We start from the raw sequence: 72,089 nt of genomic DNA, 5'->3' as shown, positions 1-72,089 counted from the left end.
TATACTCATCTATGTGAAGTACTTAGTTTATTCATGTGGGGTGTCTGTTACTCAACTATATTCAGTAGTACCACTCTCTCACGACTGGTTTCAATTTACATTTGGTGGGTAACATTTTACATTCGCGTTTGCTTGCATTGCTCTTTTCATATAGCGGTATTGACGTTGTGGTATCCTCCTCTGACTATTTCATTTGAATCGACTTGGCACGTGCTCACGCATGCATATGAATGAACAATAGTCAATTAAGCCTTGATGATTTATTTTTCCTCGGAGTTCTTGCATTTCTTTTATGCCGTTTTTAATCGCGTTTTGTCGCAAGCATGATTATGACCGCCAATGCATTTTTGATTGTCGCTTCCCAGTCTTTTGCTAGCCTTCACCTGTACTGAGCGGAGTTACTGCTCGTGCATCCAACTACTTAACCAAAGCATGACAAATGAGTCCACCATATCTACCTACACGTGATATTTCATCGCCACTCCAAGCAAATTTCCATGTGCTACCTTTAAAACCTTCAAACAAATCCTTGTTTTGTGACACTGTTTTTAGCTCATGAAGATGTGAGAGTTATTATTGTCGTCTTCCATGCTTTACTAAGTACCGCAAGACTCGTGAGCTTCATCTCGCTTGTCAATAAAAAAGGATAGATATCAAAAGAAGAAGAGCTGGTTTGACCATAACTTCCAAAAGGGGAAGAAAATAGGAAATTATAAGAAAGTGGCACTCCTCCATGGTTTGTGATTGTTGGTCGGCACCCGAGGATTCGGCTATCCATGGTATGTGTAAGCAATGGATGGGAGGAATGTCACAGTTTTATAAATAGCATAGATGAAAAGAGGCTTCGCCCAAATATTCCGGAACCGCTCTCAAACCTGTTTATTATGGAAGATGACAATAGCTCTTTTTACTACTCGTTGACAAAAGCAACCACCACTCAAAAAGCAATTTACCTTAGTTTTATAAATGAAAAGCTCTAGCACATGTTTAATCTCCGCTTTCGTTTGCAAAGGACCATTCAACCACCGCAATGTTGAGTCACCATTCTCTCTTTTAAAGCACTTTCCTAGAAGCATTGGCAGCCATTCTTAGTGTAATGTGCTTGTCCCAAGACAAGATTATTTATTGCATATTTGTGATGTTTGCATCTTTCGATATCTTTACTTCTAGTCTTCTTTTGGACTTCAGAGGTGCCCTGTGCATTTATGTTTTGCTTCTAAATAGGGGCAAGCGAGATACCACTTTGTCTTACTTCATTATGACTATTGCAATATTGGAAGTGATTATGTTTCATGTTGCTTATCATTGCTATTGGTATCCATTCATGGTTTGCATTACTGCTGATTATGTTGTTTCACATGCTCCTTATTTATGAATTAGCTGAGTATTTGATCATCCGTGAGAATATATACATCTTATGGAACAAATAGGTTCATGAAAGTCTTTTATCGCACTTAGTTGTCACTGAATTGCTTGAGGACATGCAATAAGCTAAGCTTGGGGGAGTTGATACGTCCAAAACGTATCTACTTTCCCGAACCTTTTTGTTATTATTTGCCCTCAAACTTGTGTGTTTTGAATGCAACTAACGCGGACTAACGCTGTTTTCAGCAGAATTGCCCTGGTGTCTTGTAGGCTCGCGAAACCCTATTTCGGAGGCAGGAACTCCGTTCTGGCACCCTTCCGGGACGGGGAATTGGAGGAGATCATCTCCATCACCATCACCGACGCCTCTCCATCAACCATCCATGACCCCCCATCCATGTGTGAGTAGTTCCCTCACTGTAGGCTAAAGGGGATGGTCGGGATTGGATGAGTTCGTCCATGTAATAGGATTAGAATTGTTCGGGGCATAGTGCCTAGTATCCGTTGTGAGTATTTTATGCATAGTTGCAACTTGTTATATTTAATGCTTGTCACTTTGGGACCGAGTGCCATGATCTCAGATCTGAACATATTGAGTTTTCATGATGATGCTTTATATATTGTTCTTGATCATATATGCAAGTTGTATACACATGTCATTGTCCGAAACCCGAGGCCCCGAAGTGACAATAATCGGGACAACCGGAGGGGATGGCTTTGATGTGAGAATCACGTGTGTTCACGGAGTGTTAATGCTTTGCTCTGGTACTCTATTAAAAGGAGTACCTTAATTACCAGTTGTTTCCCTCGAGGCCCCGTTGCAACGGGCTGGTTGGACAAAAGATGTCGCACAAGTTTCTCATTGCGAGCACGCGCGATTAAATAGGAACACACGCCTATAGTTATTTTATTCTTGGATACTTGTATCACTTTATCTGCAAATGCCCATGTTAGCTATTATATGAGTCGTCTCATTCATGCTCTTAGAAGTATTTTTGATGCATGCTTAGCCTTCCTACTTGTTGTTTTAGTGTTCTACCTTATTTGTTTGTCTCGAAATTAATTTTTCTATTGTGAGCTTCAAATTTCAGAAAAGAGCATGAACCAACACAACTTTGGTGAGTTCTTTGAGGGGGAACCAAGGAGGTCCTCGAGACCTTCGAGGTCTTCCACTCGAATTAGGAGATCCTACAATGAAGATGACATCGCGCCAGACATCAGTGACATGGATTTTGGTGATGCAAATGCATGCACATATCCTTGCCATGATTTCTTGAACGATGCAGGGATTCGTGGAGATTTCCTACATCTTGTTGAGAAAGCTGGACTAACCTCTTATATGAGGGATGAAGTCCCTCAATATGCATTGCTCACCAAGATTTTCAGTAAGAGCTTCAAGCTGAAATCTAGAGAATATGGTTCTACTGTGTCCTTCAAAATATATGATAGACCTATTGTCATGCTCTTGATAGAATTTTGCAGCATTTTAGGTCTTGGTGTGTTTGGTGCAGACAAGAAGATTTCAAACAGTCCAGCTGAACTTGCAGAAGTCTACAGGGAAGTGCCGGTGATGACACTGGCAGCTCCCAGCGAGAGAAGATAAGAAACATTCAATTCCATGTTGTTCGTTATTTTACCTATTTTCTTGTTACTATTGTTTTGGGAAGAGAGAATACTACTAATATCTCTAACCATCACTTGGCTTTTCTCGATGTGGCCATCAATGAAAGCACCAAGTATAATATTGGTGCTTTGATTGCTCGATGGTTGTCAGCAAAAGGTCCCGGTTATGGTGGGATTATTGCTACACATGCTCTTCTCCACTATGATCTCCATGTTGATCCTGCTGATACTTTGATGAAGTCGCCAAGGATTGACCTTGCGGCAATGAAAATGCATCATTTTGTTACCAATGATTCGACTTTCGGAAATTTGATATATAGATTGTTCTTCGCTGACCGTGAGGAAAGGCACTTGCCTTTGCCTCGACAAAGTTTGTTCAGTGTTGTCAATAGGCCTCTCTTTGTTACATTGGAGAGAGTGGAGGAGGAGCTCAGAGTACTTGGTTTCCATGAGCAGCACGACCCAGAACCCCAGGAGTATCAGGAGGCACCCCCTGTCGACTACACGGTGTATTATCCTGGTGCATCCTCAAGCTCTCATCCGGAAGATGATGCAACCTCGGAGTATATCCTAACACCTACTACATCATGGGACCCTTGGTACTGAGCCTCATTTAGGCCAAAAGCCTAAGCTTGGGGGAGGTACGCCGGCATCACTCATTCATTGCATATTACAATTGCTGATCATTTGTATATACTTGTTTCGCTTCTTTTGGTTGTTTCTCTTTCGGTTATTTTTATTTCAGTAGGTTCTTATTTTAGTTTTTTAAGGTTTTTACTACTGTAGTAACCTCTACTTTCACCTCTTTACTTTATTTGTGCACCGATGGTATTTGGGGAAGTGCTGTCTAAAAAACAGATTCTGGACTGATACTGGAAAAATTCCTAAAAATATCCAGACGTTATTTTGAGCTGACAATTTTTGTGCATGCTCCCCAGGTTATTATCTAACTTTCATTAGTTGAGCACTTTTCGAGTTGAGCAGCAGAAGATTTTTTCGATTTTTTTTATTACTGTACTATTGTCAAGTTTTGGCAGATTTCTGCTACTTTGCTTTTGTGTGACTCTTTTAGTTTTCTTTCTCTTGTTTTTTACTTTGTTTCTTTTCTAAAACACAAAAAGATCAAACATATTTCTGCTGTTTTTCTTTATCAATTGTTTATTTGGTTTCTTGTTCCTATTTTTCTCTATTTACTATCGTTGGTTTGCTATGAGAAAATCCAAAAAGATTTTACTTTCGTTCGGTGACTCTAATATCGAAAATCCAAAAATATTTGTTGTTCTTCTTTGGTTTTGTATAGTTTGATGCAGGGTTTAGTGGTATCTCAAGGCTATATTGGAGCATGGTTTTCATTTTATATCATTCGAGCCACACAAGTATAGCAATAATGACGATCTACGACAATCTGCTTGTGGTGAGAGGCTGGTATGAACTCTATTTGTTTTCATTTTTGTACATATACTCATCTATGTGAAGTACTTAGTTTATTCATGTGGGGTGTCTGTTACTCAACTATATTCAGTAGTACCGCTCTCTCACGACTGGTTTCAATTTACATTTGGTGGGTAACATTTTACATTCGCGTTTGCTTGCATTGCTCTTTTCATATAGCGGTATTGACGTTGTGGTATCCTCCTCTGACTATTTCATTTGAATCGACTTGGCACGTGCTCACGCATGCATATGAATGAACAATAGTCAATTAAGCCTTGATGATTTATTTTTCCTTGGAGTTCTTGCATTTCTTTTATGCCGTTTTTAATCGCGTTTTGTCGCAAGCATGATTATGACCGCCAATGCATTTTTGATTGTCGCTTCCCAGTCTTTTGCTAGCCTTCACCTGCATCGAGCGGAGTTACTGCTCGTGCATCCAACTACTTAACCAAAGCATGACAAATGAGTCCACCATATCTACCTACACGTGATATTTCATCGCCACTCCAAGCAAATTTCCATGTGCTACCTTTAAAACCTTCAAACAAATCCTTGTTTTGTGACACTGTTTTAGCTCATGAAGATGTGAGAGTTATTATTGTCGTCTTCCATGCTTTACTAAGTACCGCAAGACTCGTGAGCTTCATCTCGCTTGTCAATAAAAAAGGATAGATATCAAAAGAAGAAGAGCTGGTTTGACCATAACTTCCAAAAGGGGAAGAAAATAGGAAATTATAAGAAAGTGGCACTCCTCCATGGTTTGTGATTGTTGGTCGGCACCCGAGGATTCGGCTATCCATGGTATGTGTAAGCAATGGATGGGAGGAATGTCACAGTTTTATAAATAGCATAGATGAAAAGAGGCTTCGCCCAAATATTCCGGAACCGCTCTCAAACCTGTTTATTATGGAAGATGACAATAGCTCTTTTTACTACTCGTTGACAAAAGCAACCACCACTCAAAAAGCAATTTACCTTAGTTTTATAAATGAAAAGCTCTAGCACATGTTTAATCTCCGCTTTCGTTTGCAAAGGACCATTCAACCACCGCAATGTTGAGTCACCATTCTCTCTTTTAAAGCACTTTCCTAGAAGCATTGGCATCCATTCTTAGTGTAATGTGCTTGTCCCAAGACAAGATTATTTATTGCATATTTGTGATGTTTGCATCTTTCGATATCTTTACTTCTAGTCTTCTTTTGGACTTCAGAGGTGCCCTGTGCATTTATGTTTTGCTTCTAAATAGGGGCAAGCGAGATACCACTTTGTCTTACTTCATTATGACTATTGCAATATTGCAAGTGATTATGTTTCATGTTGCTTATCATTGCTATTGGTATCCATTCATGGTTTGCATTACTGCTGATTATGTTGTTTCACATGCTCCTTATTTATGAATTAGCTGAGTATTTGATCATCCGTGAGAATATATACATCTTATGGAACAAATAGGTTCATGAAAGTCTTTTATCGCACTTAGTTGTCACTGAATTGCTTGAGGACATGCAATAAGCTAAGCTTGGGGGAGTTGATACGTCCAAAACGTATCTACTTTCCCGAACCTTTTTGTTATTATTTGCCCTCAAACTTGTGTGTTTTGAATGCAACTAACGCGGACTAACGCTGTTTTCAGCAGAATTGCCCTGGTGTCTTGTAGGCTCGCGAAACCCTATTTCGGAGGCAGGAACTCCGTTCTGGCACCCTTCCGGGACGGGGAATTGGAGGAGATCATCTCCATCACCATCACCGATGCCTCTCCATCAACCATCCATGACCCCCCCATCCATGTGTGAGTAGTTCCCTCACTGTAGGCTAAAGGGGATGGTCGGGATTGGATGAGTTCGTCCATGTAATAGGATTAGAATTGTTCGGGGCATAGTGCCTAGTATCCGTTGTGAGTATTTTATGCATAGTTGCAACTTGTTATATTTAATGCTTGTCACTTTGGGACCGAGTGCCATGATCTCAGATCTGAACATATTGAGTTTTCATGATGATGCTTTATATATTGTTCTTGATCATATATGCAAGTTGTATACACATGTCATTGTCCGAAACCCGAGGCCCCGAAGTGACAATAATCGGGACAACCGGAGGGGATGGCTTTGATGTGAGAATCACGTGTGTTCACGGAGTGTTAATTCTTTGCTCTGGTACTCTATTAAAAGGAGTACCTTAATTACCAGTTGTTTCCCTCGAGGCCCCGCTGCAACGGGCTGGTTGGACAAAAGATGTCGCACAAGTTTCTCATTGCGAGCACGCGCGATTAAATAGGAACACACGCCTATAGTTATTTTATTCTTGGATACTTGTATCACTTTATCTGCAAATGCCCATGTTAGCTATTATATGAGTCGTCTCATTCATGCAACGCCCGGTTATCCATCCCTGTGCCTACAGTATTTTAATCCTGCTGTTTACCGCATCCACCACTGATGTTGTTTTTACTTTATTTCCATTGTTACTTTATTACTGCCACTGCTATAAAACTGTTGCTGCTAATAAATCTCTGCGAGCTAGTCTATTTCCAGGTGCAGCTGAATTGACAACTCAACTGTCAAGGCTTATATTTATTCTGTAGCTCCCCTTGTGTCGAATCAATAAATTGGGTAATACTTACCTCGAAGACTGTTGCGATCCCCTATACTTGTGGGTCATCACACGGCGTCTGGAGCTGATAAATTCTTGTTTGTCGAGCCTTCCTTTGTTCGCCATGAGCTTGTTTATGCCTTTCGACTCGACGCATGCGGTGTTTGATAAGGTCCGCTCACGCTTCTTTTGGGAGGGGGTGGGCGACAAACACAGGTACCACATGGTTGATTGGGCTACTTTGTGTCGTCCTAAGGCGTTTGGGGGTTTGGGAATCCTCAACACTAGACACATGAACATTGCCTTGATGCTCAAGTGGATTTGGAAATTGTACCAGAACACTGTAGGGTTATGGGCTGACCCGATTAGGGCAAAGTATATGGGGGATAATGATTTGTTTTCGCCTCTGCTTCCTACCAAGGGATCACAATTCTGGAACTCCATTCAGAAGATCAAGTGGTACATCAAACTAGGGGTGAAACACTCTATCTGTAAAGGGAAACAACTTTCTTCTAGCACGACTGGTGGTTGGGTGCCTCTCCTCTCCGGGAGCGGTATCCTCTCCTCTTTAGTTGTCGTGAGTCTCCGTTCATTACGGTGTTGGGGGCCAGGGACGGCCTGGGCTGGCAACTTCGGTTTAGTCGGCCCTTTACCCTAGCTGAGATGGTGGAATGGTATAATCTCACAAGGGAGCTGAGCTTTTCTCAAGTAAGTACCAATGAAGATGTGGTTTCTTGGCATTTAGAGGCCTCGGGTGACTTCACCGCTAAGTCGCTTTACCTCCAGCTGTCGCAGGGAGCGGCGGTGACACATTTTAGAGAGGTCTAGCGCATGTGGGTGCCACAGAGGATAAAGCCGTCCGACGGTCTTTGTTCACTTTGCGGCGAGCCCGAAGATTGTGATCATATCTTCTTTAAGTGCTCGTTGGCGCGCTTTATTTGGGCGGGAGTTAGGGAACTCCTTCACTATGTGTGGAACCAGGCTGGGGCGGGAGATTTTCTTGCCATTTCACACGGCTTGACAGGGCGTGTACCATAGAGTAGTTTGGTTCACTTTTGCTGCGTTTACTTGGGCGTTGTGGAATATTAGGAATAATATAACTATGGAAGATGCTCTTATTGGTAAACCGAATGACGCTTTGTTTAAAATGCTCATCTACATGCACCGATAGAGTATGTTGGTGAAGTTGAAGGATAGATGACTCGTGGATGCAGCGATGGGGGCCATCCGACGTCTTCATGATGAGCTCTCATTGTATGTGTCCTGATTTATATTTGATGTATCCTCGCACTTCTATGTCTTGTCTTAGCGTGAACTGATGTGAGTCCTGGCCGAGGTTTAGTGTTGCTTTGGATTTGGGGACCTAAATTTCGAATGTAAGCAGTGTCGTGTTGATGTACCAGACTCTGTGGAATGTTGTTTGCGATGCTTTGTTAATTTAAAGCTGGGCTCGAGAAGTGCCAAGAAGTGCCTTTTCAATTTGAAAGCTTAGCATAGTTAGAGAAGTGCCAAGAATATGATACAAGCATTGGCAACTCGAGACAATCACAATAAAGATTAATGAGCATGAGTAACTAGTTATATAAACAATCACTCTAGCTTAAGTAGTTAACTCTCAGTTTGCTAAGGAACACTAGGAAGTTTATTATCATCAAAATGAAGTATGAACATTCATATGTCAAAAGAGGTATAAGCATTGAAGTATATTAATTACGCCCAAATTAATAGATCAAGACTATCAAAACACTTACTATCTATTCATTGCTTTTCAAGAAGAATCATCTAGTAGTAGCGAGTTCATGCCAAGACTTGAGAAGTGATACTTTTGGATTCCAATGATAGTTTCCAAACAAGAGTCATGGATGACCATTTTAGTAAAATTTTGCAACACTCAAGGGGCTAATAGTACACACGAGTAGTTGGCTACCCGTGCCTTCAACTCATAGCAGAAATTGGGATTTATAGCTCGAATCATTTATAAGCCAGCGGATTTGCTAGCATCCCAAGAGTGTGTACCACAATTTGTAGACAAGCTTTAAGAATTATCATACTTGATTCACAACATTTCTAGAATTTTAGTTCATAGCTTGGCATGCCTCTCAACTACCACTAGATTTCAGTTCAATCAAACAACTCCTATTAAGAGTGTTATCAAGTCTATCACCATATCTATGGAGTTAAGTATCTTCATAGCTAAGCCCTTAAGACAATCGGTCATCATACAAGTCATATTTCTATAATTTTTCTTGTTGTACTTGTTTGGCAATATTATTTCCAAGGCAAAACTTAGTTAACTAAATGAACTAGCATAAGAGATTTCACAATTAATAAAACACACAGATAAAAACTCTACTCCAATTTTTTCAAATCAGTCCCACAAATACCATATCTTAACAAATCTACTGACTAGCATAAACAATTTCAAACTTCTAAAATGGGAGATGTAGGACATACCTCTTGTAGGTGACTCCGTATTTCTCTTCCTTATGACGTGTTCCTTCAAAACTCTTAGTAAATCTCTCTCATTAATAACATCAAAGCAAAGAGACCAATGTAGATCAGCTTTTTCAAGAACAAGGATAAAAGGAAAAATCTTTTTGTAATTTTGTGAATTGGGATTGAGAGGGAAAAAGAAAGATATTGGCAACAAAGTAAGGAACTAAAAACAAATAAAATGAAAACAAACGAAAAATAGAAAGTAAATAAAAATAAAAGCGTCGGAACAAACAAACATGAGTGTTTCAAAGATCTTTCAAAGATCTGGAGTACAAAATTATTAAACAAAAATAAAATGCTTCAGGAGCACACCCCCAAGTTTAGGCTTTTGCAAGCCCTCTTGTTGAGCTCATTGTGGTGGTGGAGGATAGTTCCCAAAGTTCCATTGGCTGCTCCAATGAGTGAACTAGGATGTGAGATCGTTGGTGGAATCTTGAAGGTTGATGACGAGGGTGCTCAGGTTCTCAATGCTTCCTTCGAGCGCGTACATGTCCTGATAGGTGGTGAAGTCATGGAGTGGTTGCTGCTCATGTTCTGGTCCTGCATGTTCTTGTTCAACTTCCTCTTCTCCTTCGGGTTCATTTTATTGTTGTGATAGACTTGCCTCAACCCGCGCATCATAATGTAAACACCCATCCTAGATAGAAAATAGACCATAAGGCAAGGGGGTAGCGATCAAGTGATCAGCTCCCGGTATGTTGAAGTAAAATCAACCATTTATTTTTCTAAACATACCACATGCATTTAGAGTAGTAAAAACAAGGCGGCGAGGGCCTTCCAATGCTCGTAAACTACTTACATTGATGTTAAGTGCACTTGCCAGAATGGTGATGGCTCCCCCTCCACATATGGGGTCGTGAGCTTCAAGTAATTGGTGGTTCAGATAGATGATGGGAAGGGTGCCCAAATTTGGACGGATATTGATGTTTGGGAACACAACCTTTGTGAGGATCATCATGTCCTCTTCATTGGGTCTTGTGAAATCACCATGTGCCTGCAAGGTGTTACCAATAACATAGTTCAAACATCGAATAGCAGGGCACTCAATAGTATTCCCCTTAGAAAGTGTGCTAGATACTCTCATCATATTAAAATAAGTAAGAGGAGATGGATTCAAAGTAAAGCATGCATAGCTGTTGATTCTCAAAGCTAAAGTAGTTGCACCACTCATCTAGAGTCAGCTCATACTCACACTTTTTTAAACGGAATGATATATGGTCGACTCCGGGTTGATTCTCCTCCGAGTTGTGGTACTTACCCACAATATGCTTCAAGGTGATAAGGAAGTGTCAAGCGACGATAGGTGGCAGCCATATGAAAAACAAAGTGAAGCAAACCAACATTGTTGCAAAGAGTATTGAAATCATGGTGTAAGCCTAGTTGGTTCAGAATACGGGGGCATGCCCATTTTGTCGACTTGATCTCGCCATCCTTGAGACGGTTGAAACGGTTGAGTTGGCGTCAGGCATCGAACTCGATACCAAGCGCAACAGGGGTATTCTCAACCGGTGGTGCAGGTTGTGCAGCCACGACACATGTGCGGCTCCTCGTGTTCATATAAAAAGTAATTAGCAGTTAAGTATCTTTAACACAAATTAAAACTTTAACAAAATAAAAATCTGATCGGTAGAAATAGACATATGATCATCCTCTACACATCTTATAAAAGAATCTCCTCTAATTTCCAAATCTAACATGCTCGTTAAGGTGATGAAGTTCATAATAAGACCTAAGTCTAGATTGATAATGGTAAAAGCTAGAGCATGGATTCACGAAAAATAAGTTGGGGATCGGAGGAGAAATGTACCATGGTTCGATGGAGTGCGAGGAATCAAAAAAAACGAACAAATTTGGAGATCCAATGGAGTAGGTTTGTAGTTTGGAGGAGAAAGAAAGAGAGAGAGAGAGAGAGAGAGAGAGAGAGAGAGAGAGAGAGAGAGAGTGAGGGAGAGAGACGATAAGAAAATCTGATTTAGGTTTACCTCTTCCCAGCCTTTTAGTCGCATCCGATATGTGGTACGGGCGGACGGTACGGGCACAACCCGCCCGTACTGGGTGTCGCCGCCTTGGGTTAAGGAGGTACACTCGGTACGGTCGCACCCTCCCGTACGGGTGGTCGCTAAACTTACTGGTTCCTCGACGAAATTTGGAGTTTTCTCGTTATGATGGTACGGCCAGCTGGTACGAGCGGATTTACATGTAGTGATGGTCGCTAACCTTTCATATGGTTTCGAGAAAACTTCCAACTTCATCTTCGTCGGGATGAAGATGTGTTACAGGCGCGCGGTACAGTCATACGCCACCGTACCAATGGTCATTAAACTTACTAGAACCCACGAAACTTATAATTTTTGTGCATTCCTGTAACATCCCAAAAACTCAATAAAGAGATAAAGAGAGAGATTCCAAAACCCAAAATTTAGAGCTAACAAAAACTTTTTCACAACACAAGTGCTATGCATATAGATCATCTTGTTAATTCTTTGAGTGTGCATTTTGGCATGATGCTTGCTTGTGTGATTACATTTACATTCAAACCCTAACCATGACCTATTGATCATCCAATTACAAGGAAAAAGAAAGAAGAAAAGAAAATATTAATTTCACCTCAACACTCACATAGGGCTTATGCCATTTTTGCAAATTATTAACCAAGACCACTTTGGCTTGTACCATTGATTGGGTATGGGTAATAAACACTTTTTAACACCATTGAACTCAAAGAAACTCAAATCAAATGAAAATCAAATGCAAATTCCGAGTTACATGCAATATGGTCACATGTGACAATTATAACCTGACGCCTACTTTGAGCCCTGTTATTTCGAGATTTCTCAACTAAACTTTACCCAACCTTTGCACCTCATCCAAGACAACATAAAAGTGAACAACTTTGCTCAAGCAACCCTATACAAACTCCTTCTGGATTCAAAGATAGCATCAAGCAAAGTTGGGACCAGAGATCAAAGTGAAGATCATGTGCAATTTGAGTTTTTGCATTTCACCACCATTTTGATCACCACCACCACCAATCTACTGCAAATATTATTCAATTCAAACCCTCCAAATTTTATTCAAAAATTCCAAAGTTTTGTTCTTGCGGCCATTTATACAAACACCTGGTGTGCACCATAGGGCAAACTCAACACATTGCAATATCCAGCAGGTCTTAGCCTAAACCATCCACATTAGGTCAGCATTTGTACTCCATTGACCTTCCTCTACCCTGCCAAGCACACCAGACAAGCCTTGGTACACTCTTGCATCATCAATAGATGCAAACCATGCCATGCCGTGGCATGGCATGAGCTCATCATGCCATCTCTACCCCTGCCCCTCTCCAACGTGCCAAACCATGTCTAGCATGTGCTCCACACTCCCCTGCGTCGACTGGACACCAGCCCCGATCGAATCGTGCACCGTAGCGGCCAGGAACGTGACGCCCAGACGCGCCCAGGACGTGCGCATGCGCGCCAGAACGCGCATGGCGAGCGCCGCAGACATGCCTGGCCACATCGTCGTGCCACCAGCTCGCGCCACCTCCGCCCTTGCTCGCTGCACCAAACGCGTCACCTCGTCACCCGCAGTCGCCCAGACACGGCCATTGGCCTGCGGGAACGCCGTGCACCTCGCCCACGCCGACGACGTCCGCCACGGACACCCAGCTCGCGAGGACGATGACGAGCTCGCATGTGCCTCGTTTTCAACGCAATCACGCTTCACGTCATCGCCAGGATGTCGCCTGCCCGCGTGCATCATCGCCAGTGCCTCTGCGCCGCTGTAGCCGCGTCGTCGACGATGAGATCATCACCCGAGCCGCAGCACTCCTCGATGCTATAAAAGGGGACCTCCCCTCTTCGAATTCGCCACACCAGCACTCCTCCCTCTCACCACCGATCAGTTCTAGCCACTTCCCCCTCCACATTGGCCACGCTCTCGCCGGAATTTGAAGCTCGCCGCCAGTAGCCTCGCCTCTCGTCGCCGACGACGACGCTCCTCGCCCGTTAGATCACATTCTAATCCTACGGCCCTGAAAGAAACTTACCGATTCGATCGGTATGACCCGCTGACGCGTGGGACCCGCCGTCAGACGGGCTGCTCGTGCTGGATGCGAAGTGGGCCGGCCCATTTCTTTTTAACCCCGCAGCCCAACTAGTTTCCCGCGCGAAGCCCACAGTTCAAATTCAAACAAATCAAATCTTTTCAGTTTTACTCACAGATGCTATTTTCAAAATTGAATAGTTCCCAAACCACTGGGCCAAAATTTATGAAATGGATATGGTTGGAAACTTAGAGTTTTATCTTTGCAATGCCACTGGTTTGAACCCTAGATGTGTTGTAGAATTAAAGTAGCAAAATAAACAAGGCAGAGACTTTTCTGACTTCAAACAATTGTTAAAATTCAACCAAAAATGCTTTTGAGTTGATTCCAACTCCTATAATCCACATTTCACTTGCACTAATTGTTTCTGCAAAAATATGCCATGCCTACTTTGGATGATCATGGCCTAGATGAATTAGAGGACTATTTGGCTATGTCAAGTCAAAGATATTGTCCAAACCTATTTAGAAATTTTATGAGAGTGTTTATCTCATTTAAAGCTTGTCACAAACATTCCATTATGAGATAGAGACTTTGGTCATTTAGTTCTCATATGATTTGTTTGATGATATTAAATCATCACCATGTTAGGATTAAAAGGTATGAGGTGCCCCACCTCATTTAAATCATTTTTTTAAATGATAAGTATGAAGAGGTTGACTTTGGTCAACCTAGGTCATATATTACTCATGAAAGAATTTAAATCTTAATAATATAATTAGAGGAATTTATTTCTCTAAAGAAGGCAAAGAAGCACCTTATTTAATATGAGAGGAAATTACTTTTCTTAAATAAGAAAACCACCTCACCAACTTAGTAGTGTGTAATGATAGTTTAGCTTGAGTGACTTATGTGTGCTTAGTTTAGTATATAAGATTGGTGTGGTGATTGTACTTAGTATTCGTATTTTAGACGCTAGTACGGAAGAGTATCAAGAGGAGGAGGAGGCCTACTTCCAAGGAGAAGAAGACCAATTTGATCAGTACCACCACCAAGGCAAGCTAATACACTTGCAAAGTGCAAAGCTCTCAAAAGCAATGCATCACCCTCTTTTACCTTATGCTAGTGGTCCTATCCCAAGTTTTACTATACAAGTTTTACTACTTTTATTTTCAAAGTACTTTTTGATTCATGATTCACTTGGTTTAGAGTAGCATATGAGCACCAAGCTTAAATCTAGAACAAGCAATGCTAAGTTAGCACCCCTCATGATTAGTGCTATTGCTAACAAATAAAACTTGACTACTCTAGATGGGAACTTGGTGAAGTTAAGTTGTTTTTGAATGATTTTGAAAGGTGATATGACTAAGAGAAGATGGTGATTTTTGATTTAAAACTGATATTGGTTGGGATGCGATACCTTTCCAATTTACAAGTACCCCCACAATACCTGATTATGGGTAGGGCTTAGCTGGAAGTTTGTGTGTCTTAGTATGGGTTCCCTCTGAACAAGCATCATAGGGGTTATGCCGAGGCTGCCTCTGTTGTTGAGAAATGATGTGAATTGAGGTGAATTGTACGGCCAAGCCCTGTGCAGTTCCCAGGCTGACGGTTTGTCTTCACTGGGAGGCCAAGCTCATGGGGAGAGGTGCCTATACTAGGATATATAAGTGAATGGTTAAGGTTGATGATCCGCGTACTGAGTTACGAAGATTCGGGGTTATCCCCGACGGATGTAATCAAATGTTGTGGCACAAGTGTGCAACCTCTGCAGAGTGTAAACCTATTCGAATAGCCGTGTCCACGGTTACGGACGGTTGGAAAGGCCATACAGTTTCCGGTATCAAAATTTCTTGAAAAGGTTGAATGGTGAATGGTGACTTGACTTGAATCACAACAGAGTTGTGGGAATGACACTAATGTTCCCACTTGAGTTAGTTAGCAAAGGTTGAGTCTTTTACTAAACTTCTTATGAACTTAAATTGGCTTTATGCAAATCAAACTAGAGCTTAGCACCCTTACTAGAACTGAATAGCACTTACAATAGTATTAGTTTGCGAGTACTCAACGTACTCACGGCTTTGTCCCTGGCTATTCAAATGGCCAGAGTATGAAGACGAGCAGAACTATCAAGGTGAAGACCAGCAGGACGCCTACGACAACTAGGAGTCTTCCAACGTCAAGCGTTGGCCTGTGGACTAGAGAGTCCTTGTATCTTACGCTTCCGCTATGAACTTGTGTTTGTTCGTTGATCAAAAGATCAACTATTCGTGTAATATGGATGATGTGATTCCAATTGTAAGACTTTATGGTTTGTAATGAATGATGACTATGATACTTAACTATTATGCCTCGCAACAACAATATTCCTGGGATTGCGATGTATGACATAATAGGCATCCGGACTTAAAAATCCGGGTGTTGACAAGTTGGTATCAGAGCCATTGTTTGACCTTAGAAGACCCTAGTTAGAATGGACGTTCGAAAGAAAACCTAACTTTGAAATCAACATGAAGAGAATATTTGTGAAAATTTACTTACCCTCTTGTCTTTGAGACATTTTCAAACTTGGTGACTCATGTCCCTCCTTATTAGAATCTACTTAAAAGTTTGCCACACTTGTTCACTCTCTAACTTACTCATCTTTTTCGCTTTCAGATGGAGCCGAATGAACCCATCAACACCAAGTTCTACCAGCTTGGAAATGGTGGAAGCTTGATCTTCGAGCATGACCTCAACTCTCTATCGGATCACCTTGGCCGCCCACACCCCGAGTTTCACAGGATTCAGGTGGACGACCAGCCGGGAGGGGAACTGCAGTGGATTATCACCACTGACTTGAGGGGCAAGATGGAGCCTCCCACCACTGAGAGGATCCTCTTCTCCTTCAGGGAAAGCAACTGGCTCGACGGGCTTGCACGTGCTCTTCAGGAAGCACTTGCTCGCTTGTGCGGACAGAATGTGGAAGCACTTCAGGAGGAACGCTTTGCGCATCTCGCAAGGCGTAACACTGCCGGGGAACCCATGGATCTGCCACTGCACCCCCAGTTGAGGCACCACGTGGATCACTTGGACTACATGCTGTACCACACCCAGCAGGAGCTGGACAACGCACGCGCCTACGCCAACCAGACTCACCTTGCATTGGCAAATCATGCCGATGCAATCAAGAGGCTGGCCAAGGATCGCAAGAACCTCCATCTACAGCGTGCCAAGAAGGACGCTACCATTGCGCACCTTCACGCCAGGATAGCATCCTTGGAGGCCACTGTCCAGGCCCAGGAAGACCAGCTGAATGAGATGGAGGAAGAAGGTGAAGACCTTCAGGAAGGAGAAGCCTTCCTGAGTGACGACAACGACTTTGAGGAGGACGAGAACACCGAGGAGGAGGACTACGTGTTCCTGGAGGCAGGACCCGACGACTACGTCCCGATTGATGTCGATGATGAGGAGTAGTTGCACTAGTTCCACTTATAGTAGGTGTGAGTTGTATCCCGTCCTTTGTATCGTAGCATGAGAATGGTTCTTAAAACCATTGGAGTATGTGTGTAGTTTGTACTATGTGTGGCATGAATGAATGAATGTTATGTTTGTCATGAAAATATTACAAGTTTTCAAATTGTTTTCAAGCTTAACCAAAATAAACCATAGATTGTTCCCTCTTATCTCATAATCCTCTACATCTTCAGATGGCCCCTCCAAATCGCACCAACGACGCGATGCTGCAACTGCTGCAAACCATGCTTGCTGACCGGGAAACCGAAAGAGCCGAATGCCAAGCCAACCTCATCGCCTTGCAGAACATCGCCAACCAAGGCCATGGGAATCATGACCACCCCGGATCCAAGCTCAAGAACTTCCAAAACACCAACCCTCCGGTGTTTAGCAAGACCGAGGAGCCCCTCGACGCCGACGATTGGCTCCAGACTATGGAGAACAATCTGGAGGTAGCCGGAGTGGAAGCCAACGAGAAAGTCTTGTTCGCCACTCACTATCTCGCTAGACCAGCCCGCGCTTGGTGGACAAGCACCCGTGCCATGAACGGAGGTCAATTCATGACTTGGGAGGATTTCAAACTCAAGTTCAGCAAGTACCATGTACCCCCGGGTCTTATCAAGAAGATGAGGGATGAATTCCGTGAACTGAAACAAGGTCGCATGACGGTGGTTGAATACCGCGACAAGTTTCTCACTTTGTCAAGGTATGCCCCTGATGAAACCGACACCATTGAGAAGAGGAAGGAGAGATTCCTGAACGGACTGCATGATGAGATGCAGACTGTCCTCGTCAACATCCCCTTCGCCGACCTCGAAGCCCTTGTTGACTCCGCCATCCAGATGGAGGGCAAGTTAAACCATGCCAATGAGAACCGCAAGCGCCGCATGGCGAATCAGAGTGGATCAAGCCACCCCCAAAAGTTTCGCCCTAGCTCAAGTGGAGGTTTCACCCCGAGAAACAACAAGCCACAGATGCAGAACTCTCGCCCCGGTTATCAGAACCGGAGTGGAGGAAACTCCAAGCCAGGAGGCTACAACAACAACTACAACAACAACAACAACTACAACCGTGCTCCACCCCGAGCCCCTAACAACAACAACACCAACACCGCCCCCAGAACCGGAAGCAATGCCGTTCCCGTTGCGAACAAGCAGGACAAGACCACTATCACTTGTTATGAGTGTGGTGTAGTGGGGCACTACTCCAACGAGTGTCCCAAGCGTCTTGCCAAGCTCGCCGGCAACACCGCTGCACCTGCTCAGCAGCAACGCCGTGTCTCCACCGGCAAGAAGTTCGCCCCCAACAACCCCAACAACCGCAACGGCCGCCTCTACCACATGAGCGCTGAAGAAGCCCAGGAAGGACCAGATGTTGTACTGGGTATGTTTTCTGTCAACCACATCCCTGTCAGAGTGTTGTTTGATTCCGGAGCATCTCATTCCTTTGTCACCGAAGACTTTGCATCAACAAGTAAATTTCAACCTCTCAGTTTGAAGCATGTTATGATAGTTCAAATCCCCGGATCAACCACCAAAGCTAGAAAATTTTGCAAAAATGTGCCAATCAAAATCCATGATGTAGATTTCTTTGCAAATCTAATCATACTTGGAACCAAAGGTTTGGAAGTTGTCCTAGGAATGGACTGGATGTCCAAGCACAACGGATTGATAGACTGTGCCAAGAAAGCCATAACCATGACTAGCAGCATCGGTATCGTAGTTGAGCACGTCTATGAAAAACTACCCAGAAAATTTACCTGCAACCAAAGTGTATCCAAGCCAACTCTGGATCAAATCAGGGTCGTTTGTCGCTACCCTGATGTGTTTCCGGATGATCTACCCGGTATGCCCCCGGATAGGGATATCGAGTTCATCATCGAGTTAATCCCGGGAACTGGACCTATCGCCCAAAGAGCCTATAGCATGAACCCAGCAGAGCTAGTGGAGTTGAAGAAGCAGATTGATGATATGCTAGCCAAAGGTTTGATTAGCCCGAGTGCATCCCCCTGGAGATCACCAGTTTTATTTGTGGACAAGAAGGATGGTGCCAATCATTTATGTACGGACTACCGTAAGCTTAACGACATCACCATCAAAAACAAATACCCCCTACCAAAGATAGAAGACCTGTTTGACCAGTTGACCGGAGCCAAAGTTTTCTCCAAGATAGATCTTAGAACTGGTTATCATCAGCTGAAGATTCGAGCCACAGATATTCCAAAGACTGCCTTTACCACTAGATATGGGTTGTACGAGTACAACGTCATGTCGTTTGGATTAACCAATGCCCCCGCCTACTTCATGAACCTTATGAATAAGATCTTCATGGAATTTTTGGACAAATTTGTCGTTGTGTTCATCGACGACATTCTTGTCTACTCCAAGTCCGAAGAGGAACATGAACAGCACTTGGAGATGGTCCTAGAAACCCTGAGACACCACCAACTGTATGCCAAGTTCAGCAAATGTGAGTTTTGGCTGAAGGAAGTCGGATTCCTGGGACACATCTTGTCTGCAGGAGGAATTGCCGTAGATCCCGCCAAGATTAAAACCGTTATGGAATGGCAAGCCCCAACCACTCAAACCGAGGTCCGCGTTTTTCTTGGATTAGCCGGATACTACCGCAGATTTGTAGAAGGTTTTTCGAGCATCGCTCGACCAATGACCCAACTGCTGAAAAAGGACAGAAAGTTTGAGTGGACCGACAAATGCGAAGAGAGCTTTCAACAGCTCAAGAGTAGACTGACAACAGCCCCAATCCTGATCATGCCAGATATCGCAAAACCCTTTGACGTATATTGCGATGCCTCCAAGACTGGGCTTGGATGCGTGCTTATGCAAGAAGGCAAGGTTGTATCCTACCTTTCAAGACAACTCAAGCAACATGAACAGAACTACCCAACCCATGACCTCGAGCTTGCAGCCGTGGTCTTAGCCTTGAAAGTTTGGCGTCATTACCTCATGGGTAATCGATGCGAGATCTACTCCGACCACAAAAGCCTCAAATATATATTCACTCAGAAGGAGCTAAACATGAGGCAACGCCGATGGATCGAATTGATCAAAGATTACGACATGGAGATTCACTACCACCCCGGCAAGGCCAATGTGGTAGCGGATGCTTTGAGTCGACTGCCGTGCCAGTTGAACTCCATGCTCGCAACCGAACAACCCAGCTTGCATCAAGAGTTTGAACAGTTCAGACTTGAACTTGTTAGTGAGGGATTCCTAGCCAGCATAGAACTGCAACCCACCTTGGTTGGTCAGATCAAGGAAGCCCAGAAGGACAGCGCTAGCATTGACGGAATCAAGAAATAGATAGCCGCAGGAAAAGCCCCCGGATTCACCGTAGATGAAGCCGGAGTGCTTTGGTACAAAGAGCGTCTCTGCGTACCATCGGACTCTGACTTGAAACAAGTCATCCTGCAAGAAGCCCATGACACCCTTTATTCAATCCACCCCGGAGGTACCAAGATGTACCAAGATGTACCAAGACCTAAAAGAACAATTTTGGTGGCACGGAATGAAGAGAGAGATCGGTAGCTATATCGCTAAGTGTGACATCTGTCAGAGAGTCAAGGCAGAACATCAACGACCCGCCGGACTGTTACAACCCCTCCAGATTCCGGAATGGAAATGGGAGTCCGTAGGAATGGACTTTATCACCGGACTGCCCAAATCCAGCAAAGGCAATGATTCAATATGGGTCGTTGTCGATAGATTGACCAAAGTCGCCCATTTCATCGCCGTCAAAACCACCTATCAAGGCCCAAAGCTAGCTGAACTTTACATCTCCAGAATAGTCGCTCTGCACGGAACCCCCAAATCGATAGTGTCAGATAGAGGATCACAGTTCACCTCAAGGTTCTGGCAGAAAGTGCATGAAGGACTAGGCACTCGCCTAAATTTCAGCACGGCCTATCACCCTCAGACTGACGGACAGACCGAGAGAGTCAACCAGATACTGGAAGACATGTTGAGAGCTTGCGTCCTAGAATATGGATCCAAGTGGGAAGACTGCCTGCCTTATGCAGAATTCTCGTACAATAACAGTTATCAAGCCAGTTTGCAAATGGCCCCCTTTGAAGCCCTGTACGGAAGGAAGTGCCGTACCCCCCTGAACTGGTCAGAAGTCGGAGAGAGCCAAGTCTTTGGACCAGATGTTCTCCGAGAAGCCGAAGAGAAGGTGCACAAGATCCGCGAGTACCTCAAGACCGCTCAGTCAAGACAGAAGAGCTACGCCGACAACAGACGTCGAGAGATGACCTTCGAGATTGGAGACTTTGTCTATCTTAAAGTGTCGCCCCTTAAAGGAATGCAGAGGTTCCAGCTGAAAGGAAAGCTCGCCCCCAGATATGTCGGACCATTCAAAGTTCTGAGCCGCCGAGGAGAAGTTTCATATCAACTTGAACTACCGGAAGAAATGTCTGCTGTGCACAATGTGTTTCACATCTCGCTCCTCCGGAAGTGCCTTGATGTCCCCGAGAAGACCGAAGTGTTCAAGAATATCGATCACCGCTCGGTGGATATTGATGACGCGTAAATCACACGCTCGTTGGGAACCCCAAGTGGAAGGTGTGATGCGTACAGCAGCAAGTTTCCCTCAGTAAGAAACCAAGGTTTATCGAACCAGTAGGAGTCAAGAAGCACGTTGAAGGTTGATGGCGGCGGGATGTAGTGCGGCGCAACACCAGGGATTCCGGCGCCAACGTGGAACCTGCACAACACAACCAAAGTACTTTGCCCCAACGAAACAGTGAGGTTGTCAATCTCACCGGCTTGCTGTAACAAAGGATTAACCGTATTGTGTGGAAGATGATTGTTTGCAGAAAACAGTAGAACAAGTATTGCAGTAGATTGTATTTCAGTAAAGAGAATTGGACCGGGGTCCACAGTTCACTAGAGGTGTCTCTCCCATAAGATAAACAGCATGTTGGGTGAACAAATTACAGTTGGGCAATTGACAAATAAAGAGAGCATGACCATGCACATACATATCATGATGAGTATAGTGAGATTTAATTGGGCATTACGACAAAGTACATAGACCGCCATCCAACTGCATCTATGCCTAAAAAGTCCACCTTCAGGTTATCATCCGAACCCCCTCCAGTATTAAGTTGCTAACAACAGACAATTGCATTAAGTATTGCGCATAATGTAACTAGTGACTACATCCTTGAACATAGCACTAATGTTTTATCCCTAGTGGCAACAGCACATCCATAACCTTAGAGGTTCTTGTCACCCCTCCAGATTCACGGAGACATGAACCCACTATCGAGCATAAATACTCCCTTTTGGAGTTACTAGCATCAACTTGGCCAGAGCATCTACTAATAACGGAGAGCATGCAAGATCATAAACAACACATAGACATAGCTTTGATAATCAACATAACAAGTATTCTCTATTCATCGGATCCCAACAAACGCAACATATAGAATTACAGATAGATGATCTTGATCATGTTAGGCAGCTCACAAGATCCGACAATGATAGCACAATGGGGAGAAGACAACCATCTAGCTACTGCTATGGACCCATAATCCAGGGGTAAACTACTCACACATCACTCCGGAGGCGACCATGGCGGCGTAGAGTCCTCCGGGAGATGATTCCCCTCTCCGGCAGGGTGCCGGAGGCGATCTCCTGGATCCCCCGAGATGGGATCGGCGTTGGCGGCGTCTCTGGAAGGTTTTCCGTATCGTGGCTCTCCGTACTGGGGGTTTCGTCACGGAGGCTTTAAGTAGGCGGAAGGGCAAGTCGGAGGGGGCACAGGGGCCCCACACCACAGGCCGGCGCGGCCAAGGGGGCCGCGCCGCCCTAGGGTTTGGGCACCCTGTGGCCCCACTTCGTTTCATCTTCGGACTTCTGGAAGCTTCGTGGAAAATAGGCCCCTGGGCTTTGATTTCGTCCAATTCCGAGAATATTTCCTTACTAGGATTTCTGAAACCAAAAACAGCAGAAAACAAGAATCGGCACTTCGGCATCTTGTTAATAGGTTAGTTCCAGAAAATGCACGAATATGACATAAAGTGTGCATAAAACATGTAGATAACATCAATAATGTGGCATGGAACATAAGAAACTATCGATACGTCGGAGACGTATCAGCATCCCCAAGCTTAGTTCTGCTCGTCCCGAGCAGGTAAAACGATAACACAGATAATTTCTGGAGTGACATGCCATCATAATCTTGATCATACTATTTGTAAAGCATATGTAGTGAATGCAGCGATCAAAACAATGTATATGACATGAGTAAACAAGTGAATCATAAAGCAAAGACTTTTCATGAATAGCACTTCAAGACAAGCATCAATAAGTCTTGCATAAGAGTTAACTCATAAAGCAATAATTCAAAGTAAAGGCATTGAAGCAACACAAAAGAAGATTAAGTTTCAGCGGTTGCTTTCAACTTGTAACATGTATATCTCATGGATATTGTCAACATAGAGTAATATAATAATTGCAATAAGCAAGTATGTAGGAATCAATGCACAGTTCACACAAGTGTTTGCTTCTTGAGGTGGAGAGAAATAGGTGAACTGACTCAACATTGAAAGTAAAAGAATGGTCCTCCATAGAGGAAAAGCATCGATTGCTATATTTGTGCTAGAGCTTTGATTTTGAAAACATGAAACAATTTTGTCAACGGTAGTAATAAAGCATATGCATCATGTAAATTATATCTTATAAGTTGCAAGCCTCATGCATAGTGTACTAATAGTGCCCGCACCTTGTCCTAATTAGCTTGGACTACCGGATCATCACAATGCACATGTTTTTACCAAGTGTCACAAAGGGGTACCTCTATGCCGCATGTACAAAGGTCTAAGGAGAAAGCTCGCATTGGATTTCTCGCTATTGATTATTCTTCAACTTAGACATCCATACCGGGACAACATAGACAACAGATAATGGACTCCTCTTTTATGCATAAGCATGTAACAACAATTAATAATTTTCTCATTTGAGATTTGAGGATATATGTCCAAAACTGAAACTTCCACCATGGATCATGGCTTTAGTTAGCGGCCCAATGTTCTTCTCTAACATTATGCATGCTTAACCATAAGGTGGTAGATCTCTCTTACTTCAGACAAGACGGACATGCATAGCAACTCACATGAAATTCAACAATGAATAGTTGATGGCGTCCCCAGTGAACATGGTTATCGCACAACAAGCAACTTAATAAGAGATAAAGTGCATAATTACATATTCAATACCACAATAGTTTTTAAGCTATTTGTCCCATGAGCTATATATTGCAAAGGTGAATGATGGAATTTTAAAGGTAGCACTCAAGCAATTTACTTTGGAATGGCGGAAAATACCATGTAGTAGGTAGGTATGGTGGACACAAATGGCATAGTGGTTGGCTCAAGTATTTTGGATGCATGAGAAGTATTCCCTCTCGATACAAGGTTTAGGCTAGCAAGGTTATTTGAAACAAAAACAAGGATGAACCGGTGCAGCAAAACTCACATAAAAGACATATTGAAAACATTATAAGACTCTACACCGTCTTCCTTGTTGTTCAAACTCAATACTAGAAATTATCTAGACCTTAGAGAAACCAAATATGCAAACCAAATTTTAGCATGCTCTATGTATTTCTTCATTAATGGGTGCAAAGTATATGATGCAAGAGCTTAATCATGAGCACAACAATTGCCAAGTATCACATTACCCAAGACATTAATAGCAATTACTACATGTATCATTTTCCAATTCCAACCATATAACAATTTAACGACGGAGAAACTTCGCCATGAATACTATGAGTAGAAACCAAGGACATACTTGTCCATATGCTACAGCGGAGCGTGTCTCTCTCCCATAAAGTGAATGCTAGGATCCATTTTATTCAAACAAAACAAAAAACAAAAACAAACCGACGCTCCAAGAAAAAGCACATAAGATGTGATGGAATAAAAATATAGTTTCAGGGGAGGAACCTGATAATGTTGTCGATGAAGAAGGGGATGCCTTGGGCATCCCCAAGCTTAGACGCTTGAGTCTTCTTGATATATGCAGGGGTGAACCACCGGGGCATCCCCAAGCTTAGAGCTTTCACTCTCCTTGATCATGTTGCATCATACTCCTCTCTTGATCCTTGAAAACTTCCTCCACACCAAACTCGAAACAACTCATTAGAGGGTTAGTGCACAATAAAAATTAACATATTCAGAGGTGACACAATCATTCTTAACACTTCTGGACATTGCATAATGCTACTGGACATTAGTGGATCAAAGAAATTCGTCCAACATAGCAAAAGAGGCAATGCGAAATAAAAGGCAGAATCTGTCAAAACAGAACAGTTCGTATTGACGAATTTTAAAATGGCACCACACTTGCTCAAATGAAAATGCTCAAATTGAATGAAAGTTGCGTACATATCTGAGGATCATGCACGTAAATTGGCTTAATTTTCTGAGCTACCTACAGGGAGGTGGACCCAGATTCGTGACAGCAAAGAAATCTGGAACTGCGCAGTAATCCAAATCTAGTACTTACTTTTCTATCAACGGCTTAACTTGGCACAACAAAACACAAAACTAAGATAAGGAGAGGTTGCTACAGTAGTAAACAACTTCCAAGACACAAAATAAAAACAAAGTACTGTAGGTAAAAACATGGGTTGTCTCCCATAAGCGCTTTTCTTTAACGCCTTTCAGCTAGGCGCAGAAAGTGTGCATCAAGTATTATCAAAGAGTGGTACATTCTTAGTGGGGTGTGGAGTTTTCTCAACCAGGCATAGTATATTAGATACATAAGTTTTAGCATCTCCCTTTTCATTAGTCTTAGGCGTGCTACTCTCATCAAACAAATTTTCAGGAACAAGCCAAGCATAGTTATTTTCTAGTGCATCATTCATAGCTAAGAGTTTACATGGTATTGGTGCTTCGATCTCCCCACCATCATCAATATTATTAGTGTATCTTATTCTATCCATGTCCATCTTTTCAAGGAGGCTAACAAAATTAGTATGAGAACCAAGCATATTAAATTTAGCAAAGACCTTTCTAGCTTCTCTTGCTAAACCACCAAATTCTCTAAGAAGGGTTTCTAAAACAAAATCTTTCTTTTCCCCTTCTTCCATATCACCAAGTGTGAGAAACATGTGTTGGATTATAGGATTAAGATTAACAAATTTAGTTTCCAACAGGCGAACTAAATGCGCAGCAGCAATTTCATAAGTAGGCGCAAGGTCTACCAAGTGTCTATCTTCAAAATTTTCAATGGTACTAACATGATTGAAAAATTCTTCTATATTATTTCTCCCAACTATAGACCCATGTCCTACCGGTATGTCTTTCGTGGTAAAATTAAAAGGAAACATGATGAAATAAGTAAAGTAAATGCAAGTAACTAATTTTTTTGTGTTTTTGATATAGCAAACAAGATAGCAAATAAAGTAAAACTAGCAACTAATTTTTTTGTATTTTGATTTAGTGCAGCAAACAAAGTAGTAAATAAAACTAAGCAAGACAAAAACAAAGTAAAGAGATTGAGAAGTGGAGACTCCCCTTGCAGCGTGTCTTGATCTCCCCGGCAACGGCGCCAGAAATTTAGCTTGATGACGCGTAAAGCACACGCTCGTTGGGAACCCCAAGTGGAAGGTGTGATGCGTACAGCAGCAAGTTTCCCTCAGTAAGAAACCAAGGTTTATCGAACCAGTAGGAGTCAAGAAGCACGTTGAAGGTTGATGGCGGCGGGATGTAGTGCGGCGCAACACCAGGGATTCCGGCGCCAACGTGGAACCTGCACAACACAACCAAAGTACTTTGCCCCAACGAAACAGTGAGGTTGTCAATCTCACCGGCTTGCTGTAACAAAGGATTAACCGTATTGTGTGGAAGATGATTGTTTGCAGAAAACAGTAGAACAAGTATTGCAGGAGATTGAAGTTCAGGAAAGAGAATTGGACCGGGTCCACAGTTCACTAGAGGTGTCTCTCCCATAAGATAAACAGCATGTTGGGTGAACAAATTACAGTTGGGCAATTGACAAATAAAGAGAGCATGACCATGCACATACATATCATGATGAGTATAGTGAGATTTAATTGGGCATTACGACAAAGTACATAGACCGCCATCCAATCGCATCTATGCCTAAAAAGTCCACCTTCAGGTTATCATCCGAACCCCCTCCAGTATTAAGTTGCTAACAACAGACAATTGCATTAAGTATTGCGCGTAATGTAACTAGTGACTACATCCTTGAACATAGCACTAATTTTTTATCCCTAGTGGCAACAGCACATCCATAACCTTAGAGGTTCTTGTCACCCCTCCAGATTCACGGAGACATGAACCCACTATCGAGCATAAATACTCCCTCTTGGAGTTACTAGCATCAACTTGGCCAGAGCATCTACTAATAACGGAGAGCATGCAAGATCATAAACAACACATAGACATAGCTTTGATAATCAACATAACAAGTATTCTCTATTCATCGGATCCCAACAAACGCAACATATAGAATTACAGATAGATGATCTTGATCATGTTAGGCAGCTCACAAGATCCGACAATGATAGCACAATGGGGAGAAGACAACCATCTAGCTACTGCTATGGACCCATAGTCCAGGGGTAGACTACTCACACATCACTCCGGAGGCGACCATGGCGGCGTAGAGTCCTCCGGGAGATGATTCCCCTCTCCGGCAGGGTGCCGGAGGCGATCTCCTGGATCCCCCGAGATGGGATCGGCGTTGGCGGCGTCTCTGGAAGGTTTTCCGTATCGTGGCTCTTGGTACTGGGGGTTTCGTCACGGAGGCTTTAAGTAGGCGGAAGGGCAAGTCAGGAGGGGGCACAGGGGCCCCACACCACAGGCCGGCGCGGCCAAGGGGGGGGCCGCGCCGCCCTAGGGTTTGGGCACCCTATGGCCCCACTTCGTTTCGTCTTCGGACTTCTGGAAGCTTCGTGGAAAAATAGGCCCCTGGGCTTTGATTTCGTCCAATTCCGAGAATATTTCCTTACTAGGATTTCTGAAACCAAAAACAGCAGAAAACAACAACTGGCACTTCGGCATCTTGTTAATAGGTTAGTTCCAGAAAATGCACGAATATGACATAAAGTGTGCATAAAACATGTAGATAACATCAATAATGTGGCATGGAACATAAGAAATTATCGATACGTCGGAGACGTATCAGATATCAACACAGACTTGACATACTGTGAAGTGCCTATCCGCATCCTGGAAGAAGCCTATAGAACCACCCGCACCAGGAGTATCAAGTTCCTGAAGATTCAGTGGAGCAATCACACTGAAGATGAAGCCACTTGGGAGCGCGAAGAGGACATGAAGAAGGAATACCCAGATCTCTTTAGTACCTAGTTTTCTTTAAGATCTCGGGACGAGATCTTTTGTAAGGGGGAAGGGTTTGTAACATCCCAAAAATTCAATAAAGAGATAAAGAGAGAGATTCCAAAACCCAAAATTTAGAGCTAACAAAAACTTTTTCACAACACAAGTGCTATGCATATAGATCATCTTGTTAATTCTTTGAGTGTGCATTTTGCCATGATGCTTGCTTGTGTGATTACATTTACATTCAAACCCTAACCATGACCTATTGATCATCCAATTACAAGGAAAAAGAAAGAAGAAAAGAAAATATTAATTTCACCTCAACACTCACATAGGGCTTATGCCATTTTTGCAAATTATTAACCAAGACCACTTTGGCTTGTACCATTGATTGGGTATGGGTAATAAACACTTTTTAACACCATTGAACTCAAAGAAACTCAAATCAAATGAAAATCAAATGCAAATTCCGAGTTACATGCAATATGGTCACATGTGACAATTATAACCCGACGCCTACTTTGAGCCCTGTTATTTCAAGATTTCTCAACTAAACTTTGCCCAACCTTTGCACCTCATCCAAGACAACATAAAAGTGAACAACTTTGCTCAAGCAACCCTATACAAACTCCTTCTGGATTCAAAGATAGCATCAAGCAAAGTTGGGACCAGAGATCAAAGTGAAGATCATGTGCAATTTGAGTTTTTGCATTTCACCACCATTTTGATCACCACCACCACCAATCTACTGCAAATATTATTCAATTCAAACCCTCCAAATTTTATTCAAAAATTCCAAAGTTTTGTTCTTGCGGCCATTTATACAAACACCTGGTGTGCACCATAGGGCAAACTCAACACATTGCAATATCCAGCAGGTCTTAGCCTAAACCATCCACATTAGGTCAGCATTTGTACTCCATTGACCTTCCTCTACCCTGCCAAGCACACCAGACAAGCCTTGGTACACTCTTGCATCATCAACAGATGCAAACCATGCCATGCCGTGGCATGGCATGAGCTCATCATGCCATCTCTACCCCTGGCCCTCTCCAACGTGCCAAACCATGTCTAGCATGTGCTCCACACTCCCCTGCGTCGACTGGACACCAGCCCCGATCGAATCGTGCACCGTAGCGGCCAGGAATGTGACGCCCAGACGCGCCCAGGACGTGCGCATGCGCGCCAGAACGCGCATGGCGAGCGCTGCAGACACGCCTGGCCACGTCGTCGTGCCACCAGCTCGCGCCACCTCCGCCCTTGCTCGCTGCACCAAACGCGTCACCACATCACCCGCAGTCGCCCAGACACGGCCATTGGCCCGCGGGAATGCCGTGCACCTCGCCCATGCCGACGACGTCCGCCACGGACACCCAGCTCGCGAGGACGATGACGAGCTCGCCTGTGCCTCGTTTTCAACGCAATCACGCTTCACGTCATCGCCAGGACGTCGCCTGCCCGCGTGCATCATCGCCAGTGCCTCTGCGCCGCTGTAGCCGCGTCGTCGACGATGAGATCATCACCCGAGCCGCAGCACTCCTCGATGCTATAAAAGGGGACCTCCCCTCTTCGAATTCGCCACACCAGCACTCCCCCCTCTCACCACCGATCAGTTCTAGCCACTTCCCCCTCCACATTGGCCACGCTCTCGCCGGAATTTGAAGCTCGGAGCCGGCGGAGATGCTGAGAAGGGAGCCGCCGTTGCAGCGCACCCCCGGCGACGCCACTGCTACCATCGGCTTTCCCTTCCTCGACAACGTCTTCTCCGCGCCTCGCCGACCCTCGTCGCACCGCCGGTGAGCCTCCCACCCCCTACCGTCGCCGCCAGTAGCCTCGCCTCTCGTCGCCGACGATGACGCTCCTCGCCCGTTAGATCACATTCTAATCCTACGGCCCTGAAAGAAACTTACCGATTCGATCGGTATGACCCGCTGACACGTGGGACCCGCCGTCAGACGGCCTGCTCGCGCTGGATGCGAAGTGGGCCGGCCCATTTCTTTTTAACCCCGCAGCCCAACTAGTTTCCCGCGCGAAGCCCACAGTTCAAATTCAAAGAAATCAAATCTTTTCAGTTTTACTCAGAGATGCTGTTTTCAAAATTGAATAGTTCCCAAACCACTGGGCCAAAATTTATGAAATGGATATGGTTGGAAAGCTTAGAGTTTTATCTTTGCAATGCCACTGGTTTGAACCCTAGATGTGTTGTAGAATTAAAGTAGACAAATAAACAAGGCAGAGACTTTTCTGACTTCAAACAATTGTTAAAATTCAACCAAAAATGCTTTTGAGTTGATTCCAACTCCTATAATCCACATTTCACTTGCACTAATTGTTTCTGCAAAAATATGCCATGCCTACTTTGGATGATCATGGCCTAGATGAATTAGAGGACTATTTGGCTATGTCAAGTCAAAGATATTGTCCAAAACTATTTAGAAATTTTATGAGAGTGTTTATCTCATTTAAAGCTTGTCACAAACATTCCATTATGAGATAGAGACTTTGGTCATTTAGTTCTCATATGATTTGTTTGATGATATTAAATCATCACCATGTTAGGATTAAAAGGTATGAGGTGCCCCACCTCATTTAAATCATTTTCTTAAATGATAAGTATGAAGAGGTTGACTTTGGTCAACCTAGGTCATATATTACTCATGAAAGAATTTAAATCTTAATAATATAATTAGAGGAATTTATTTCTCTAAAGAAGGCAAAGAAGCACCTTATTTAATATGAGAGGAAATTACTTTTCTTAAATAAGAAAACCACCTCACCAACTTAGTAGTGTGTAATGATAGTTTAGCTTGAGTGACTTATGTGTGCTTAGTTTAGTATATAAGATTGGTGTGGTGATTGTACTTCGTATTTTAGACGCTAGTACGGAAGAGTATCAAGAGGAGGAGGAGGCCTACTTCCAAGGAGAAGAAGACCAATTTGATCAGTACCACCACCAAGGCAAGCTAATACACTTGCAAAGTGCAAAGCTCTCAAGAGCAATGCATCACCCTCTTTTACCTTATGCTAGTGGTCCTATCCCAAGTTTTACTATACAAGTTTTACTACTTTTATTTTCAAAGTACTTTTTGATTCATGATTCACTTGGTTTAGAGTAGCATATGAGCACCAAGCTTAAATCTAGAACAAGCAATGCTAAGTTAGCACCCCTCATGATTAGTGCTATTGCTAACAAATAAAACTTGACTACTCTAGATGGGAACTTGGTGAAGTGAAGTTGTTTTTGAATGATTTTGAAAGGTGATATGACTAAGAGAAGATGGTGATTTTTGATTTAAAACTGATATTGGTTGGGATGCGATACCTTTCCAATTTACAAGTACCCCCACAATACCTGATTATGGGTAGGGCTTAGCTGGAAGTTTGTGTGTCTTAGTATGGGTTCCCTCTGAACAAACATCATAGGGGTTATGCCGAGGCTGCCTCCGTTGTTGAGAAATGATGTGAATTGAGGTGAATTGTACGGCCAAGCCCTGTGCAGTTCCCAGGCTGACGGTTTGTCTTCACTGGGAGGCCAAGCTCATGGGGAGAGGTGCCTATACTAGGATATATAAGCGAAAGGTTAAGGTTGATGATCCGCGTACTGAGTTACGAAGATTCGGGGTTATCCCCGACGGATGTAATCAAATGTTGTGGCACAAGTGTGCAACCTCTGCAGAGTGTAAACCTATTCGAATAGCCGTGTCCACGGTTACGGACGGTTGGAAAGGCCATACAGTTTCCGGTATCAAAATTTCTTGAAAAGGTTGAATGGTGAATGGTGACTTGACTTGAATCACAACAGAGTTGTGGGAATGACACTAATGTTCCCACTTGAGTTAGTTAGCAAAGGTTGAGTCTTTTACTAAACTGCTTATGAACTAAAATTGGCTTTATGCAAATCAAACTAGAGCTTAGCACCCTTACTAGAACTGAATAGCACTTACAATAGTATTAGTTTGCGAGTACTCAACGTACTCACGGCTTTGTCCCTGGCTATTCAAATGGCCAGAGTATGAAGACGAGCAGAACTATCAAGGTGAAGACCAGCAGGACGCCTACGACAACTAGGAGTCTTCCAACGTCAAGCGTTGGCCTGTGGACTAGAGAGTCCTTGTATCTTACGCTTCCGCTATGAACTTGTGTTTGTTCGTTGATCAATAGATCAACTATTCGTGTAATATGGATGATGTGATTCCAATTGTAAGACTTTATGGTTTGTAATGAATGATGACTGTGATACTTAACTATTATGCCTCGCAACAACAATATTCCTGGGATTGCGATGTATGACATAATAGGCATCCGGACTTAAAAATCCGGGTGTTGACAATTCCTTCACATGCCGTTGTACATCAACATTCCCTCTAAAAATGACTAAGGAATAAAAGGAGTATATATAATTTCAAGAATGCTCAACTGTTATTATATAAAATCGAAAAGCAATGATAATTATTTCTTCTCCTCTTTCCAAAGGATCTCATGAACACTCTACATTAGAAAACAAAAACAAACAAATAAACATTAAACTAAGCAAGAACTATATAGAAAAATTTATTAAGCATGGGTTGACTCCCATGAAGCTCTTCTAGTTAAGATCAATTAGCTTGACCCAAATGGTGATCATCTAGATGTTGGAAGTGGAATGCCCACTCCAAAGTAATTAGCTTTCAAAGTGATGATCCCATTGTCATCATGATTGGCCTTCTTCTTTCTAGGGAAGTGTACTACAAATGGATCTTTGGATGATGGTCCAATTCTCACATTCCCTTTATGCAAATTGATTAAAGCTTTTATAGTTCTAAGCAATGGCCTTTCTAAGATTATAGGAGCTATAGGATGTTCAAGCATGTCCATAATAACAAGATCAATAACAGCGGGACATCCTTTAATTATACTACAATATTATCTTTAATACCTATAGTCTATTTATAAGTTGAATCAGCTAAGTGAAGTCTTAGCTCAGTTGTTTTAAATGGCCCCAATCTTAACTTATCAAATAAGCTTTCTGGAATGGTGGAGATGCTTGCACAAAGATCGCAAAGTGCATCTACCTCATCCATTCCAATATGAATCGTAATAGTGGGCTCAAATATGTCATCTAGCTTAGCTGGGAGTTTTTCAGCTATCTTCTTATATTGTTGTTCTAACTCACGAACTTTGCATGCTACTTCATGAATGAATTGGCGGTACATAGTACCATTACCATCATCAATTTCGGGATTCTTAACTGTGATCATCTTCACTAGATCTTCCATGGAGTACTCTGGTATTGGAGCATTGGTATAGTCCAGTTCTTCTGGTGCTTCACCTTCTCTGTCGACCCTCATCATCTTGAGATATTCAACAAGGTTTGATTCTGGCTTCCTTGCAAATCTTGCAAGTATTATAGTTTGGCTTTCAGCTATCTTTCCCAATTGTGTCTCAACGGTCTTTGTCCTTTCCTCTAGAACTTGAATATCGTTCTTAAGAGAAACAATTTGATTAGATAAATTCTCTAACATAGTGCTATGATTTTCATTAAGCTTTGTAAGGGTGCTATTTTGTTCAGTCTGAGCATGCATAAAACTTTTGAAAGTGTTTTCAATTGAAACATTACCATTACTTGCTCCACTACCATTAGTGTAATTAATGTTTTGAACTCCAGCAATATTAGTACATTTTTTTGGGAAATTAGAGCCATAGTTTTGACTCTTCCATGCAGGGTTATAAGGATTTGTTTCTATGAAGTCCACTTCCTCAACATTAGAATTGGTGATGGCATTAACTTGGGTATTTTCCTTACCCTTCAAAATATTTAAAAGCTCATCTATCTTTGAAGTAAGCTCTTCATTGTTACCTTCGGTGATTCAATTCACCTTTATTGAGGAGGATCTTTCTACATGCCATTGGGCATGGTTGCTTTGCATATTATCTAGGAGTCTTCTTGCCATTTCAACTGTCTTGCTCATGAATGTTCCTCCGACTGTAGTATCAAGCATAGAGTTTGACATTGGGTTAAGCTCATTATAAAATAAGTGTGGAATTAACCAGTCCTCCATTCCATGACTTGGACAGTTCACGGTGGCTTCTTTCATCCTTTCCCATGCAAGCGCTAGTGGCTCGTAGTCTTCTTGTCTAAAACCTGTAATATTAGAACTCAGCTGCATAGTCTTTGCTGGTGGGAAAAACTTAGTCATGAATATGTTAGTACATTCCTACCATGAAGTAACAGTTCCTTTAGGAAAATCTAGCAACCAGTGTTTTGCTTTTCCTCATATCGAAAAAGGAAACTAGCGTAATTTTACCGCATTGGGGTCAACATCTTTAATGCGCATGATGTCACATAACTCAGTAAATGTATTCAAGTGCATACCTGAATTCTCAGCGGCTGAGCCTCCAAATTGGTTCTACTGAACCAAACTCAAAAGGTTAGGCTTAATTTCATAGTTCTCCGCTGTAAGAATGGGCTGAGTTATGGGTGCACAAATAAAATCATCATTGGGGATAGCATATTCCCCAAGCTTTTTTTGTGCCATGGTAATTATCTTTTTGGTATTTTCTCCTATGATTATGAAAGAACAAGTAACTATTTTTTGGGGTTTTCAAATAGAGAAAAAATGGTAAACTAACAACAATAAATACAAATTTAAATGAAAATAAAACCGACTAACAAGGTCACTAGTTAACCTTACCGGAATAGAGAAATTGCTTCCCCAGCAACGACGCCAGAAAAAGGATTGATACCTTCGATCCGGATTATGGATTGTAGTATGATAAGTTTTTTCCCTAGTAGATCTAGGTTTAATCGAACCTTGGGAAGCACTTCTAAAATAGTGTAAAAGAAATTTCTACAGGACTTGCTAGTTAATTTGATTTTATGTTTACTTGACCTATCTAGTTTACTCTTAAAGGGGTTGTGTTCGATGATGAAAATAGGCCAGGGCTAAGGTTGTTTCTCCTGCAGCTATGCATACATATATAATTGAAGCGCAAATGTGTAGTAAATAAAATAACGATAAGAGATTTGTGAGCAACACATTCGTAAATACTCTTGCCCCTAAAGCCATAGGTGACAAGAGCCTCTTGGTCCAACCACTGTTACCATAGCCACGAGTAACAACATTTATTAAGCATATGAATAAAGACAAAAGCATTAAGCTAGATGATTGTGCCGTTGATCCCGAATGAATCACTAAACATGTACCGTTACTTTCCCCTTTCTGTCACCGACGTTTCGCGGTAGCACGTCGTTCTCCACTCATTCCACCTCTTCTCTTGATCGATCCGATAGACATGGGTACTTGCAGATCATCAAATCGAGGCAAAGAGACAAGGTTACAAGATTGCAAAACTCCTATTTAATCTTTCACATATTATAAGATTAGATGCACATAAACGCTGTGAGGATTCACCCCAACCCAAAGCCCGTGAGCACTACTCACACATAATATCAAGATCAATAACAAAGATAGAAATAATTTTGGCAAATACTTAGATTGAAATCATAATAATCTTACAATGGTCACCAATTCTCAAGGAGATCTCTATTACAATGGTGATGGCTATGGCTATGGAGGAGATTGGAGATGGAATGGATGAACTATGATGGTGGATCTCCTTCGTTGTGGTGTAGATGGATCCGATGGGTGACGGCTCTGTTTGTCAACAAATGGATCTCCCTTTGGCGTCGGGTCCTTCACAGAACTTATAGGTTTGACCTCGGGAAGGTTGCGGCACCCAGTACGGGCGGAAGGTACGGGCAGGGCTTGCCCGTAACGATGTCCATTAAACCTTCTGGAACCGCCTCTTCAAATTTGGTCAACTTTGTTGCACTTGTTACGCGATTTTCTTCAGTAATTGCAGGTCCATTTTTCATTACTAGGAAGCAGTGGCGCGGCGGCACACCGCGCCCGTGAGGCATGCAAGGAATGCCCTGCATTAGGGATAGGTATTGGCGCTAGGAATAATCATACAGAAGAGCAAGGAGCAGCCAACATTGTTAATAATAGATACTGTTAATAATAATTTTATTGCATGGTTCATTGACTTGGCCTAGACAAAGAGATCACAACAGAGCATAGATACTTGCCCAAATCAGAACATATTCTTGATGAGAAATCAGTAAAGCAGGATGGTAAGATGAATGTCTGTCATTGCCTAGTTTCTGAGACTTCAGTAGTCGTTGGAGAAGAGAATGATGGCTTAGTCTAGCAGGCGTGGTGGAAAAACTAAGACAGGGGATCTTCGATTATACAAAGCCACGTAATATTACAGTAGTTGAGGTATTACTTCATTAGAGGTACTCAATATTACAGTAGCTAATTGGTCTTACCATATACCTGAATTTAGTAAAAGAAATTTGATAACATAGTGGGACTATGAATCACTGAAATCTTCACTGGCAACCAATAATCTATCCACGGTGCTGCATTTTATAAATGTTGGTTGGTGGGAATATCACTGACCATTATTACATAAACCATAAAAGACTCTAAAGTCTAAATAAACCCCGGAGATGTATATTGCTGCAACTGGTGTAATTTATTAGTAACCTGTCAGTAAATGAAAACAAAGTGAACTTTAAAGGAACCCTTAAATCCGAAATCACAATTCCCAGATCCCAGCCAGCGGCACAATCACTTTCCATTGATAAGAGTTCAAGGACACGTACTTCAGCAGTATCCCTTCCATTGCTCAGATCGGATCCTACATGAAGTAATGCATGCAAGATCAGCACCACACGATCAGTAGATTTGCTTTACAAAGAAAAGAAAAACCAAGAAGTGAAGAGTAGGTGAAAGGTAAAGAAAGCTCTGTAGTCGCCAGGGCTACAGTAACCACCATGGGATAAATTAGAGATATCTACTCAAAAGAAGACATTACAATCACTTTCCATTGATAAGAGTACAAATTAAATGTGTCTTCTAGAGCCAGCTTCACATGAACCACCAATAACTGCACATGCCAACCACTGGCATAAAAAAAAACTTCAGTGTAAACCACAAATAGACAACAAAACAATGATCACCAAGTTGCTACAGAAAGTCATTCAAATACGTTGTTTAAATAATCAAAAAAATTGTGGAGTAGAAGACTGATATGGCAAAGCAGAGGTAAGTACACATAGGGAGTAAAATGTAAGGAAAACCGAAGAATAGTTTGTTGCACAAATCTGAAAGTTTATTAATTCTATCAGCAAGAAATTCAAGAATACAATTCCAACTGTCATCCAATAGTGTACTAAGAGCAATTCGAAGAGTATGCTGCTAAGTCCATTTCCCTAAGCACTGCAACAATTTTCAGTACGTACCAAACATATGTCTGTAATCTTCTTGCATGATTTTAAAAACATTTACCACTCCTTGCTTTCATGTTACCATCAAAACAGTAGATGGAAATACAATTAAACTACACCCTAGATGTCTGATCCTCACATCATGAGAAAAATAATGGCTTGTTTAGAAATGTATCTTGCAATTTAAAAAGGATAACTAACCTGAGGTTTCTCTTTGATGCAATTGGGGATATGTAAAGTCGTGTGTCAGCAGACATATTTGTAATCAACGTATTTACGACATCTTGATTCTTCACTCCTGATGCTATTGAATCCAACAGGGTAATCATGTCGTCGTGGACCTTGCCTTTCCTGTACTGAAAACGTAAGGTCACCCAAAAGAAGTATGAGCTTGTACACAAACCATCAAGTTGCTGATAAATTCTATGATCAATGTACTCCTTTCGCCATGAACGAAACACTCTCTCCAGGGTACAGAGAGAGAAAGAGAGAAGTGGCAGCTTGGAATGCAAAATAGAGAAATGGCAGGAGTAACAAAAGAGAGAGGCAGCACGCCAACCTACAGAGAAGTACTCTGCATTGGTAGACTTTGTGCAGCGGGACAAAAATGAGATTCAAGATTCTTCAAGGTACAAACAGGAGATACAACACCCAGACAAAAACACGTCAATGATCTGAAGCTGATCATATCACAATAGTAGCCGTGTTGTAGATTTGATTGCAGTGTCAAGGTACTTGAATCAATGAAAGCAGTATTTGTTTATCTCTGATAGATTGGTTTCAGACTTTAACCTAGAACTCAGTATATTATTCATATAAATAGAAGAAGGGAAATTTAAAGCTTAATGGTTGAATATCTATGTTAATCATATACAATGTTAAACTATAAACATTGCATACCTCCTAAGAGAATATAAAGAAGTAAAAAAAGGGAAGCAGCAACTATTTTTATTTTAGTTGTTCCGGAATTATGGATGACTGGCAATCTAACAGGTTCAGTGAATCAGGGGAATTATGTTATTAGCGCTCCAAACTTATTTTTCAGCAGTGTAACTGTTATGGTCGGTCTGACCTATACACGTAGGAAGCCCACTAGTGGTTAGTTATGGGCTTAGCCCAAGTAAATTAGGGGCTTAGCCCAAATAAATTAGGGTTTCGAGGAGGCCGTCCTCCTATATAAACACTTGTATCCCTTCAAGATTAATCAGACAATAATTCAGTATCATTACTGTCTCGTCTCCTGAAGGGAGACGGGAGAACCCTAGTCCCCCGCCGCACCAACCCTAGCCGCCTCCTTCTTCCTCCGCGACGGCGCCCAGCCGCCGGCGCCGAGCTTCCCAACCTCTCCGCCCTCACTTCCACCCTTACAACCTCCGCCCTAAACCCGGTAGAACCCTAGTCTCTACCACTTTGGTATCAGATTGCCTAGGTCTCATGGGTTCCAACAGCCCCCCCGTCGACACCATCGCCGCCACGTCCACCGCCTCCACCAACATCACTCCCGCCGCCATGACCGGCGCCCACGCGCTGCAGGGGGCCGCCGCTGCCGCCAACGGAGACCAGGCCGCCGCTGTCCCCACGGGCCTCGACCTCCTGCCCGCTACTTTGGCGGACCTCGCCGACAGCCTCCGCGCCATCCGCTTCGAGCTCGCGGAGATCAGGGCCGGCCAGCACCCGCCGCCCCCACCGTCCGCCGTTCCGCCGCCGCCCCCACCGACCGCGGTTCCGCCGCCGCCGCCACCGGCCGCCGCTACGCCGCCGCCCCCACCGACCGCCGCTACGCCGCCGCCCCCACCGCCCGCCTCCGCTGCCAGCCAGGGCCGGCCCGCGTGGTGGCCGCCGTCGCCCTCGCCGATTCCCACGTGGACCGACGCGGCGCCCGTCTACACCCATACTGCGCCGCGGACGACGGTCCAGCCGCCCGCCCATCGCCCTGGCGGTCCTGGCGGGTTTGCGGGGCCCTGCGCCGCAAGCACGTCCGTCAACCCAAGCCGCCAGGCGGACACCCCCGATGTCCCGCCCGTGGCACCGCAGCCGCCCCGCTTCACGAAGCTGGAGTTCGCCACCTACGACGGCGTCACCGACCCCCTGAACTGGCTGAACCAGTGTGAGCAGTTTTTTGGGGGCAGCGGACGCTCAGCACCGACCGCACATGGATCGCCTCCTATCACCTACGGGGCGCCGCGCAGACTTGGTACTACGCCCTCGAGCAGGACGAGGGCGGGATGCCGCCTTGGGAGCGTTTCCGCGACCTGTGCCTCCAGTGGTTTGGGCCGACCCTCCGTGGCAGCCGCCTCGCCGAGCTGGGATGCCTCGCCTTCACCACCACGGTCCAGGACTTCGCCGACCGCTTTCAGGCGCTCGCGTGCCATGCCCCGGGCGTCTCGGCACGCCAGCGCGCCGATCTCTTCGTCGGCGGCCTCCCCGACTACATCCGCGTAGACGTCGAGATGCGCGAGCCAGCGGACCTGCAGACGGCCATGTACTACGCACGAGCCTACGAGCAGCGCGCCCTCGCCATGCAGCAGGTCTACGCGCAGCGTGGTAGCGCTCGTCCCGCGCCCCGCCCCGCTCCGACGCCCACCGCCCCGCCACGCCCCGCACCGGCCGCTGCGCCCGCAGGCCCTCCTGCGCCAACTCGCCCCTTCAAACGGCTGACGGCTGCGGAGCAGCTTGAGCGGCGCCGCCAGGGGCTGTGCTTCAACTGCGACGAGAAGTACGCGCCGGGCCACACGTGCGCCCGCCTCTTCTACTTGGAGACCGTCGACGACGCCGACGTTGAGGCCCTCACCGCCGAGCTCGCGGCCGCCACCGTCACTCAGGCCGGCGTCACGACCTACGCGCCAGTCGACGCGTCCGCTTTCGTCGTGTCCCTCCATGCTATGGCGGGCATCAAAACGGCAAAGACGATGCTGCTTCCGGTGACGATCAAGGGGGAGCGTCTCACTGGGCTGGTGGACATGGGCTCCACGCACAACTTCCTGTCCAACACCGCCATGCGCCACCTCGCTCTCCAGCCGGCGGGATCGGATAAGTACAGCGTCACCGTCGCCAACGGGGATCGTCTTACGTGCCAGGGCGTGGCGCGACAGGTTCCCGTGCTCGTAGGCGACGAGCCGTTCTCCATCGACTGCGTCGGCATCGACTTGGGCTGCTACGACTTCATCCTCGGCCTCGACTTCCTGAGCACCTTAGGCCCCATCCTGTGGGACCTCGACGTGCTGTCCCTCATCTTCTGGCGCGAGGGCGGCCGCCGTGTTCACTGGACGGGCGTGGGCAGCACTGGCACATCCCCGCAGCTACACCTGATGGCCGCCGCGCTAGACGAGGCGCATCCGCTCCTGGCCGCCCTACTGCAGCAGCACGGCGACCTCTTCGACGAGCCGCAGGGCCTCCCCCCCTCGCGACCCTGTGACCACCGCATCCACCTGCTGCCGAACACGGCACCCGTAGCTGTGCCGCCGTACCGGTACCCCCAGCTGCAGAAGGACGAGCTCGAGCGCCAGGTGGCGGTCATGCTAGCACAGGGCATCATACGGATCTCGACGTCACCATTCTGCGCCCCCGTGCTCCTGGTGCGCAAGACCGACGGCACGTGGCGTTTCTGCATCGACTTCCGCGCCCTCAACACCGTCACGTCCAAGGACAAGTTCCCCATCCCCGTCGTGGATGAGCTCCTGGATGAGCTGCATGGCGCGCGCTTTTTCACCAAGCTCGACTTGCGCTCGGGCTATCATCAGGTGCGCATGCACCCGGACGACATCGCCAAGACGGCGTTCCGCACTCACCATGGCCACTACGAGTTTTTGGTGATGCCGTTCGGCCTCTCCAATGCGCCGGCGACCTTCCAGGCTCTGATGAACGACGTGCTCAGCCCCTACTTACGCCGCTTTGTGCTTGTTTTCTTTGATGATATTTTGATCTACAGCGCATCCTGGGCGGAGCACCTGCAACACGTGGCCATCATCTTCAACGAGCTTCGAGCGCATCGTCTTCACCTCAAGCGCTCGAAGTGCTCGTTTGGCACAACCTCCGTCGCATACTTGGGCCACGTCATCTCCGCCGACGGTGTCGCGATGGACGCGGACAAGGTCGCTGCCGTCGCCGCCTGGCCAACGCCCCAGTCGCCACGAGCTCTTCGCGGATTTTTGGGCCTCGCCGGATACTACCGGCGCTACATCCAGGACTTCGGTCTCATCGCCGCACCCCTCACGCGCCTGCTTCGCCGCGACGCTTTCTCCTGGGACGAGGAGGCGGCCACGGCCTTCGCCGCCCTGCAGCGGGCACTCACGACGGGTCCCGTTCTTCAGATGCCGGACTTCGACGAGCCGTTCGTGGTGGACTGCGACGCCTCCGGCATCGGCTTCGGCGCCGTCCTTCACCAGGGCGAGGGTCCACTCGCCTTCTTCAGTCGCCCCTTCGCCGCGCGCCACCACAAGCTCGCCGCATATGAGCGCGAGCTGATCGGGCTGGTCCATGCAGTGCGCCACTGGCGGGCGTATCTTTGGGGCCGGACATTCCGTGTGCGCACGGACCACTACACCCTGAAGTTCTTGCTGGATCAGCGCCTTTCCACCGGGCCGCAACACCAGTGGATCAGCAAGCTCTTCGGCTTCGACTTCACCGTCGAGTACCGCCCCGGCCGCCTCAACACAGTCGCTGACGCCCTGTCCCGCCGAGACGTTGACGATGCTGCGGACGCACCCACAGTCGGTGCAGCCCTCTGCATCCACTCCGGGCCATCTTTCGCCTTCATCAACGAGGTTCGCCGCGCTACTGCCACGGCTGTGGATGCGCAGCAGCTGCGCCAGCGCCTGGCCGACGGCGAGCTGGCCGCGCCCTGGCGCCTGGACGAGGGACTACTCCTCCATGGCCGCCGCATCTTCGTGCCGGATCATGGAGACCTGCGCCACCAGGCCTTGTCCTTGGCGCATTCTGCAGGTCACGAGGGCGCCCAGAAGACTCTGCACCGTCTCCGCGCTGATTTTTACATTCCAGGGGATGGCGCCCTGGTGCGCGACTGGGTGCGGGCGTGTGTCACATGCCAGCGGAACAAGACGGAGACGCTCCGTCCGGCAGGCTTGCTACAGCCACTGGACGTGCCGTCCCAGGTGTGGGCGGACATCTCGATGGACTTCATTGAGGGGCTGCCGAAGGTTGGCGGCAAGTCCGTCATCCTCACGGTGGTTGACCGCTTCTCCAAGTACGCGCACTTCATCGCCCTCGGCCATCCCTATACGGCGGCGTCCGTGGCACGCGCTTTCTTCGACGGCATCGTTCGCCTCCACGGGTTTCCATCCTCCATCGTCAGTGATCGTGATCCTGTGTTCACGGGTCACGTCTGGAGGGACCTTTTTGGGTTGGCGGGCGTGAAGCTCCGCATGAGTACGGCGTTTCATCCTCAGACGGACGGCCAGTCCGAGGTCGTCAACAAGATCATCGCCATGTACCTGCGCTGCATCACCGGGGATCGTCCACGAGCTTGGGTGGACTGGCTGGCGTGGGCCGAGTACTGCTACAACACGTCCTACCACTCCGCGCTGCACACTACTCCCTTTGAGGTGGTCTACGGGAGGCCACCACCGGCGATGCTTCCCTATACGGCTGGCACGGCCCGTACTGAGACGGTGGATGACCTGCTGCGTACCCGTGACGAGATACTGGCTGAGGCGCGCCAGCGACTTCTTCAGGCTTAGCAGCTGGCCAGGAAATACTATGATGCACACCATCGCGAGGCGGAGTTCGCGGTGGGCGATTGGGTCTGGCTACGCCTTCTTCACCGGACGACCCAGTCCTTGGACCCACGCTCCAGGCGCAAGTTGGGACCTCGTTACGCTGGTCCTTTCCGTGTGCTGGAGCGCATCGGCACGCTCGCCTACCGCCTTGAGTTGCCTGCAGGCTCGCGCCTCCACGATGTCTTCAACGTCGGCCTCCTGAAGGCCTACCGGGGCGACCCTCCTTCTGCACCACCAGCTCTTCCACCTACTTCGGATGGGCGTCTAGAGCCTGCCCCGGCGAGTGTGGCTCGCGTGTTGAAGGCCCAGCAGCGCCGTGGTGTTTGGCACGTCTTGGTACATTGGACCAGCCTGCCCGAGGATGAGGCGACTTGGGAGAAGCTTGAAGATCTCCGCCAGCAGTTTCCAGAAGTTCAGCTCGAGGACGAGCTGTTTGAGAAGGCGGGGAGAGATGTTATGGTCGGTCTGGCCTATACACGTAGGAAGCCCACTAGTGGCTAGTTATGGGCTTAGCCCAAGTAAATTAGGGGCTTAGCCCAAGTAAATTAGGGTTTCGAGGAGGCCGTCCTCCTATATAAACACTTGTATCCCTTCAAGATTAATCAGACAATAATTCAGTATCATTACTGTCTCGTCTCCTGAAGGGAGACGGGAGAACCCTAGTCCCCCGCCGCACCAACCCTAGCCGCCTCCTTCTTCCTCCGCGACGGCGCCCAGCCGCCGGCGCCGAGCTTCCCAACCTCTCCGCCCTCACTTCCACCCTTACAACCTCCGCCCTAAACCCGGTAGAACCCTAGTCTCTACCAGTAACATGCGATGTCTTGACAACAAATACATAAAATCAGATGCTAATTACTCAGCACGTGAAAAGCAAGAGACCAAGGTACATGCCTATCAGACTAAACCTAACAGTCCTACATGAATCTTCTCAATCAAAATTATCCAAGCATATGCATCATGAAATTAATCTTGCCTGCTTGTTCCACACACAAAACTCTAGTACATCAAAGCACTTCACAATAATTTATCACTTCATACAAAATTTTCATCAATTGGACCGGGAAACCAAATATAGTGGGTTGATTTATCCAAAAAAATACCACAGTTAGCAATAACGCGCCATCTCACATGGAATATCTAAAATGACCATTTAAGTCAACCTAAATGGTCCCTTGTTCATTTATCTATCTGTAATAAAATTCATTTTTTTTGAATAAACAGGGGCATACAACTTTAAGCAGTAGTGAAAATACATTACTTATTCTTCTCCTGTAGTTGTCAGCAACATACAGTTAAACATATAATGTTTTTGCATCCAAACCGAAAAGAATATAGAAACATGCTGGTAGAGTAATTTGCCAATTACCTAGGCGAATTCCCCTCTTTTGAGAGTCCATAACAAATGTAAAATTGTAGCTGAACTGGTATCCGTCGTTAAAACATTTGGTCCAACACATACCCAAATACTAATTCCTCAGAACAACCAGCAGGGGCACAAATTCCCACATTGTCAGAAGTGAGCCGTGGGCATGAAGGTCTACCATTCAGTCCAAAAGTGGACACAGTGTGATGTCGATCCAGCAGAAAATTGACCAATAGCAAGAACTAAGGGGACTATTATTTCACCAATTGTATCATTGGATGTGCATCTTCCATGACATCAATTTCCTGCATATGGATCATACAAACAACAATCAATCGAAAATGCATGAAGGAGAGAAGAAGGTATTACTTGCAAGTTATATGAATATGCACATAAATCTAAGGCATGACAGAGTTATGTGAATCTGAAGGTTAACAGCAAACACACTGAGGGGCCAAACAGGGAAAATGGAAAACGGAAAAGCAATGCATCACACAGGGAGTGGTTTTGTCAGTGCCATACTTACTTTCACACTCTCGTAATAGAGGATCTAGTGGCACAATCTGCATCCTTACATACACTACTATTGAGCACAACCGATAAGGTGGAACACAATCTTTTGGATCAGGTGAAACAACAAATAACCAACTAAAACCAATTTCGCGTACGATGTAAACCCAGGTTCTGGTTCAAAAACAAATGAGCAAGAGGGACCAACAATGGGTCCTATTACCGGGGCGGGGCAGGAGCGTGCCCGGGATGGCGCCCTTGGGGCGGAGCAGGCGCGGGCCTTGGACGGCCACCTTGGGGCAGTGGAAAAGGTAGCAGGAAACCCCTAGTCTACCTAGAAGCGAGATTAAATAGGAACATCAAGCCACGGAATTAAATAGCGTTGTCGAAACAGTTTCGGATAGTAAATGATATGAATATATAGATTGATGTAGTGACTCACAATAATATAGAAAACTACTTAATTGGCCTTATTTCCCTAAATCCACCCGGCTGTGTATTACACACAATGATCTGTTAAGAGAACCTAAATTTTTTAAGCTAAATGCAGTATACACTAACGTTTCTCTTGATGTTATTTCCATTTAAGTATAACCTAAAATACGAAGATCATCAGAGGGAGCATAAGTACATCTTTTTTAAAGTACATTCAGCTACCTAGTCTAATCATTGTCGGGAGGGAGAAAATTTGATGTTAGAGAAATTGTCTTTTCATACCAATGCTGAGAATAATAATTTTCATTGCGGTCGCAAAAGGCAGGCATGTGAGCAATTATTCAAGAAGGAGCTTGGTGGAGCATGGAAATAGTACATCGTGAATATTGATATTGCAGTAGCACTTGAAAGGACTATAGATACCTGATTTTTTCCAGAGAAGGTCACCAAATAATTTTACTGGTATATGAACACATAAATAATTTAAAGATGGGATATGTCCTAATTTTGTAGCATACCATGATCCCAATCTTGTAGTTGCCTCTAGCGACAACCCTGTCAAAAGCTCTCCATGCTTGCACCAATTGCTCTTCTAACCGTGCTCTTTGCTTTGGTTTACAGAGTTGCTCCACTGTAACATGCATATACTATCCTAATGGGATCAAATGAATGCATGACCACCTGCACGGAGGATCTTACCTAGCCTAGCGTGCCAATATAAACGGCTGAGTTCAAGTAGTACTACCTAGTGATAATTTTCAGCAGAAAATGAAAAAAAAATGGAAAGAAAAAATACAGAATTTCTGTTCATCTCAATTAATTAGCTCACTCTGCCAAGTTCAGGCTTACATCTCTAAAAATGAACGAAAATGTCATTTCAATCCTGAATACCAGCATTGCCCCGCTAAATCTCTACACCTAGTCCAACAAAAAGGAAGGGTCAGCTCATGATATGCTTGCATTAACATTTATAAGATAGGATACACTACCATCTCAGCAGAATAACAATCCCGCTTATTATGTTTTCTAGTATGTTTCAAATCAAGCAACACTGCTCAGCGATTATTTTCAGCAAAAAAATGAAAACGAAACAGAGAGGTTTTCTGTTCATCTCAATTAGTTACCTCAATCTTCTTGAGCCAGGTTCAGGCCTACATCATGGGAGAAACAACAAAATATCAATTAAATCCTCAAGCCAAAAATCACCTCCACTAAACATATTAATGCATCTGGTACACCTAGGCCAACAAAAAGGAAGGTCAACTGATGTTATGCTTCCATTTGTACTTACTCACACAGAAGTATGTAGCTGAATGAACCGATGAAGGCAACGATATTGCAACCTAGAGGAGAGACCAATAAAGAACCGTAGAAAAATAGTTTCAAGTCTAAGAAACACAACAACAAACATGTGGAGGGCACTAATACACTATAACCAGAATTTTCTGTTCCCAACATTCGACATGTGTGTGTGAGGAAGAGTTTTAACCTCTTGTCTTCTTCTTGATCCGGCCACCGCCGTTTTCCTCCGCCGCCGGGCTCTGCCTACTCCGCCCCGACGTGGACGCCGCCGGCCCCTGCCTGCTCTGCTCCGACGTTCCCGCCGCTAGCCCGCGCGTGCTCTGCCCCAGGACTGCGCCGCCACCGCCCCAAGGTCGCCGTCAAAGACCCGCGCCTGCTCCGCCCCAAGGGCGCCGTCCCGGGCACGCTCCTGCCCCGCCCCGCTGTCACCGCCGCGGGCACGCGCCTGCCCCATCCCCAAGGTCGCCGTCCCCGGCACGCTCCTGCTCTGCCCCGAGGTCGCCGCCACCGGCACGCACGTCGCCTTGGTCGTCCTTTGCTCCATCGCGGGAGCAGGCGGCGCCCTGGTTGGTTTATGAGTAGGGAGAGAAAAAAGAACAAAAAACCTATACAGGATGCACTTAAGCGGTTGGGCCTAGGAAAGGTGGGCACGTTGGAAGCTGATCAGTGAAAACTAGGTACCGCCCACCGCTTTGACTGCACGAAGGCCCGTAACCGGTAGCCGGTTGCCCTTCTCGATAATTTTTTTTTACGGAAATTGACCAATGTATTGTAGATATGTACGTGTTAAGATTAGATTGGAGGAGTGAGAGAGAAAATAGTTCATAAACAGTACCATCAGCAAGCATAGAGCGTGAAACTGATCAACTTTTATATAGGTAAGTATGATGTGATTCCCTACACACCATTCAAAGATAGGAGAGATTGCACATCTTTACCTTAATTAGTCATTAATAACAAATTGAGAGGTAAACTTAGTCAATTTCTTGACTTAGCTAAAGGTTTAAACGTGAGAAAAAGTGGCATATTTTACAGCCATCCAACGGATAGGGTTTGTGTGGAGGAGATGATAAGGCAGCCGAGCGCACCCCTCTTTATATACGCCGGAGGCAGCCGAGAGGTGTGGCACGCCTGGCATCGCCATGACTTTGTTGATAGACGTGGGCGGCAGCCGCTCGGTAGCCGATGCATCACCATTAACGTGGCGCAGACTGCCGAAGCGATGTCTTGTTGCCAGCTGGCGCGCCTGAGAAGACGCATCGACACATGACGCTGCTAGGCGGGCCCATGGGGAGATGCGAGCGGACACTCGACGCGAGCACACAACATCCGCCGAGACGCATCCGAGAAGCATATTTGAGCCACGTTTGCGTCTCCATGGACAGCCCAATCACTATTCGTCGGGCAGCTAGGCCTGGGTATAGGCGCATTTTTCGACCAACGCATTCCCAAATGGTCGTTCCGCATCCGTTTACGTCGCCCCGTTGGAGATGCCCTGAGGACATAGGTGTACAAATATACATCAATTATATTTGAAAGAAGAGAAAGTTTGTGTAAGTCTCATGTAAATTTCTACTAAAAGATAGCTCACAACCGTAAGTTAGTCTTATAATTAGTTAGTAAAACTCTAATCCTCTATCTCTGTACACTTAAACCAAATTTCTTGAACTTAAAAAAACCCAAATTTCTTCCTGCACCCGTGCATCCTCGATGAATGACCCGTGCAGTGGAAATAGTTTGTCCGCCCCTCGTGTGGCGGTTCGTGTCCCTGTCTTGCAGTCCCGACGCGATCGCGAGCTAAGGCCACCGTCACGAGGTTTCTGTCCTAGTTTTCCGGTGGCCTCTCCCCGAGTTGGTTCATGGATGGGGCTTCTCCTTTGTCCCATCCTATCCTCTCTAGTCCACGGTGGTAGGTCTTTGTTTCCTCGTTCCCAACCTCGCCTGGATCCCGTTATGTTTCCATACTGTACTTTTTTCTTTTCACCTAATCCAATTCCAAATCCCACTCCGCCATAGGCCTTCCGTTGTTTCTAGGGGACGCGATCGTATACCATGTATCCCTAGTGTTTCTTCTGAGTGAGGTTCATCAATGCTGGTGGGATGGAAAAAGTTGAGGGGCTCTTGAGTCCGCTGAATCTGTCAGATGCAGAATGGAAGGGAGAGTCCCACGAAGGCAGCCAATACTCCAATATGAGATTCATTGGGAGAGGGAGCCAGAGTTATCCGAATGCATTGCTAATGCTTGGGGCGAGGCTTGGGACAAACATGACTTGGGAGACATCATGCAAGGTCTGGATAAGGTAATATCCATGCTTATGAACTGGAGCAAGAAGAAATTTGGTAACATATTGTGAGAGCTAGACAAGGCAAGCAAAAAAATCTAGAAAATTTGAAACTGAACAATGCTAGTCACAGTGAAATTCGCCAAGTTGCTGATCACATGCAGGAAATGCTCTACAGAGAAGAGATGTTCTAGCTAGAACGCTCTTGCATAACTTGGCTGAAAGAACGCGACAGAAACACCAGGTTCTTCCATCAGAAAGCAGTCTAGCGGACATGAAGGAATATAATTAAGAGATTAAAGGATAATAATGGTGTTTGGAAGGATGTACCTATAGATATGCGATTGATGGCCACCTCTTATTTCCAAGAGCTATTTACCAGGGACCATCTTCTAAACTTAGATGAGCTAATAGGGATGACACGGGAAAAGGTTACAACGGAAATGAATGATAACATGTGCAAGGAATTCACTGATGATGAAATAAGTGATGCCATGTTTCAAATAGGACCCCTAAAAGCGTCGGGTGTGGATGGCTTCCCTGCTAGGTTTTACCAGCGAAATTGGGGCACTACAAAAGCTGAGGTAATTATTAATGGGTTGAAGCTGTTCTTTGTCGTAGGGCGTATGCCTACTGAGGTAAATGATACTACTATCATTTTAATCCCTAAAGTTGATCAGCCTGAAACCCTAAACGACATTAGACCCATTAGCTTATGCATTGTAAGTCAATAGAATGAGAGCCATCTTAGGAGACATTATATCTATTAATCAAAGTGCCCTTGTTCCTGGTAGGTTAATCATAGATAATGCTCTTGTAGCCTTTGAATGGTTGCACTTCATTGAAAATAACACAAATGTGTCGAAGAATTTTTGTGTCTATAAGCTAGATCTATCCGAAGAATATGACAAGGTGGATTGGGATTTTTTAAGGAAAGTGATGCAAAGGCCGGGGTTCTCTCACCAGTGGATTGACTGGATAATGTCATGTGTCACCTCGGTGACATACCAGGTAAACTTTAATGAAACCCTGTTGGAAACATTTTTGCTTTCTCGGTGCCTCCGTCAGGGTGATCCCCTTTCACCTTATTTGTTTCTCTTTGTTGCAGATGGTTTATCTACCTTACTACAACATGAGGTGTGCACTAATGGTATTGAATTTCTTAAAGTGTGTAGGCGATCTCCGGGTATTTCTCACCTTTTGTTTGCAGATGATAGTCTCCTATTTTTCAAGGCCCGAGAGGATTAAGCAATCCGAATTAAGGAGGTTCTGGACAAGTATGCCTCAAGAACATGCGAAGTAATCAACCTAAATAAATGCTCAATCATGTTTGGAGAATGAAGTCCAACTGCGCAAAGGATGGAGGTGAAGGCAGTACTAGATGTGACACATGATTCCTTTGAAGCCGAGTACCTAGGCTTACCGACCCCAGAAAGAAGAATGCCAAAAGGAAAATTCTAGAGTCTGCAAGCCATTTTAGCAAAATTCCTGCTTGAGTGGGATGACAACCACAAGTCCCAGGCAGCAAAAGAAGTTCTCATCAAGTCAATTTCATAGGACATTCTAGTGTACGTGATGAGTGTGTTCAAAAACTACCGATGGGGGTGTGCGATGAATTTCTGAAAATGATTCGTAGATACTGGTGGGTTGCAGAGAAGGGGAAAAGGAAGACACATTGGGTATCCTGGAATATCATGTAGTGGCCAATGGAGTATGGAGGCATAGAGTTTCGAGATATGATACTCTTTAACCAGGCACTTCTAGCAAGGTACGCCTGGAGATTAATTCAGTTCCTTGACACTCTATGCACAAAAATGCTTAAAGCCAAGTATTATCCTAATGGGTTGCTGATGGACATAGTGTTCATGGGAAATGGATCATCTACTTTGCATGCTATATATAGAATATGGTTTAGAGCTACTCAAAAAGGAGCTATATGGAGGGTTGGCAATGGAGCAAGTATCAGAGCCTGGAGAGATGCATGGATACCTCGTGATCTTAACTACCACCCTCACTCAGAGCAAGGGAGATGTCGTTGCAGATGGGTGAATGATTTCTTGCTACCGGATGGGACTTGGAATGTGCAGCGCTGTAGAAGTATTTCATAGAGGAGGACATCACAGCTATCCCGAATTTCAAAACTTCAGGAAGGAACAAGGATGACTTTATCTCTTGGCAACCGGACATGCGAGGCTTTTTTAAAGTAAAAAGTGCATACAATATGGGAATACACTTGGCTATGGCAACATGGGATAGGGAAGCCACTAGCACCAGACCAGATGGGGCACGACCATCTTGGAAAATTATCTGGAATTGTCCCGTTCCGCCTAAGGTAAAAACACTAGCATGGAAAATTTGCAGCCATGCTTTGGCGACTGATGAGCGTAGATTGCACACTGTTGGGGAACCCCAAGAGGAAGGTATGATGAGCACAGTAGCAAGTTTTCCCTCAGTAAGAAACCATGATTTAATCAACCAGTAGGAGAAAGGCGTGACTTCTGAAGGTGTTGCTAGCTGAATTGTGGCAAGGCGCACTACCGGCGTCAGCAATAACGTGGAACCTGCACACAACACATCGAAAATACTTTGCCCCAACTTACAGTGAGGTTGTCAATCTTACCGGTTTTGCTGAACACAAAGGATTAAATGTATAGTGTGGAAAGAGATATTTGTTTGGAGTGAAATTAAAGGGAACAATGCTTGCAGTAAGTAAACATAACAGGATGATTGTATCAGTGTAAATGAAAGGATCGGGGTCCACATTTCACTAGAGGTGTCTCTCCATAAAGATAAATAACATGCTGAGTGAACAAATTACAGCTGGGCAATTGATAGAATAAAGACCATACATGACAAGATGATTACTATGAGATCCTTTTGGGCATTACAACGTAATACATAGACCGTAATCCAATTGCATCTATGACAAATAATCCACCTTCCGGTTATCGTTCGAACCCCTTCCAGTATTAAGTTGCAAGCAACAGATTATCGCATTAAGCAATGTGTGTAAAGTAAACAATAGAATTACCCTTAGATAAAACATTGTTGTTTTCTCCCTAGTAGCAACAACACATCTAAAGTCGTAGAAGTTCTTGTCACTCTTCCAGAAAACTAGAAGCATGAACCCGCTATCGAGCATAAATACTCCCTCTTGGAGTTACAAGCATTTACTTGGCCAAAGTATGTACTAGCAACGGAGAGGATGCAAGATCACAAATAACATATGACATGTATATAATCGATATCAACATAGTATTCAATATTCATCGGATCCCAGCAAACACAACATGTAGGATTACATAAAGATGATCTTGATCATGATAGGCAGCTCACAAGATCTAAACATGAGGCACAAATTGGAGAAGACAACCATCTAGCTATTCCTATGGACCCATAGTCCAGGAATGAACTGCTCACGCATCACTCCGGAGGCGGGCATGGCGATGTAGATGCCTCTGGTGATGATCTCCCCCTCCGGCAGGGTGCCGGGAAGAGCTTCAGAACCCTCCCGAGCTAGGGTCTGTGATGGCGGCCGCGACGGAACTTTTCATGGATGGAGGCTTGGGTGTTTAGGTTTTTCCCGAGATTGTGAATAAATAGGATGAAAGGAGAGGTCGGTGGATGCCAGGGGGGCCCACACCACCCCTTGGCACGACCAGGACCTGGGCCGCGCCTAGGGTTGGTTTGGCCGCCCTGTGCCGTTTCTTCATCTCCCCTCTGGACTTCGTCTTCGTTACGGTTAAATAAGATCTTCGGATTTTGTTTTGTCCAATTCCGAGAATATTTCCTGTATAACTTTTCTGAAATACAAAACAACAGAAAACAGGGAACTAGCACTGTGGCATCTTGTCAATAGGTTAGTGCCGAAAAATGTATAAAAGTGCAATGAAGTGTAAGGAAAACATATATAAATTGGTGTAAAACAAGCATGGAGCATTAAAAATTATATATATGTTTGCAACGTATCAGCATCCCCAAGCTTAACTCCTGCTCATCCTCAAGTAGGTAAGTGATAAGAAAAATAATTTTTGAGGTGACATGAAGCCAACACAATCTTGATCAAGTTATTGTAAAAGCATTGTGATCTGAGATCAAAGTACTTTAAACATAGGCATGATATATATAATTCTAACAATAGAACTTATCAACTATGTTACAACACGAAAAGTAACTCAAACAAAGGATCATGAGGAATTGTGCACTGAAAGCAACTATTTGTTTATGAGCATAGAGAAAACATAGCAAAGTGGTACTCAACTTGTCCTTTATGAAGTAGCAAAACATAAATGACAGGACACCTTCAAAATTCAAATGGTGAATAGATACAAGTAATTTAAGAACACGCAATATCATAATCATGAATCAATCAATAATAAATTTTGGGACTATGCACATTATACTCAGAATGACAATTATAATTTTCTTAATTGGTGCATGAATCAAGAAGATGAAGAATCAACATAAAAGTAAAAGAAAGGGTCCTTCGCAGAAGGAACCAAGATTAACAAGTTTTATAAACCTTCCAAAAAGTATGGTACTCATTATCTTTGAGCTCTCATTACCCCTATCATAAGCATCTTGAATGGTTAAAGTTAATGTGAGGGCAAATATGAGTTATATGCTTGACAAATCACAAGTTGGAAATCTCGTGCCCCTTGAATACGAGTACCTAAACCTCATGATACTCAACTTAGGTCCCAAGTAATTTCTTGTCATTTTAAGCATACATGTATCATTGAGAACGCAAACGGGGTACCTCCTGCCCCATGATATAGGAGCATTCTCATACCAAGATGAGAAGACAAACAGACAATGAGCATCTCAACAATCCTTTTATTTACCATGGGCATAGCTTTTTATTGAAGATGCTTGACAGAATGCTCACTATGGATCGTTGTAACTTTCCACCATGAATGATGCATGGCTTAAGTTGGCCGCCCAGGCGTTTCTCTAACACATAGAAAAACTCCATGGACTTACAAGTTTCTATTTTATTTCACACCGCTAGGCATCCATAAACAAAAGAACATGATATAAACTAAATAGGAATAAGTGCAATGTTGAAAGTGTGCCCCATGAAAGCATGGTTGTGCTAACTCCCAACTCGTAATTTGCAAGAATATAATCTTCATAAGATAGTCACAATGATTCAGGTTTATTAAGTGCAAGAAAGTAAATGTGCCATCAAGTTCGTGAGAGCTTTACTAACTAATTTTCTGACAAGATTTAATTTGAAAGATAGATAAAAACATGATGAATATACTTGGAATAGCAACGATGTTAGTAGGTAGATATGGTAGATACTTTTGGCAAACTTTGGTTTTTGGTAGTTGGATGCACGAGTAGAGCTCATACTCAGTACAGGCGAAGGCTAGCAAAAGACTGGGAGCGACCAACTAAGAGAGCAATAATGGCCATAATGATGCATAGCGACAAAACACTATTAATCAAAGCATAAAGTGATATTACAAGTCAAAAACTAAATGATCATATAGGATTTAGTTGACTGATTTGTAGTCATAACATTGTGTAAACATGTGCCAAATCAACCCAATAAAGCATCAAAGGAGAATACCACAATATTATGCTTTGTATGATGGAAACAACACATGATTCTTTCATTGGCACATTATGCACTCTGAGTTATTTGAGACAAGTCATGCTACAACAATAACTACTAAGCATATGATAAGAATAACATCGAACATGACATGCCAAAGTCTATGCCACAGTCTAAAACACTTTCCTTTTGCATCACTATAAGCATGAAACTTTTTACTCGTCCCCAACACCAATCAACTTATTTGAAACAACTCTCATATATAAAAATCAATAAGGACCAGATATTTAATCATACATGAATAAAGAAAACTAACAAGCTCTAGAAAAAAATACGAGTGGAAAACCAAGAGCTAAACACGGTACTAGCAAAGAGTGTTCTATGCAATTAAAACAAATATGCTGGGATCCAACCATATGCTACAGAAAGCAAAGCAAAACAAAACTAAAAAAATAAAGACGCTCCAAGAACAACACATATCATATGAAGCAATACAAATATAGCGTCTAGAAAGATGACCTGATGCTTTGTACGTTGATGAAGAGGGCATCCCCAAGCTTTGACGCTTGTACTTCTTGGATATTTCTTGGGGTGACATGGGCATCCCCAAGCTTGAGATTTTGTCCATACTTCATCTTATTACATCATTCTTCTCTCCCTACACTTGAAAACTTCCTTCATACAAAACTTCACACAATTCTTATTAGCAACATTAGTACAATCAAAATAACAAGGGTTTTCTGTTCTCGTGCCCCTGGTTCGTTAGTTGTGCTCAGTTTTCCCCAGCCTCTTAACTTTTCCTCAGTTTTCCCCTCCCTCTAGTTTGAAACCCCTCGCAGACGCTGGGATGGGAGGGTTGCCGTCAGGTCAGAGGCCTTACCGTTACCGTTAATCTGACGGGTGGGGCTGCACAGAGGGCAGTTCTTCTCTGACCATCTCGTGCTGTGACGAGTAGCTATCCATCTATCGCTGACACGTGGGCCGTTTTATTTCCTGATTGTTGATACGTCTCCGACGTATCGATAATTTCTTATGTTCCATGCCACATTATTGATGATATCTACATGTTTTATGCACACTTTATGTCATATTCGTGCATTTTCTGGAACTAACCTATTAACAAGATGCCGAAGTGCCGATTCTTTGTTTTCTGCTGTTTTTGGTTTCAGAAATCCTAGTAAAGAAATATTCTCGGAATCGGACGAAATCAACGCCCAGGTTCCTATTTTGCCCGGAAGCATCCAGAACACACGAGATACGCCAAAGAGGGGGCACAGGGCCACCAAACCCTAGGCCGGCGCGGCCAAGGGGGGGCCCGCGCCCCCCTATAGTGTCGGCGCCCCTTCGACCTTCTGACGCCGCCTCTTCGCCTATATAAAGCCCCTGGACCTAAAACCTCGATACGAAAAAAGCCACGGTACGAGAAATCTTCCAGAGCCGCCGCCATCGCGAAGCCAAGATCTGGGGGACAGGAGTCTCTGTTCCGGCACGCCGCCGGGACGGGGAAGTGCCCCCGGAAGGCTTCTCCATCGACACCACCGCCATCTTCATCAACGCTGCTGTCTCCCATGAGGAGGGAGTAGTTCTCCATCGAGGCTCGGGGCTCTACCGGTAGCTATGTGGTTCATCTCTCTCCTATGTACTTCAATACAATAATCTCATGAGCCGCCTTACATGATTGAGATTCATATGATGATGCTTGTAATCTAGATGTCATTATGCTAGTCAAGTGAGTTTTACTTATGTGATCTCCGGAGACTCCTTGTCCCACGTGTGTAAAGGTGACAGTGTGTGCACCGTGTGGGTCTCTTAGGCTATATTTCACAGAATACTTATTCACTGTTATGAATGGCATAGTGAAGTGCTTATTTATATCTCTTTATGATTGCAATGTGTTTTGTATCACAATTTATCTATGTGCTACTCTAGTGATGTTATTAAAGTAGTTTTATTCCTCCTGCACGGTGTAATGGTGATAGTGTGTGCATCCGTGTTAGTACTTGGCGTATGCTATGATTATGATCTCTTGTAGATTATGAAGTTAACTATTGCTATGATGGTATTGATGTGATCTATTCCTCCTACATAGTGTGAAGGTGACAGTGTGCATGCTATGTTAGTACTTGGTTTAGTCGTGTTGATCTTTCATGCACTCTAAGGTTATTTAAATATGAACATTGAATTGTGGAGCTTGTTAACTCTGGCATTGAGGGTTCGTGTAATCCTACGCAATGGTGTTCATCATCCAACAAAAGAGTGTAGAGTATGCATTTATCTATTCTGTTATGTGATCAATGTTGAGAGTGTCCACTAGTGAAAGTATGATCCCTAGGCCTTGTTCCTAAATACTGCTATCGCTGCTTGTTTACTGTTGTTTCTTTGCGTTACTACTGCTGCGTTACTACTGCTTGTTTACTGTCCTGGGCAAAGCACTTTTCTGGTGCCGTTGCTACTACTTATTTATACCACCTGTATTTCACTATCTCTTCGCCGAACTAGTGCACCTATTAGGTGTGTTGGCTACACAAGAGACTTCTTGCTTTGTGGTTGCAGGGTTGCATGAGAGGGATATCTTTGACCTCTTCCTCCCTGAGTTCGATAAACCTTGGGTGATCCACTTAAGGGAAAACTTGCTGCTGTTCTACAAACCTCTGCTCTTGGAGGCCCAACACTGTCTACAGGAAAAGGAGGGGGCATAGACATCAAGTACTTTTCTGGCGCCGTTGCCGGGGAGGAAAGGTAAAAGGCACTCATACTCCGGTTCAGTGTGATGCATTTTCTGGCGCCATTGTGTTTGTGCTCGAAGCTATTTCCTTTAGATCCTGCAATTGCATCTTTTTGTTTCTTGTTTACACTAGTTAGGCATAATGGAAAACAACAAAAATATGAGAGAGCTTTATGAACTTTATCTTGAATTAGGACATGATGTGTTTGAAGAGAGAATTAAAAAACCCATGGAACTTTATATGCATGCTAATGGGAATGTTATTAATATGAATGCTTTGAACACTATTGTTGCTAATGCTATGGAAAATTCTAAGCTTGGGGAAGCTGGTTTTGATGAGCATGATCTTTTTAGTCCCGCAAGCATTGAGGAGGAAATTTTCTTTGATGATACTTTGCCTCCTATTTATGATGATTATAATGATAGTAGCCTTTTGGTACCGCCTGTCATGGAGGATAAATTTGATTATGATTACAATATGCCTCCTATATTTGATGATGAGAATAATAATGATAGCTACTTTGTTGAATTTGCTCCCGCTATTACTAATAAAATTGATTATGCTTATGTGGAGAATAATAATTTTCGCGCTGTTGTTTAAAACTGTCAAAGGGATCGAGGTTTCTCTTGCATCGGTAAAATCGAGTTAGTCATCGATGTGAGTGCGATAAACTTTGACATGACCTTTGTTGATTTCAGAACTTGTGAGAAAGGCAAGTGAAACTTGACTCAAATATAAGTGACAACTATGCAAACAATAATCGGAATTTGGGTTCCAAACAATCATCTATAATAAAATATAAAAGATAAATTCAAATAAGTATTTGAATTCAAATTTGAATTCAGATTATAACTTTCCAATTATAATTCAAACAATGTTGAATTAGGAATAGGACAATAATAAGAAATTAATTAGAAACTTAAGAATAGGGAAATTACATTTTTATTAATTGAATACACATTTACAAAGTCATTTACAATATCCAATATTAATACAAAGAGTACAAAATGGAAATAAAAGAATTCCTAAATCTAATCTTGATCTTCTCAGTCTCCTTATTTTCCCTTACATGCAAAACCAAACAACAAAGGTAAAGGAAAAAGGGTTTGTGTTAATGTTGAAATATTGCCATCATCAAGGATGTGGCCTTTTTAATGTTTTGGAACTCAACTTAAGAACATTAGAAACCTGTTCTAATATCCGAATGCGATTAGAGGGAATTGTTTATCTTAGGCAACAAATGGGACTTAGGGACCAATTTGGATCATTAGGCAACCATCAGCAAGTAGGCAACAAGGGATATCAGGCAACAAAATCTGATCCGTTTGAATAGGCAACAAAAGCAATAAAATTATTTTCCCTCTAATCTAGTCAAGTTCCTAATTAGAAAAGCCAACCTTTGGAGTTTGAAATAGTTCTCTGTTGGTATTGATTACCAACAGGAACTTAAGCCATACATTAATCTTTCTGATCAAGTACAAAACTATTAAGCATAAGCTTAATTAGATAATCCACTGCAATTTACCAAACCACATAATTAATACATCAACCCTGTCCAGTAGGAAGACACATAAGAATTCCTTTCACATGTTACCATCTCACATAGAGAGAGGGTACTCCCAGCCAAATAGAGCAACAGCTGATAAGGACAAGGACTAGTGGTGCCTTGTACCTAAGGCAGAGGCCAGACAAATTGGAGGCCATCAGAGATATTTATATGGATAAGGGAGATCATAGTCGAAGCTTGCACTAGGGGAAAGACAAACCAGCATAGGTACTTGTACTATCACATGATGTCACTACAAGCTCCTTAGTCATCACATGCAACCAATGTGCTGTCACAGTTAGAGCAGCAGTATAAATAGTACAGCAGTAGTACCAGCGGTTCTCCTAGCACACACACAACCTCTCCAGCCGCACCCTTTGTCCTTTGCTTTGGCAAAGGCAGTACCAACAATTTTTGATCACACACATCAGTCCACCAGGAACTACAAGAACACACCAGATCAACCACTGGAATCAGCAGCTGTAACTAGGAAGAAGTAGAAGCAGGGAGTGGAGAAGGCATGCCAGAAGGGGAGGTTCGTTTCAACATCAAGAAGATCAAGCTGCCAAGTACAGCAGGTAGCAACTCATAGGCTAGATCTTGCAACATCTGTTCTTAACTTCTGCGTAGTTACAACAAGGGAAATAAAGGGTAGAATACAAATTTAATCACTCCAACCACCCTGCAACTAGATCTGGTCTAGGAGGATTGGGAGGAGTCATTTCTCTCAGGACCGCATAGAAATGCTATGCTAAATCATCACAGAGATGAAAAGGCAACATAGCAGTATCTGTTCTTATTAAATATGTGTGCCTCAGCCTTTGCATCATTGGCAAGGCCACAAGATCAAGCAAGCATCTGTTCTTATCGATAATAGCTCACATAAACCACAAATAGTTTTGCAGTAGCATAATATAGATGGCTAGCAGTCATTTAAATTTAAGCCATCTTGAATCAGCACACCAGCCCACAAGGACACATCAAGTAAATAATATGGCTATAAACATCAGTTCTTGTATCATGAAATATCTCAACTCATCGATGAGGTAAACAGAGACATAATTGGACTCTCTAATTAGCCAATCAACCACAAATGTCATGGATGAGAATATCATCCAAATTAAGGCACCACACTGATTGGTATATATAAATTGCAGTAGAGTTATCTAGCCAAGCTAACATCAACATAGATGCTTGGATGAATTCATCATCCAAACAGGAGCATCTCAGTATCACATAACAGACACATATAGTAGGAGAGTGAGGCGGTTTAACTCACATAGTAGTATAGTAGTAGAGGCTGCAGAGAGGTGAGAACGCCGGGGTTGCAGTCGTAGATGCCATCCCGCCGGCGTCGAGGATAAAGTAGACGCCGCAGCACCAATTCACCGCCAGGGTAGACATCACGAGCAGCAAACCAACACGAACACCACCAGTACATCGACCACGTCAAATCCAGCAGCAAAACACCACCAGTTCATCAGCATCACAGGCAGCAGCTGTCGTAACGCACCACAACAGCACCTGGAGCAGACCATGTCGAGCCAGGAGGGGAGCCAGGGTTGCAGCCACAGCTGCCATCCAACTTGCGCCAGAAAGGGGAGTAGAAGGGGCTCATACATGAGGCGCAGGTGGGGGAGCGATGGAGGACAACCACGGCCAGCTGCTAGGCGTAGCCGAGGACAGGGTCGCACGAGAGCGCCGGACGGTGTCGAAGCAGCGGGCGCTGGTGGTGGATACCGTGGAGGCGTCACGCCAGTGGGAGACGGTGCCGGAATCGACCGGCGACTGCCGGAATAGGAGGCGGCTAGGGTTGGTTTGAGGGGCACGAACCTCGTTGTAAGAGGAGTCTCGGCGAGGGGAATTTGGGGGAGTAGAAGGACGTGATGGTGGCAGAACAGCTCCAGCGGGTGGCAGCGTCGGATGCGGCCAACAATGGCCGGAGCGGCGCCGGGCAGCAGCTAGGGTTCTCAGGTTTGGGGGCGGCTGATTAAGACCAGGAAAATCAAATCGATCTGGACGGAGAGGTAGAGCACGGCGAGGCGGTCCAGAACCCCATCCCGCCGGCACTAGGGAGGGCCGGAGGTGGCCAGAAGAAATCGGCGGCGCGGCAGAGCTTGGTGGTCGCGAGAAAGGAGGGTGGAGGGGTCGAGTGCGTGCGAGTGAGAGGGAGGAGGAAGAGAGAGGGGTCAGGTCAGGGTCTCGCCTGACTCGACCAGATTGAGTCGGTCGGACCAAGTTGGTCTGGGCCAGGTTTGGGCCAAACCATTGGGCCATTTGATCCATATTTTATTTATTTATTTATTTCCTTTCCCTATGAAATTTTATCATTTAAAATTTAGTTAAATAACAACCAATGAATAAAAGTGAGTAACTGAAAATTACCCCTATAATAATATATAACAAATACTTTGAAACTAAAGGAAAAATAATTTAGAGTTTCCTCTAAATTTTAAAAAGGCTAATTTTAAATCTTAAACTATTAAACCTAACTATTAATAATATAATTTCTTGTTTCTATTCTTCACATAAAGAAAATATTACTTTGCATTGAAATGCCATATAAAACAACAAATAAATATTGATGATTGTATTTAACCATATGACAATCCTAACTAATCATTACTTCAATTATTAATTCAAAACCCTAAACCCTAATAGTATTATCATATTTTTATTAAGCCTTTTGGCATAATATAATGTTAAATCTATTATCATTTTATTTCAAAGTAATTAATCACTTTAACTCCGTTACCAATTATTGGTTTAGGCATTATATCACAAATAGGAAAACTTAGTTCCATTATGAAATCACAACTTCATAATTTCATGAGAATCATAAACCCTAAGTCCTATTTAAAACCCTAACTCTATTATCTTATGTGAAACCTAATTTACTTCTAAACCTAAACCCTAGCTTGGAACATGAGATCATGATACTTTCCTTTTCAAACATAAAACCATAATAGCAACTAAATAATTGCCATGGTCACATAAAATGTAAGAACCTTAACACTAGTTAATTGCTATGCTATGCTCTCATCTAAATAAAACTTGTTGATCTAGTAGGATCAACCAAGTGCAAAACCCTAGTTCCTATTCCCAAGACCACCATCCTTAACTATCCATGGTTAGCATCTGAACATTGTGATGAATCCTAATAGTAACCATGATTGATGAGTACCTTACATTCCATACTCCACTAAACCCTACTAGTGTGAGATATTTATGAACCATCCTATTTAGGAACCAAACATTCTTTACTTAGTGAATGCAAAGGTAAACCTTAGGCAACCACAACCTTAATTGTAATACTTCTTATTACTTAAGAAGTATGTTCTTCAAAAGTTATTCTTTTGAAGAATATACCAAGTAATCATCAACCCTACACTATAGGACTTAAACTTGACAACTGCTCTTTACTTATTATACAACTATTATTCCTTGGTGTGTATGATTGCTACTATGCATTTTACCACTTGCTTATGATTCTAAAAACAACATAACCTTGAATAAGAACCTTGTTTGTGAATCATTCTAAAAGTGCAACACACCCGAAACTAATCATTACCACTCAATAATCCTAAATCATCGGGGTTAGGTCACGCTTAGAACGATTGCATCTCATACTTATGCATTATTGCATCCTTGCCAATCTTTTAAACATCGTCCTTACCGGATGATGATGCTATTTCAGAATTTGAAGTTATTGCGTATCGAAGACCTTGTTTGCATAATCTTGCAGTCAAGAAAGGTAAGTTCATCGCTTGCTCATATCATTTGAGTATTTCTATCAAATTACTTGCAAAGTATTATGGTTATCACTATTGCATAAAAACCAAAACCACTACTTTCATAACTATGAATATGACTATGTGGTGGGCAATGGAACCATGGATTGTGTTGATATGGTGGAGGTTCCATTGCAAGGGTTTATATCCATCTAGGATTAAACAACAAATGTCGCCAGTGATTCTTGTGCCGTAATAACCGTGTTAACCATAAGATCAGGAGTGGGACGGAATAGTCAATTGTATTTCCACCTCTTGTACATCAACGGATGTGCTTTACCGTAGACCCTTGATCCAAGAGAGGACAAGTGGTACCCTTGATCCAAGAGAGGACAAGTGGTAGGGTGGGGGTCCCGATGAAGTCCCCACGGTAATTGCGGTCTATGATGGGTTGCAGCTGCCGGCGAAGGAGTTCATGGTAGAGACCTGAACTGTTGTCGTGGTCGGGGGCCGTCCTTAATTGGTATAAGAGCACCGGCGAGGACCCAGGGTCGGAGTTTGCATCAACGGGTGGGTGTATGAGGTAGCGGAGGAATATGATTGGCTATGACCTTATACCGGGCCTCACACCAAAGGAAGTGTGGACGAGAACTATAGACTCGGTTGGCACCAAGGTTAAGATCTCTTATGGGTAAAGCAACACACCTCTGCAGAGTGTAATGAATCGTGACTTGTCACTCCCTGTTCCGGGATATGGAACTGCGAACGCGGCCGGAAAGGAGCTCCATGAAGTTCTAGTAAACCGGTGAATGCTGACGGACATAGTTCTTCTGAATAAAAGTAACCTTTTGAAGAAATGATTATGAAAACCTGCATTGGTATTAGACTTTCCGGTCTAATGCCATAGCTAGTGCATTAAACACCTCTTTCCTATAATGAACTTGTTGAGTACGCTCGTACTCATCCCACTCTTAAATCCCCTGCTTAGATATGGAGGCATCGAAGGAGGATCTACAGCGCAACTCGAAGAACGAGGAGTCAACAACTACTTCAAGATACAGGACCCTGTCAGAGGAGTCAGATACCACATCCATCAAGGAGAAAACCTAGTTTAGCCATAGAAGGGAACCAGCTTCCTAAACCTAGCTCCTAATTAGCTAGAATCTATTCTTAGCCTCTGTAGCTAGTTAAATACTCTACAAATAGAGTTCGTGATAAGATTAGACTGCGAGTCGTTCTTCTGGAGTTATTTGTAGTTTTACCTCATTGTAAAGTAGGAGGCTGTGATGATCTTATGTAACAGAGTCGGTGTTGTAATTCTATAGACATGCCTTGGACCCGCATATGTTTCTGTTGTACCACTCTGAGCGATATAATACTAGTGGAACGGTGTTTCATTGGTGTTATATCAGACTTGCATACTACACCATGCAGTGGTATGCCGGGTCACCACAGTTGGTATCAGAGCAAATGCTTTGACCCTAGGATTAAAACCCTTTAAAAGGAGACCTATAGGATTGGTAGTGTCTATAGGAAGTGTCCTAGGTAAACCAAATACTTTTTATGACTTGAGATGAATATTCACTTGAGAATAATCCTGACACACTTGAGTCAACATTTCTTAGCTAGCTTACCCAGATAAAATAAAGTTAGTTAGCTAATCCCAAACATATAGTACACCATGAAGTCCTTAAACAACAATAGATGAGTAGACCCCAGTTGGTATACAATACATGGTAGTCCAAAGAGAGGATACAACCATAAGGAAGATATCCTATTGGAAGATGTGTACCAACACATGTTATGGTCAAGTAAGAGATATCCATACCTGTAATTGGAGTAATATCAAAAGATGAAGGTAATTAAGATATCTTAATAGAAGATGTAGACCAAGATAAGTAATGAGTAAGTAAAATTATCTAGACATGGGAAACAATTGATAGTAAGTGATAACTATGAGTCATATGAGGTAGTATCGACCATGATGATTCAATCATGGTAGGTAAGGAAGAGAGATAGGAATAAAATATGTCTACATACATGATAGGGATAGTAATCATATAAGATTCACCTGAGAATCAGTATGTGATGAAGTAGAACATCTAAAGTATTTAGGAGGAGTACAATAAGAAGCCAAGTGCTAAACAAATAGTGCAAGAATTGTGTTCCAAAACAATAAGAAGTGTGCCAAGCACATCATGACCATAGTCTTATGGTAGAAACACTAGGAAGTATTGGAGCTATACTTTAATAGTTATGAGTTTAGAATAGCTATGTTAGAACCATAGATATCATGTGAAGTAGTCCTCAATAAAATTGAAGCTAAGTCAGTACTTCCCAAGAAAACAAGGTTAACCTTAACTATCCTAGACCACTTTGTTTCAAGTTATCTTATTGCAATTGTGCAATTAAGGTAAAGGTTGAGACAAATAGTAGACTTCCATATATTCGTGCTAAGTATCACGATACAAACCTATCTTATGTGGTGTTATATACTACACATCTCAGCCTGATGTTTAGAGATGTCTTACTCAACTATCATTATTCAGGCTTATGATGGTGTGTATTATAAGCACAAAGCTGAATCTTCTTGGATTTTTATTGGATTTTCATTGATTGACTAGATCTGTGCATAAAGTTTGACCTTGGTGTGCAAATGCATGTTGCATCATTGAGTTCTTTCTTGATGTTACAGGTCTAGAGGGTAAATGGGATCGCGTGAGGGAGAGACGAGTTACCAACCAACTGAGGAAATAGTAACGACTCATGAAGAGAGGGAGGCAAAAGAAGGTCAGGAAAGAGAAGCTAAGCGGATGGAAGAGGCATTATCCGCCACTAGATCGTCAACATCAACCCCTGTCCTGCTTGAGCAAGAATTCTTTGAGTACATGGAAAGGATGGCTGAGGATAGAGCAGCAAACTTAGCACAACAAAATGAGTTTTTCAGTCGTTTGATACGTGAGAATAATGGAGGTATCAGAAATGGAGGGCCAAAAGGAGTGAGTCTTACGGAATTCCTACAAACCAATCCATTGACTTTTGCTACCGCACCAGAACCTATGGATGCGGATGATTGGTTGAGGGACACTGAGCGGAAATTAAAGACAGTTCGGTGTAATGATGAAGAGAAGGTTAGATATGCCACATATCTACTATCAGGACTAGCAGCGTCATGGTGGGATAACGTGACTCTAATTCAACCTACGGAACATGTTTTCACGTGGGACGAGTTTAAGAAGAAGTTCCGAGAAGCCCAGGTTCCTGAAAGTATCATGGAACTAAAGAGAAGAGAGTTCGAGACCTTGAAGCAGAATGACTTGTCAGTATGGAAATATCTAGTAGAGTTTGATCGTTTATCACGTTATGCAGCAGAGGATATGAACACTGAGGAGAAAAGGATAAAAAGGTTCTTAAAAGGGATGAATCCATTCCTGAAAATGCAGTTGAATCTAACCAAATGCACAAGGTTCCACGAGCTAGTGGATACTGCAATTACTTTGGAGAATGATTATGAAGAAGTGCAGAATGAAAGAAAACGGAAGGCAAGGTTGGAACCACAACCAATTCAGATACAACAAACTCATTCAGAGATGAATTTCCAAACTAGAGATGAGACAATCACACCGTTTTATAGTCAAGTTCGATGCCATAACTGTGCAAGAAAAGGTCACTATGCCAAGGATTGCACGCAACAGGATATTACCTGTTTTGGATGTGGACAACTAGGTCATATGAAATCAGAATGCCCGGATCCATATCTGGTACGAAGATCAAATGAAGCAATGAACCAATTTTCAAATCACCGGGGGAGCTCATCATCTAAGAAGTTCGAACAAGGAAGTGGATGGAGCACAAGGACGGATGCATAGGACTTTGACCATACTTGTTCTGAACCAATCAGTATGTGGAACACAACTTCTTCATGTAGCACAATATTAGTTGCAGAATAATATCTTTAAATTACTCAAGCTTTCATGGGCAACACACTTGTCCTGTGTAAAGTTGGAATAACCATAGTTGCATAACCAACTAACATATCGTACTGGTATTCACAGCCATGTGGGTACACAATTAATCCAAATAGGATACCCTAGAAAAGTACAATAGAAAGCCAAGGAAAAGACATATAGCCTAACCAAGGAGCTAGATGGTTGGGGAAGATGAGCTTAGCAACCATTAGGACATCCTTAAGGGGGAGAGCGGGGGATCAGTTGGATCCCATATGAATCAATACTTTGAGCAAGATAGTTGGTGAAGGTCTGAACTGAGAGAAAGTTCGATCTTATTTTCATAAGATTATGAACACTACTTTCAGAAGGATGTCAGACCAGAAGCCGAGGTTTATACCTCGAGGAAGTAAGAAGTGGACTGTAACCTGAGAAAGTGAATAATATTTACTCAAAAGTATGAAAGCTCAAGTAAGACAAAACCTAATGAATTCCAGGAAGAATCTGGACAAGGGATATATTCAATTATATCTAGTGAGATCACCACGGAGTTCGAGAGAAGTCGTAGTCTGCATAAGTCAGATCCACACTCCGGAAACGTGAGAGAGTTCAAACTTCGAGGGCGAAGTTTAGTTTAAGGGGGAGAGACTGTAATATCCCAGGATTGGGGGTTACAAAAAGAGAGGAAACAGATGTGTGCATTGTATTCATGCATAGAAAATCCGGGGAATTTTCGCGCTGTTGTTTAAAACTGTCAAAGGGATCGAGGTTTCTCTTGCATCGGTAAAATCGAGTTAGTCATCGATGTGAGTGCGATAAACTTTGACATGACCTTTGTTGATTTCAGAACTTGTGAGAAAGGCAAGTGAAACTTGACTCAAATATAAGTGACAACTATGCAAACAATAATCGGAATTTGGGTTCCAAACAATCATCTATAATAAAATATAAAAGATAAATTCAAATAAGTATTTGAATTCAAATTTGAATTCAGATTATAACTTTCCAATTATAATTCAAACAATGTTTAATTAGGAATAGGACAATAATAAGAAATTAATTAGAAACTTAAGAATAGGGAAATTACATTTTTATTAATTGAATACACATTTACAAAGTCATTTACAATATCCAATATTAATACAAAGAGTACAAAATGGAAATAAAAGAATTCCTAAATCTAATCTTGATCTTCTCAGTCTCCTTATTTTCCCTGACCTGCAAAAACAAACAACAAAGGTAAAGGAAAAAGGGTTTGTGTTAATGTTAAAATATTGCCATCATCAAGGATGTGGCCTTTTTAATGTTTTGGAACTCAACTTAAGAACATTAGAAACCTGTTCTAATATCCGAATGCGATTAGAGGGAATTGTTTATCTTAGGCAACAAATGGGACTTAGGGACCAATTTGGATCATTAGGCAACCATCAGCAAGTAGGCAACAAGGGATATCAGGCAACAAAATCTGATCCGTTTGAATAGGCAACAAAAGCAATAAAATTATTTTCCCTCTAATCTAGTCAAGTTCCTAATTAGAAAAGCCAACCTTTGGAGTTTGAAATAGTTCTCTGTTGGTATTGATTACCAACAGGAACTTAAGCCATACATTAATCTTTCTGATCAAGTACAAAACTATTAAGCATAAGCTTAATTAGATAATCCACTGCAATTTACCAAAGCACATAATTAATACATCAACCCTGTCTAGTAGGAAGACACATAAGAATTCCTTTCACATGTTACCATCTCACATAGAGAGAGGGTACTCCCAGCCAAATAGAGCAACAGCTGATAAGGACAAGGACTAGTGGTGCCTTGTACCTAAGGCAAAGGCCAGACAAATTAGAGGCCATCAGAGATATTTATATGGATAAGGGAGATCATAGTCGAAGCTTGCACTAGGGGAAAGACAAACCAGCATAGGTACTTGTACTATCACATGATGTCACTACAAGCTCCTTAGTCATCACATGCAACCAATGTGCTGTCACAGTTAGAGCAGCAGTATAAATAGTACAGCAGTAGTACCAGCAGTTCTCCTAGCACACACACAACCTCTCCAGCCGCACCCTTTGTCCTTTGCTTTGGCAAAGGCAGTACCAACAATTTTTGATCACACACATCAGTCCACCAGGAACTACAAGAACACACCAGATCAACCACTGGAATCAGCAGCTGTAACTAGGAAGAAGTAGAAGCAGGGAGTGGAGAAGGCATGCCAGAAGGGGAGGTTCGTTTCAACATCAAGAAGATCAAGCTGCCAAGTACAGCAGGTAGCAACTCATAGGCTAGATCTTGCAACATCTGTTCTTAACTTCTGCATAGTTACAACAAGGGAAATAAAGGGTAGAATACAAATTTAATCACTCCAACCACCCTGCAACTAGATCTGGTCTAGGAGGATTGGGAGGAGTCATTTCTCTCAGGACCGCATAGAAATGCTATGCTAAATCATCACAGAGATGAAAAGGCAACATAGCAGTATCTGTTCTTATTAAACATGTGTGCCTCAGCCTTTGCATCATTGGCAAGGCCACAAGATCAAGCAAGCATCTGTTCTTATCGATAATAGCTCACATAAACCACAAATAGTTTTGCAGTAGCATAATATAGATGGCTAGCAGTCATTTAAATTTAAGCCATCTTGAATCAGCACACCAGCCCACAAGGACACATCAAGTAAATAATATGGCTATAAACATCAGTTCTTGTATCATGAAATATCTCAACTCATCGATGAGGTAAACAGAGACATAATTGGACTCTCTAATTAGCCAATCAACCACAAATGTCATGGATGAGAATATCATCCAAATTAAGGCACCACACTGATTGGTATATATAAATTGCAGTAGAGTTATCTAGCCAAGCTAACATCAACATAGATGCTTGGATGAATTCATCATCCAAACAGGAGCATCTCAGTATCACATAACAGACACATATAGTAGGAGAGTGAGGCGGTTTAACTCACATAGTAGTATAGTAGTAGAGGCTGCAGAGAGGTGAGAACGCCGGGGTTGCAGTCGTAGACGCCATCCCGCCGGCGTCGAGGATAAAGTAGACGCTGCAGCACCAATTCACCACCAGGGTAGACATCACGAGCAGCAAACCAACACGAACACCACCAGTACATCGACCATGTCAAATCCAGCAGCAAAACACCACCAGTTCATCAGCATCACAGGCAGCAGCTGTCGTAACGCACCACAACAGCACCTGGAGCAGACCATGTCGAGCCAGGAGGGGCGCCAGGGTTGCAGCCACAGCTGCCGTCCAACTTGCGCCAGAAAGGGGAGTAGAAGGGGCTCATACATGAGGCGCAGGTGGGGGAGCGATGGAGGACAACCACGGCCAGCTGCTAGGCGTAGCCGAGGACAGGGTCGCATGAGAGCGCCGGACGGTGTCGAAGCAGCGGGCACTGGTGGTGGATACCGTGGAGGCGTCACGCCAGTGGGAGACGGTGCCGGAATCGACCGACGACTGCCGAAATAGGAGGCGGCTAGGGTTGGTCTGAGGGGCACGAACCTCGGTGTAAGAGGAGTCTCGGCGAGGGGAATTTGGGGGAGTAGAAGGATGTGATGGTGGCGGAACAGCTCCTGCGGGTGGCAGCGTCGGATGCGGCCAACAATGGCCGGAGCGGCGCCGGGCAGCAGCTAGGGTTCTCAGGTTTGGGGGCGGCTGATTAAGACCAGGAAAATCAAATCGATCTGGACGGAGAGGTAGAGCACGGCGAGGCGGTCCAGAACCCCATCCCGCCGGCACTGGGGAGGGCCGGAGGTGGCCAGAAGAAATCGGCGGCGCGGCAGAGCTTGGTGGTCGCGAGAAAGGAGGGTGGAGGGGTCGAGTGCGTGCGAGTGAGAGGGAGGAGGAAGAGAGAGGGGTCAGGTCAGGGTCTCGCCTGACTCGACCAGATTGAGTCGGTCGGACCAAGTTGGTCTGGGCCAGGTTTGGGCCAAACCATTGGGCCATTTGATCCATATTTTATTTATTTATTTATTTCCTTTCCCTATGAAATTTTATCATTTAAAATTTAGTTAAATAACAACCAATGAATAAAAGTGAGTAACTGAAAATTACCCCTATAATAATATATAACAAATACTTTGAAACTAAAGGAAAAATAATTTAGAGTTTCCTCTAAATTTTAAAAAGGCTAATTTTAAATCTTAAACTATTAAACCTAACTATTAATAATATAATTTCTTGTTTCTATTCATCACATAAAGAAAATATTACTTTGCATTGAAATGCCATATAAAACAACAAATAAATATTGATGATTGTATTTAACCATATGACAATCCTAACTAATCATTACTTCAATTATTAATTCAAAACCCTAAACCCTAATAGTATTATCATATTTTTATTAAGCCTTTTGGCATAATATAATGTTAAATCTATTATCATTTTATTTCAAAGTAATTAATCACTTTAACTCCGTTACCAATTATTGTTTCAGGCATTATATCACAAATAGGAAAACTTAGTTCCATTATGAAATCACAACTTCATAATTTCATGAGAATCATAAACCCTAAGTCCTATTTAAAACCCTAACTCTATTATCTTATGTGAAACCTAATTTACTTCTAAACCTAAACCCTAGCTTGGAACATGAGATCATGACACTTTCCTTTTCAAACATAAAACCATAATTGCAACTAAATAATTGCCATGATCACATAAAATGTAAGAACCTTAACACTAGTTAATTGCTATGCTATGCTCTCATCTAAATAAAACTTGTTGATCTAGTAGGATCAACCAAGTGCAAAACCCTAGTTCCTATTCCCAAGACCACCATCCTTAACTATCCATGGTTAGCATCTGAACATTGTGATGAATCCTAATAGTAACCATGATTGATGAGTACCTTACATTCCATACTCCACTAAACCCTACTAGTGTGAGATATTTATGAACCATCCTATTTAGGAACCAAACATTCTTTACTTAGTGAATGCAAAGGTAAACCTTAGGCAACCACAACCTTAATTGTAATACTTCTTATTACTTAAGAAGTATGTTCTTCAAAAGTTATTCTTTTGAAGAATATAACAAGTAATCATCAACCCTACACTATAGGACTTAAACTTGACAACTGCTCTTTACTTATTATACAACTATTATTCCTTGGTGTGTATGATTGTTACTATGCATTTTACCACTTGCTTATGATTCTAAAAACAACATAACCTTGAATAAGAACCTTGTTTGTGAATCATTCTAAAAGTGCAACACACCCGAAACTAATCATTACCACTCAATAATCCTAAATCATCGG

The 72,089-nt window shown here is 43.6% G+C and overlaps 1 long non-coding RNA gene across 3 annotated transcripts; it reads right to left on the bottom strand.

Moving 5' to 3' along the window:
* Positions 1-36,749: 36,749 nt before the first annotated feature.
* On the bottom strand, positions 36,750-47,827 carry LOC139836096 (uncharacterized). Of its 3 annotated transcripts, none has more exons than XR_011752144.1 (4): positions 46,221-47,827; positions 44,761-45,601; positions 37,861-38,015; positions 36,750-37,335 (listed from the first exon to the last, which is right to left on the bottom strand). It is a non-coding gene; the product is annotated as an uncharacterized lncRNA (long non-coding RNA). The 3 variants fall into 3 exon arrangements; XR_011752147.1 differs by having other exon boundaries at positions 37,861-38,010; XR_011752145.1 differs by having other exon boundaries at positions 44,761-45,062.
* Positions 47,828-72,089: the final 24,262 nt, after the last annotated feature.

Source organism: Lolium perenne, chromosome 2 (assembly GCF_019359855.2).
Source record: "Lolium perenne isolate Kyuss_39 chromosome 2, Kyuss_2.0, whole genome shotgun sequence".
In the NCBI taxonomy this organism is placed as follows: domain Eukaryota; kingdom Viridiplantae; phylum Streptophyta; class Magnoliopsida; order Poales; family Poaceae; genus Lolium; species Lolium perenne.
The sequence above is the reverse complement of the archived record's forward strand: the minus strand, read 5'-3'. Positions and strand labels throughout refer to the sequence as shown.